Source organism: Geotrypetes seraphini, chromosome 8, assembly GCF_902459505.1.
Source record: "Geotrypetes seraphini chromosome 8, aGeoSer1.1, whole genome shotgun sequence".
Taxonomy (NCBI): Eukaryota; Metazoa; Chordata; class Amphibia; order Gymnophiona; family Dermophiidae; genus Geotrypetes; species Geotrypetes seraphini.
In genome coordinates this window covers 17,247,815-17,319,903 of record NC_047091.1, presented here as the reverse complement: position 1 = coordinate 17,319,903, position 72,089 = coordinate 17,247,815, and the positions used below count along the sequence as shown (strand labels likewise).

Here is a 72,089-nt window from a genome sequence, read left to right as displayed (position 1 = left end):
GGAAAACACCCTCCAGGATTTCAAGACTAAGCTGGACAAGTTCCTGCTAAACCGGGATGTATGCAGGTGAGGCTGGACTCATTTAGAGCTCTGGTCTTTGATCTGGGGGCCGCCACGTGAGCGGACTGCCGGGCACGATGGACCACTGGTCTGACCCAGCAACGGCAGTTCTTATGTTCTTATGTAAAAAATATATTAAAAATATATAAAAGCATGTGCCAAAGATATCCGTTGCATTGCTTTAAATCTTTTGTATATGTTTTTATATATCCTATGCATTTTTAAACTTCAGACTCAGATTGGGCCGAAACACAGACGTGAAAGGTATAGGCGGGATAGAAGATACCAATGTAATGTAATGGATATTTTTTTCCCCTTTGGTAATTGCTGTAGGATGTCCAGATTTCAGGCCTGCCCTAATCCCATCCAGAACATGCCCAGAACACACCCCCTTGTTATTTGGATGTACTGCAGTGCTGGACATCTGAATTTCTGTGTCGCACTTATTTAGTATAGGTTTAGGGCGATTTACAAGTTAAGAGGCCCATAAAGAAGTATGGGGAATAGTAGTTACATGACATCAATGAGTATAAGATACTTTGTTGCAGGTAGAAAGGCGATGGGAAGAAAGGGTTAAGCTCTGGAACGCATTGCCAGAGGATGTGATAAGAGCGGATAGCGTAGATGGTTTTAAGAAAGGTTTGGACAATTTCCTGGAAGAAAAGTCCATAGTTATTGAGAAAGACATGGGGTAAGCCACTGCTTGCCCTTTATCAGTAGCATGGAATATTGCTACACCTTGGGTTTGGGCCAGGTACTAGTGACCTGGATTGGCCACCGTGAGAACGGGCTACTGGGCTTGATGGACCATTGGTCTGACCCAGTAAGGCTACTATTATGTTCTTACGTGAGCCAAGTATAGGACAATTAAGACATTGTAACATCACTGATGAGGTTGGCTCCGAGGCACTGTGGAATGAGGCATTATGACATCACAATCTCAGCTCTGGAATGTTGCTCTCATTATGATTCCAGGATCATGCTATTCTTTGAGATGCTGGAATGTTGCTACTCCTTGGGTTTTGGCCAGGTACTAGTGATCTGGATTGGCCACCGTGGGCTTGATGGACCATTGGTCTGACCCAGTAAGGCTATTCTTATGTTCTTATGACAGAAGGTAGAGGAGAATGGCAATTGCAGAGCTTTTCATTTGGACTCTTGGAGTTTGTGCAGGAGCTGATATTCCCACCCATTCATGGTGTGTAGAGATAAAGTCAAATGGTGTAAAAACCTTGTTGACGATTCTTAGCTTGGCAGATATGCTGAGTTCCAGAGCTTAACTATTCTTTGAGTGAAAAAATATTTCCACCTATGTGTTTTAAAGGTATTTCCATGTAACTTCATTGAGTGTCCTCTAAGTCTTCGTAATTTTAAAAGAGTAAAAATTCAATTCACTGACACCCGTTCTACATAACTCATGATTTTGGAAACTTCAATCGTATCCCCCTCTCATTACCAAGCTGAAGAGCCCTTAACTCTTTAGTTTTCCTCACGTGATAGGAGTTCCATCCCCTTTATCACTTTGGTCACTCTTGTTTTAATTTTTTCTAATTCCACTATATCTTTTTTGAGATATGGCAACCAGAATTGAACACAATGCTCAAGATGAGGTCGCACCATGGACCGATACAGAGGCATTATGATATTCTTTGCATTAAGTACTAGAATCCTGTTTACTTTTTTGTCACTGCTACGCATTGGGCAGAAGGTTTCAGCATATGTCATAGTTTTTATATTGTAGTTTTATAAATAGAATATTGTATTGTGCCTTCTTGAATGCTTTGTATCACCACTGAAATGTTCAGTCCTCTTACTCTGTGAACCACCTAGAACTTTTTGGGTGTTGGCAGTATAGAAAAATAAAGTTATTGTTATTATTATACCTATATTTTTTTCTTGGGTACTGACTCCTAAGGTGGACCCTAGCATCTGGTAACTATGATTTGGGTTATTCTTCCACTATTTATATATGGAGATCCACACTACTTGGATATTTCAAGGCAGTATGATTTAGGTGAAGTTTGTCTAAAATATGCATGTGCATTGTCCAGTTCACAAAGGAAATACACATTACACATGCAAGGAGAAAATGTTCTCTATCCATGTTTGCACCTGCTCAGAGGTACATATAGATTTCAAACAAGTGCTTGTTTCAGCCAAGACTTCACAGAAGGGATTAAGGGAGTCATTTGATTTATTCTCATGTGGTTCTGGTCCACCTTCACAATGAAACCACATAAAAATTGTGGCCTCACTACGTAATTAGCGGCATTTACCCATAAAATGGGGCAACTACACATAGAAGGGTACTTTCATGAGGAAGTTGAAGAATTGCCACTCCCAACCTCCACGTAAAAGATGCCAGGGTGATGTCATTGATTTTATTCAGTGGATAACTTGGTAAATTGCTGCTCCTGCTGTACGTTCCTACAAATACCCAAAGGCCGTACGTCGATAGATCAACTTTCAAAAAGATTGAGGCACTACAAAATGCAGTGATTTGATTACACTTCCATTTTTTAAATTTCACTTTCAGGATGTAGACTAGTTCCGCAGCATCGCGATTCTAAGAAAGTTGTGGTCCTTATGTGCAGTTTTATTTGGATGAAGTCACACGAGTTTGGATTATTATTCTCACTAGTTTTTAAACCCGTTACATTAACGGGTGCTAGAATAGATGTGTGTGTGTCTTTCTTTCTCTCTCTCTCCTTGGCCGCTTTCTGTCTGTCTGCCTTTCTTTCTTTCTGTCTCTCTCTCTCTTTCCTCAGCTGTCCACCACCACCCCTTGCCTGCTCCCCTATCCAGCAGCAGCCCTTCTCCCTTCCTTTTACCTCCCCCGTGTCCAGCAGCACCCCTTTCCTGCTCCCCCTGTCCAGCAGCAGCCTTTCTCCCTTCCTTTTACCCCCTCCCCCGTCCAGCAGCACCTCTTACCTGATCCCTCTGTCCAGCAGTAGGCCTTCTCCTTTCCCTGTTCCCCCTGTCCAGCATCTGCTAGCCCCGGCAGCCTCGGGACTTTTGCTAGGCCGACCCACCTCGCATTATCAAAGTAGGCTGGCCTAGCAAATGCCCCGCGGCTGCTGCGTTTGCTGGTCGGGAGGGGGAGAAGAGGCATCCCAGCAGCGCAGGAGTCAAACCACCGCTGAAATCGCCGTTGCAAGCCACCCCACATGCTGGAAATGGAATTCGGCATGGAGGGACACAGCACCATGGCAGGGATCACAAAACCCTAAGTGTGCATGCGCACTTAGGGTTTTATTATAGAGGATAGACCCTTGGTGCATGCACTTCATGCTGAAACGCAGCCAATGTTAGGTTATTAATAAAAGACTCTTGATGATTCCTGGCTTGACGGCCCCTGGAGCTTTTCTTTGTGTGTTCATGGTGTGTGCTGTGTCGCTGTCCATAGAAATCTGACAGTGTAATCCCCTGCTTAAAAGCTATCATTGGCTTCCCAATGAATTCTGAGTGCAGTTTAAGATACTTCCCCATGCCTTTAAGGCATACAGGGGCTCCAATATATCTTTCCACCTTGGCCATTCCCTACACCCTGGCCCATGTTCTTAGGTCACTCAGTAACCACTGTATGGTTCTGCTGGGACTTGAGCTGTCCAACATGAATCTACAAGACATTACACATTTTGCATTACTGCCCCAATCTTCTGGAATTCACTCCCACTGGCAATAGTAGCAATATTCCATGCTACCAATCCCAGGGCAAGCAGTAGCTTCCCCCACATCTGTCTCAATAGCAGATTGTAGACTTTTCCTCCAGGAATTTGTCCAAACATTTTTATGCATGTATTTTGTAAACTGCTTAGGTTTCAGCAGGTTAGAATTTTTATAAAGAAATAAAATATGTACTGAATTCTCCCTCTCTCACCAACATATATGCCAAGCTCAGTATGTATCTCAATGCATAATCCCCAGCTCCTCAGCAGTACCACCTGGGCTCAAAGGTTTTCACTGCCCTAGGCTTTATGTACTACCTCCTCACTGGAGCCGCTATCAATTATTACTAACAAACTTTACTTTTAAATTTTTATTTAACAACCCTTCTAGCATATTTCAAGGGTACTTAGCTTTTAATTGTAGTCTTGTTTTCTGGGAAATAGGAGCCAACATGTTTCATGTACAGAATATTTTTTCAAGGCATATCATCCCTATTTAAAAAAACATAACTGTTTAGTTTATTTCTAAAACATTTAATATTCTAATATCCATCTATTAACTCACTCCTCATGCTAGTGGTGTTAAGAAACATTTCTCACCTTAGCAAGCTTTACACTGACATATCAGACCACTGAATGTTGATTCAAAATGGCCGCAGCTTCTTCCTCTTCCTTATACACATCCACCGGGACCGGTCAGCTGACACTTATGTCAGCACTATCTATTTCAGCAATATGGGCCCAGGAGGCTGCAAAGGGACTAGGTTAAAACTACCATTACTTTGGAAAGAATTCTAGTGAACTAGTTTTTTTAAGCACTCTCCATTTATAAAGAATCAAAGGACAACCTCCCGGCTTCAACTCTTCAAATCAAAGTGGCCCATTCAAACTCCAGATTTAATCTGTTTGGCAAAACTGTATTTAAATAATAAATCCATCTCTGCTCAGCGAAATTCAACTTTTCTTTCCAATTACCTCCCTCCCTCCCTACATCATAATGTTCTATTACTCCCCATCTTATGTGTTCTACTGTAAAAGGGAAAAAACCCGCACGGTAGGCAGTGGGACTGCTGGACGACCTGGGAGGAAAAGGGTGCGTCAAGGATGACAAACAAATTGCAGACAGACTGAATTCCTTCTTGCGTCTGTCTTTACAAAGGAAGACACCGCAACAATACCTGACACAGTGAAAGTGTTCAAGGGAGTCGTACAGGACAGTAGAAATGGACTTGGACCAGATTTACCACCAGATCGACAAACTTAAAAGTAATAAATCTCCTGGACCGGACGGAATTAATCTGAGAGTCCTAAAAGAACTGAAATTTGAAATCGGAGAACTATTGCAAAAACTTTCCAACCTGTCAATCAAAACAGGACAGATACCGGACGACTGGAAGATAGTGAACATCACGCCGATATTTTAAAAAGGATCGAGAGGAATGCCAGGCAACTACAGACCTGTGAGTCTCACGTCTGTCCCTGGAAAGATGGTTGAGGCGCTGATCAAACATAGCATAGTCCGGCACCTAGACACACATGACCTGATGAGAGCCAGTCAACATGGGTTCCGGAAAGGGAAATCATGTTTGACGAACCTACTTAAATTTTTTGAGACAGTGAACAGACAAATTGATAGTGGAGAACCGGTGGATATTGTATACTTGGACTTTCCGAAAGCGTTCGACAAGGCTCCACATGTAAGACTTCTTAGGAAATTACATGGCCATGGAATAGAGAGAGATATACTAAGATGGATAGGCAAATGGCTAGAGAACAGAAAACAGAGAGTGGGCATAAATGGGAAGTTCTCAGAATGGGAAAAAGTGACTAGCGGTGTACCCCAGGGCTCGGTACTTGGACCCATCTTATTTAATATTTTCATAAATGACCTGGAAGAAGGAACATCCAGTGAAATCATCAAGTTTGCAGACACAAAGCTATGCCGGGCAATCAGATCGCAGAAGGACAGCGAGGAACTCCAGAGCGACTTGAATCAATTGGAGAAGTGGGCAGATAAATGGCAGATGAATTTTAATGTGGAAAAATGCAAAGTGATGCATTTAGGCAGAAAAAATAAAGATCACAAGTATAGTGTGTCAGGTATAACTCTGGGAAAGACCGAACAGGAAAAGGACCTGGGTGTACTGATAGATAGGACCCTGAAACCGTCGGCGCAATGTGCGGCGGCGAAGAAGAAAGCAAATAGAATGCTAGGCATGATAAAGAAGGGAATTACGAGTAGATCAGAGAAAGTTATAATATCGCTCTACAGAGCCATGGTCAGACGCACCTGGAATACTGCATCCAGCATTGGTCTCCATACCTAAAGAAGGATATAAAACTGCTAGAGAGGGTGCAGAGACGAGCAACAAATCTAGTGAAAGGTATGGAGAACCTGGACTACGAGGAACGACTTAAGAGACTGGGGTTGTTCTCCCTTGAGAAGAGGAAACTGTGAGGGGATCTGATCGAGACTTTCAAAATACTGAAAGGATTCGACAAAATGGAGCAGGGAAAGTAGTTATTTACAATATCCAATGTGACACGGACAAGAGGACATAGACTAAAGCTGAGGGAGGACAGGTCCAGGACAAATATCAGGAAGTTCTGTTTCACGCAGCGAGTGGTGGACTCCTGGAATGCTCTCCCAGAGGAAGTAATTGCAGAATCCAACGTTCTAGGATTTAAGGGTAAATTAGATGCACATCTCCCTTGAGAAGCAAACAGTGATATGGGGACTAAAACTATGCCAGGGTACACCTGGCAGGGCCTCCGCGTGTGTGGATCACCGGACTTGACGGACCCAGGGTCTGATCCGGAGATGGAAATTCTTATGCTCTTATGTACAGTATGTTGTTTTTGGATCCAGTGTTGAACTAGCGGTGCCTGGAGGTTACCCGTAGCTATCCGGGACTTATGCTCATTGAGCCGTATCTGGATGGGGCGCTTTGTCCAACCCAGATATACCAGTGGGCAAGGGCAGAAAATCGCATAGATTACATAGTTAGATTTACAGTTTGTATAATCCCTAACCCTAATCACCCGCTGGGTTTGGGGGTCCTGCCAACTAGGCCCTTCAATGGCACTAGCACACCATTGGCAATGATTGCATTTAGTTTGACTTCCTTGAACTTCTTCCAAATCTGTTTTTTTCCGTTGTTCTAAGACTTGACCTATTGTTCTGCCTTTGTTAAAGGCAAACAAAGGTAGTTCTTCAAATCCCTTTACAGTCTGTAAAATAGGCCAGTGTTGTTTTATAAGATTGATAACCCTGCCGGTAACAACGGAATAGGGGAGCACACATACTATTCTCTCTCCATCCAGCTTGTCCTTTTTTAGACACATCTTTTTCTTGAAGTAAAAGTTCACGTTGTGCAAATCATGCTCGTGTATATGCCTGACGGATAGCTTTCTCGGGGTACCCCCTATCCCTGAAACGTTGTTTCATTTCACTTGCCGCACTTTTTAAATTCTTGTAGGGTAGACGATACCCTACGTGCTCTTAAAAACTGGCTCACCGAGAGATTGTATTTTAATCAGTAGGGGTGAAAGCTGGTAAAATGCAATAGTGTGTTGCGAGCTACTGGTTTCCTAAACAAAGTGGTATTGATCTGGTTTTCAGTTTTACTAATCAGGATATCCAAAAATTCTATTTTCTCTTTCTCAAAAGTGGCTGTAAACTGTATTGATCCATTGGATATAAGCTTCAAGTTCTTCTTGTGTGCCATTCCATAGGAAAAAAAACCATCATCGAGGAAACGTTTCCACAGGGGTATATGATTTTTATACTCTTCCGATGGATAAATTTCTTGTTCCTTGAATCTCCCCACATAGAGAGTTGCCACACAATGCCCCGATGGCCACCCCCTGGGTTTGTTGATAGTAAACTCCCTCATATTGGAAATGTTTCTGGGTTATCACCTATTTTGCTAGTGTTACCAAAAATTTGGTTGTCCTTGCCTGGTCCTCAAAGTTTCCTCAATGATGCATAATGTTCCCTCTTGTGGAATCCGGGTATAGAGAGAGACCACATCTAAAGTTACAAACCAAGTGTTATCAGAAACTGAAATGCCTTACAGGAACAGCCTCAACAAATGTGATAAGTCCGTCAGAAAGGATCTAACCTTCATTGCTGCTTCTTTTAAGAGAACACATCCAAAAATTTTGATAAAGGTTCTAGAAGGCTGTCTCTGATGTTAACAATCGGTCTTCCAGGTGGTCTCCTCAAATCTTTATGCATCTTAGGCACGAACTGGATCCTAGGGGTCTTTGGATGTTTCTCCAAAAGGAAACGATACTCTTTCGTTGTTAAATGCCCCTGTTCATAATATTAAATAGAAGTGAATTATCCCTAACATGCTGTAAATAAGCCAAGACTTTTACAGCAGGTTTATAAGACTTGATTCGGGATGGGTAGGGCGGAATGGTATCCAGTGTTAAAATACTTTACTCTTTGTATGTCTACGTGAATTTTTTTTAAAAAATCTTTCCTATCGTAATATTGTAGTTCCTGTCCATGTTATATTAGTCTATAAATCATGGTAGAGCAAGTCCTGAATAAATAAAAATATAATAAAAATTCTTTTCTACAATACCACAGGAATTGAGCACATCCTGACATGGACATCTCTGTTCCCAATCTCTGCATTCTACTGTATGTAAAACAGGGCTTCACGTGTGCTGGATTCCACACAAGAGGTGGCAAGAAGACCAAACGTCTGCCAGGGTGGATAAATGACGCTGCGAAAGATGCCATTAAACCCAAGAGTCATTTTGTTTTCAAATAAAATGGAAAGCCATTCTTAATGAGGAAATAGGAAACAAAGCATTGCAAATTGGATGTAAAAACATTGACGAGACGCCATGTGGCAGTTTGATGAGAAACTTGCAGATGGAGATAAAAGTAACGGTACAATTGCTTCGAGTCCGTCAGAAACAAGAAACCTGTGAGGGAGTCGGCTGAATCACATAGAGGGTAATTTTATAACATTACCATAGGAAATGAGGGTAAGAAGGTATTTACCAGCTGCTATTTTATCAAGAAAATTAGGTGCCTACTTTTCATTATCAAATACTAGGGTAAGTAGAAGGGGCAGATATTTATACCAGTTCTAGGATAAGTGTAGATATCTGTGATGGTATTTGGGTAAATTATTGCGTTTTCCCCTGGATTATATATAGATTGTCAAAAGATGGGCAAGGATCCGAGGTCCACATGTCAATTAATGATTGACCTGTTAACAATCAATAATTAGCGTTAATTGGCACTGAACTAGGTTTACGTGCAAATCAGCCTTGTGCCCTATTCTATAACATGCGTGTCTAAGTTCTATAGGGTGCAACTCAAAAGGGTGCAAGGCTATGGGTTGGGCATGGAAGCAGTGGTGTAGTAAGGGGGGGGCGAAGGGGGGTGGTCTGCCCTGGGCACCATGTTAGTAGTGGCACCAACACCCCTCCTCCTCTCCACCCCCCGCCTCTTCCCATGCCTCCCTTCCATGCGTGTGCCCCCCCTTACCTCTAGTTGAATTTGTTGTTTGCGGCGGTCAACGTGCTCTTTGCGACCCCCGTTGGCTCTCCCGCTGGTATCCCTTCCGGGTGCCGCGCGTAGGAAGTGATGTCAGAGGGAGAGCCGACGGGGTCACGAGGAGCACACTGTTGACCGCCGCAAGCAACAACTTCAACTAGAGGTACAAAGGAAGGGGACGCGCCCAGCAGGCGGGATCGGGGAAGGAGTGGGGGGGGGGCAGAGAAGAGGGTGGGGGAGGGGCACCACCACCCCGAGCGCCTCACACCCTCGTGACGCCACTGTCGGGAAGGTCAAGGGCATTCCCAGGATTTAGGTGCAATGCTATCGAGTAAAGTCTTTTACGAATCCAACGGCCATTAGTTGCGTGCCAGCGTTAACACCAGCTTTCAGTAGGCATAAGTGTAGCACCCATGTTTGGGTGCAAGATCTGCACTCACAGAATCACTGAAAAAAAAAACATTTAGGAAGCTCAGGTTTTGGGGTTCAATGGGCCCCGCTGGTTGTGATTCAAAAGATAAGTGCCCGCCCGACAAAGATCCTACACGCACTACCTATCGCACCTCTGGAACAAGCTACCTACCCACATGAGATCATTAGAAGGCCTCACATGAGAACCCACATGAGAACTTCAGGAAGGCAATAAAAACCCACCTCTTCCCTTGACCCTCTGAGAGCGCACCTGCCCAAATTCCCAAACCTTACCAAGAAGAGCGCCAGCCCTCTGCTGTCACGAGGCTCAGACACTGATGCGCTTCTGCCCACCGTACCATGAACCGTCGCACTTCATATTGCCCATCATATAATGCTCTAACCTACCAAGTCACCACATGTGGCAAAATATATAGCCTCCACCGTGCAAGATCCCACCACACTATCTGCCATAAACTATGACCGACCACATCATGTTTTTTTGGTCATACAATGCTTTGTCACATTTTGTCATACTGTCACTTTTTCTCACTCACTCTACAATGTATAGTCCAGTATTTTTCATACTATATTTGCCATACTGTCTACCGTGCTACAAATTCTCATGCTATGCCTACTACTTGGAGGGGGCCTGGGGTGGACCTAAGCACACATAGAAGGGACAACAGCTGGAGAATGATCAACAGCTGGAGAATGCTGACTTCCTGCTGCTCAAGCAGCATGGGTGAGGGCTCAGACAGCAAATCTCTTTGGCTGGAGGCACATGAGCATCCCCACCAGCCAGGCATCCAGTACCATGATTTTGGAGGGGACTTGAGCCCAAAGTGGGGGGCAGCCCCCCCCCCTAACTGTGCCCCTGGTTGGAAACAGGATGCTGGTCTGTCTCAGTAGACCAACTCTTATGTTCTTATGTTTATTTAATATATGTGTCCCATTAAAAAATTCTCCCTTAGAAGATCAGGGAGGATAACTTAGTAGCAGATAACAAAATTATTTGTTGTGGTCTTTACTGCAGAGAATGCTGGGAAGCAGATCTGAATTTCCCATTAAGACTAGGCCCATTCTTAAGGACACTTGGTCTGTGAAGAGTGCCACTCTCCAGCAGTCAGAAGTCACTTTGCTGACCAGAAATGATATTGCTTCCATGCTGAACAGAAGAAGAAGCACTTCACAGTTCTCTTTCTGTGGATTTTCAAAGATGAATCCTCAGCATATAAGTATTATTCAGTACCTATAAATCCAACCCTGTTAGCGGAACATTCTTGGTTGGTGATGAGTCGGAAGAATTAAGGTATAAGTTGGAGCAAGATGGCAAACTAAGAAGTAACAAATCACCAGCACCTGATGGTATTCACCTCGCAATTCTAAAAAAATAGGAGACAAAGAGTAAGACTAACCCCCTCTTCTATGAAACTGCGCTAGCAGTTTCTAGTGCGGGGAGCTGCGCTGAATTGCTCGCGCTGCTCCCGACGCTCATACCCCCTCTTTTACACAGGTGCGCTAAGCTTTTTAGCGCATGCTAAATATTAACATGTGCTAAATGCTAACACATGCACGTTATCCTATGGAGGCGTTAGCAGTTAGCGCACGGGTTGATTTAGCGCACGCTACATCCACGCTAAAACGCTTAGCGCGCCTTTGTAAAAGAGGGCCATAGAGTTCCTATGAGCGTCGGGAGCAGCGCGGGTCAATCAGCGCGGCTCTCTGTGCTAGAAACTGCTAGCGCAGTTTCGTAGAAGAGAGGGTAAAGGATCATTTTCTCCCTCTGGAGACACATGTATTCATTTATTTAAAAATATGTATTACTGACATCTATCCACTGTTCTAGGCATGATTGGTGAAGTGCCCCAGGGATCTGTATTGGACCATTATTGTTTAACATATTCAATTATGATTTAGAAGAGAGAATAATCAGTGAGGCGATTAGATCTGCAAATAGCATAATACTTACTGCTTGCAGTGGTCAGAGGGTAAAAATAAATGTTGATCACCACTGGCTGAATTGACTGGGTATTGTTTACTGAAGAATAAAGAGTCATTCAGTTTTTTTTTACAAATGACTTGAATCGTTGTAATATCAAAGAAAGATGAAAAAGCTTTTTCAAACCAAAATATTCACTAACCTTTCCCCCTCCCCTCCCCCACACACACACATACACTTGTACAAAACTATGATAGCACTTTTTAGCGCAGGTCAGCCCGCTGAATACTCTGCACTGCTTCCGAAGCTATCCCCCTTCAGCTTCCTCTTATGCCCTCTGGCGCCAGAGCTCCCTTTCCGTTGCAAGAGATTTAGACAAATGTGTTCCAATGGGTTGTAAATCACAAAATGTGATAAAGGCAAATTGTGCTCAAAATAACTCCAAACCAATAATGAACACAAAATCAAATTAATGGATATGAAAAATGGAGGGGAAAGGCCTCAAATGTCCCCGTGCCCAAAGCTCATAGTTTGGTTCAAGGGCACCTCGGGGAGCAAGAGTATTATCATGGGTCAGAAAACCCCTCCGTATTTGATTTTTTTATTCTTTTTATGTGCTCTAGTGAAAAAATAAATTTTCAAAAATAGATCCAAATTTACTTAGTGCACAAAGGCTCTTTAGCCTGCAAACACAAAATTCAGAGTGCTGCATTAAACAAAACTCCCTAGGGTCAACCGAGACATACAAGGACAAATAATGGAATGCAAAGGTCAAACCATTCAGTCCAGCCAGTGGTCTCCAACTCAAACCCTTTGCAGGGCCACATTTTGGGATTTGTAGGTACTTGGAGGGCCTCAGAAAAAATAGTTAATGTCTTTTTAAAGAAATGATAATTTTGAATGAGGTAAAACTCTTTATAGTTTATAAATCTTTCCTTTTGGCTAAGTCTTAATAATAATATTGTCATTTATAGCTAAAGAGACATACGATCAAGAAACTGCTTTATTTTACTTTTGTGATTATGATAAACATACTGAAGGCCTCAAAATAGCACCTGGCGGGCTGCTTGTGGCCCCCTGGGCCACGAGTTTGAGACCACCGAGTCCAGCAATAGTCCAAATGCACAATGCGAAAACCAGCAGGAAATAAGGAAGTGAAGGAAGGCACTTATCTGTAATCCCCCTTTAACTTCATCTTATGCTCTCTCGCTCCAGATCTGCCTTTCCGTTGCAAGAGTTTAAGACGAATGTGTTCCTATAGGTTGTGCAATCTTTTGTCTGTATTTCAAGAGGCTCAGTTCTTATGGACCAGGTAGCTAAACAGTTGTCAGGAAAGGTCACTATCATACATTATCCTGATGACTTCCTCGTCATTGGTAAGAATTAAGATGAATGCTCATATCTGCTACATCTGCTCATGTTATGTCAGTTTTAAAATCGCTTCACTGGTTACCAGTTGTACACAGGGTGCATTTTAAACTGTTACGGTTGCTGTCATCATCACACGGTTCATGAAAATGTGCCAGCACATTTTTGGGGAGGCCTCTGAAACGCTAACAACTTTCTCAGATGTGGAGATCTGAGCCTTTAAAACAATAACAATAACCACCACCCCCCCTTCTACGAAACCACGCTAGCATTTTTTAGCGCATAGAGCTGCGCTGCTCCCGATGCTCATTGAGTTCCTATGAGCGTAGGGAGCCGCGCAGGCCGATCAGCGCAGCTCCTCGCACTAGAAACTGCTAGCGCGGGTTTCATAGAAGAGGGGGTTAGTATTGGACTGTTATGCCGAGACTCAAGCTCACACCATTTACATAGAAACATAGAAATAGACGGCAGATAAGGGCCACGGCCCATCAAGTCTGCCCACTCCAGTGACCCTCCCTATCTATCTTTGCGGATAGATCCCACATGTCTATCCCATCTGGCCAGTTTCCAAGTTTATTTTCCCCCCCCCCCCCCTTTTACAAAACCGCAGAAGCGGGTGTTTAGCCAGGCCAGTGCACTGAATACTCTGCGCTGCTCCTAACGCTCATAGGAACTCTTTGAGGGTTGGGAGCAGTGCAGAGGTGGTAAAAACCGCTTTTGTGGTTTTGTAAATGGAGGGGTTACCTATTACATGTTGTACTGCCCATCGGGCACCATCTGCTGCCTTTGCCACTCACATAAAACATTTTACATTTTGAACCCTGTGTTTTTTGGGGTTTTTTTGTAAATCATTTTTATTGAAGTCAAACAGAGGAACCCTGTGTTTTTATTGGCAACACTTTTCTATTGATTTTGTGCTCATATAGCATTAGCCTTTCTGCCGGTTTGTAATTTTCAAAAAGAAACAGAAAGTTTTTCTTTGAAAATGTCCACGAAAAATGCAAGTTAAAAGAGCCCAGATAGTTTGCAACTACACAAACTATTTAAAAAAATAACGACATCCTCCCCCAGGCCAGAATTAGGGTGGAGGAACCAGGGTCTTGTCCCAGGCGTTGTCTCTTTTTTTGTGATCTTCTGGCATTGCTTTAGGAGGGGAGGGGGAGATATTATGCCACCGTATCATTCTGTGCTGTCCTCGGTGCTGAAACCAAGTTTGAGTGCTGTTAATCCTTTAAACCAGGGGTGTCCAACCTGCGGCCCCGTGAAGTATTTTGTGCGGCCCCGGTCGAGGGCGATGCAGTGTTTTCCTCTGCTGCCCCCAGGTGTTTACCGTCTTGCCGGCTCCCTCCTCTGTCTTGCTGCAGCGTTTGCACATTTGTGCGGCCCCAGACACATTTTTTTTCAGCCAATGCGGCCCAGGGAAGCCAAAAGGTTGGACACCCCTGCTTTAAACACTTGATATTCAGTGGTGAGCAGCGCTTTGCCCACCGCCAGTGTAAAACCCAGATATTCAATGCTGGGCTGTTTCTGATGACTGACAATAAGCTGATATTCAGATATTAACTGGCCATGGCTTAAAGGCTGATCAATCTCCTGCATATTCATTGTGAACTCTGATTCTTAAAAAGAGTTTCCAGGGAAGATCCTGGAAATTATGAACCGATAAGCCTGACTTCAGAGCCAGACAAAATAGCAATAACAATTCTAAAAAAAATAAAATTGTGGAACACTTAGGCAAACATGATTTAATGGGACACAGTATGGGTTCAGCCAAGGGAGATCTTGCCTCACCAATTTGCTTGACTTTTTTGAAAGTGTGGATAAACATGTGGATAAAGGTGATCTGGTTGATGTAGTTTATCTAGATTTTCAAAAAACTTTTGACAAAAGTTCCTCATGTGAGGCTCCTGTGAAAATTAAAGAGTCATGGGATATGAGGCAGTGTTCAGTTGTGGATTAGCAATTCCTTATCAGATAGAAAACAGAGGGTAGAATTAAATGGTCATTTTTCTCAGAGGAGAGCAAATAGTGGAATGTCACAGGGATCTGTACTGGGATCAGTGCTATTTAACTTACAAATGATCTGGAAATTGGAACAATGAGCGAGGCGATTAGATGTGCAGGTGACACTACACTATCCAAAGTTGTTAAAAACGCATACGGACTATGAAACATTGCAGGCAGACCTTACAAAATTGGAAAACTGAGCATCCAAATGGCAGATTAAATTTAATGTGGACTAATGCACATTGGGAAGAATAACCCAAATCATAGTTGCTGGATGCTAGGGTCCACCTTGGGGGGGGTCAACGCCCAAGAAAGAGATCTGGATGTCGCTGTAGTCAATAGAAACCTTCCACCCAATACAAAGAAACTTGCACTGTCAAGATAACTAGGGCAAATTGTAACTGGTAAACTGTATATGGAGGGGGAAGTGTATATTATGTATACACTTCCCCCTCCATATTCGCGGTTTCCGTATCTACGGTTTCGATTATTCGTGATTTTCTGCCAAAAAATCATTTTCATTTTTTGGGCTATTTTAAGCTCTGTGAGCTGCTCCCCCCCCCCCCCCCCCATTAAGCCTTACCTGGTGGTCTAGCGGGTTTTCGGGCAGGAGCGATCTTCCCACGCTCCTGCCCCGTGCAGATCACTCACAGGAAATGGCTGCCTTGAGCTCCCGTCATAGTCTCGAGAGACGAGGGGAGCTCAAGGCAGCCATTTCCTGTGAGCGATCCGCATGGGGCAGGAGCGTGGGAAGATCGCTTCTGCCTGAAAACCCGCTAGACCACCAGGTAAGGCTTACAGGGCTTAAAATAGCCAGGGATAAGCGGGGCTTAGGGGCACAACTGGCCTGAATATTATTTGTGGTTTTTTAATATTCGCCGGCCGGCTCTGCCCCTAACCACCGCGAATACGGAGGGGGAAGTGTATTAATATTAGACCCCCCTAATATGTGTGAAGTTAGGATAATACCTTGTAAGGTAAACTTGCACTGAAATTATGGCAAATCCAGCGCAAATCATAACCTGTTAAACTGTATGTTTAACCTGTAACCCGTTCTGAGCTCTTTGTGCAGCGGCTTCCAAAAGGGCAAACAAGATGCTAGGAATTATTAAAAATGGGATGGTAGACACGATTAAGAATATTATAATGCCTCTGTATCGTTCTATGGTGCGACCTCACCGTGAGCGTTGCATTCAATTCCGGTCACCATATCTCAGAAAAGATATAGCGGATTTAAAAAAGGTTCAAAGAGCAACCAAGACGGTAAAGGAGATGAAACTCCTCTCGTATGAGGAAAGACTACAAAGGTTAGGGCTCTTCAGCTTGGAAAAGAGACGGCTGAGGGGAGATAGGATTGACGTCCATAGAATCCTGAGTGGTGTAGAAACGGGTACAAGTGGATCGATTTTTTTACTGCATCAAGGTTTACAAAGACTAGGGGACACTCAATGAAACTAATAGGAGGAAATATTTTTTTTCACTCAGAGAATAGTTAAGCTCTAGAACACATTACCAGAGGGTGTAGTAAGAGTATTTAATATGGCTGGTTTAAAAAAAAAAAAAAGTTTGATCAAGTTTCTGGAGGAAAAGTCCATAGTCTGTTATTGAGACAGGCATGGGGGAAGCCAATTGCTTGCCCTGGATCAGTAGCATGGAATGTTGTTACTTCTTCAGATTCCAGAATCTTTTGTTACTCTTTGAGATTCCAGAATTTTGCTGTTCTTTAGGATTCTGAATGGAATGTTGCTACTATTTGGGGGGGGGGGGGGGTTTTGCCAGGTATTTGTGACCTGGATTGGCCACTGCGAAGATGGGATACTGGGCCAAATGGACCATTGGTCTGACCCAGCATGGCTATTCTTGTGTTCTATTGAAAGCCTGACTGTCAGGGGGAGTACTCCAGGACCAGCTTGGGAAACACTGCTATATTGCACCAGGATGAGGTTGGCAGAAATCCAGGACCAGCCCAAAAAGTCTCCCTGGTGGAATGGGTAACTTGGCAGCTCTGAACTAGGCACAGAGGAAACATGGCAGTTCCTTCAGCATTACTAGAGAATCATACAAGTAAAACCTCTAGCTTATTTTCAATTCATTGACTAGGAGCCATCCGTAGAAAACCTAATAAAAGGATAGGCAGTTCTGGTCTGATTATAGGCCCGTCCAATGAATAATAATAATTATAGCACTGATGTTTGATCAGCTTACCAAGGGCACCATTAACCCGTCGATGTAATCACAGGCAGAATTGGCTGCCACTGCAATTATGACAGTGACAAGGCGGAAGGCTGGAGCAATCTGATGTTTCCGGGAAGGGAGGGGGGTGGGCAGCACCTGTGCCATTTCCGTGGCTGTATTTTTGTGACTTCCCTTTGTTGGTGATACAAACAATTTAGACAATTATAGAAAACGGATGCATGCGGGCGATTCCGGTTCAGCCGAAAGAAGGAATGCCTCTTGCAGTCAGAGCGGTGGATTCTTGTTTGCGGAGGCATCCGACTGAAGAGCTGACGGCAAAGAGGGCAGGAAAGAGATCGTGGACAGAAAGACTGATAAAAAAATGTGTGGCTAGAGACTGGCGTAGCAAGGGCTGATGCGGGTCTATGTGTGCAGGGAGCATTAGCGGAGTATAACAAAAACCAGCCCTCCCCCAACACCCCAGAAATTCACATGCATTCATGGAACCCTATGAAGGAGGCTCGGTATTAAAACACCTGATGATATTGTAAGTCACAGCTTTGTGAGGGTTAACAAGGACTGCAACAGCAGGCTTGGGGGAGAAAGGATGGACACGCATGAACTGGAAAATTGGAATTACCCATTTTCTTCTGCCCAATAAAGACCAATGCTTCGATTGTAAATTTAGAATTCATTCCAGTGCATTCCCATTTCTGCCTTATTGTAATAAAAAAAAAAAATACCGACACTCTGGCAACCATTTTAATTTATGCAAATGTCTAATTTATATCTAATTAGGCATCCATTAAAGGTCCCAGCAGCTTTCCAAGCAATGCATAAATTAATCTTACAGACTATTAACAGAAGTTCTAATTAAGCAAGCCTAGACAAATTCCAGTCTACCCTCTCCAGCTCTCCACCCCATTCCATTCCTATCTGCGCCTCTCATCAAAAATTACACAAATGAAATAGCCGAGGAAATTATCGGGACGCCTTCCAAGTTTCAAGTTTTCCAAGTTCAATCATTTCTTGTTATACCGTCCATCACATGCATCCAACAATAATAATTACCATAGTAACAATACTCCTGGATTCCTTGAGCAAAGCTGGAGTACAGTGATACTTTGGAATGCCGGAAATGGCCTTAGGCGGGCTAAAGCGGCTACCCAGCCACGAATCACGCCAAGAGAGGCAGCTGAAATGTAGGCCCGGAAAACCCTGGCCTACATTTCAGCCACCTATCTTTGCCGCTAAGGCTATTTTTTTTACTGCTATTTAGTTGAAGGGTCCCTTAGGGACCAACATGCCCAAGTGTTTTATCATCAGCCATGAACACTCCTTAATAATCTAATCTAATCTAATCCTTAGGTTTGTATACCGCATCATCTCCACGTTCGTAGAGCTCGACGCGGTTTACAGTAGGAGAAATAGGAAGGAACTACAACAGAGGGTTAGAGGTAGAAGTGTGAAGAAAATTTACAGGACTTGGGATGCCAAGATATAAGAGTTTCCTTGATTCCTAAGTTGGACGGAGACTTACATTTTTTGAGAAAAGCCAGGTTTTCAGATGTTTGCGGAAAACTTGGAGGGAGCTCAAGTTCTGAAGAGGGGAGGTAAGGTTGTTCCAGAGCTCAGTGATTTTGAAGTGGAGGGAGGTCCCTAATCTAATCTAATCTAATCCTTAGGTTTGTATACCGCATCATCTCCACGTTCGTAGAGCTCGACACGGTTTACAGTAGGAGAAATAGGAAGGAACTACAACAGAGGGTTAGAGGTAGAAGTGTGAAGAAAATTTAGAGGACTTGGGATGCCAAGATATAAGAGTTTCCTTGATTCCTAAGTTGGAGGGAGACTTACATGTTTTGAGAAAAGCCAGGTTTTCAGATGTTTGTGGAAAACTTGGAGAGAGCTCAAGTTCCGAAGAGGGGAGGTAAGGTTGTTCCAGAGCTCAGTGATTTTGAAGTGGAGGGAGGTCTCTAGCTTTCCTGTGTGGGAAATGCCTTTTAGCGAGGGGAAGGATAGTTTTAATTTGTGGGAGGATCTGGTGGTATTAGGGTTTGAGGAATTCCAAGAAAGAGGGATAAAGGGAGGGAGGATACCATATAGGATTTTGAAAGTTAAACAGGCGCATTTATAGTGGACCCTGGCGATTATCGGAAGCCAGTGGAGCATTTTCAGTCCATGTTTGAAGGAACTGGCCCTGAACGTGCAGTTCAATCATTTTCTTTTTCAAAACTTTCTGTTTGTGAGAATAACAAGTTTAAACTACAAAAATAACATTCTAGAGTATCTCAGGCTGAAAATGATTTTATTGTACAGTTCACTTCAGTGACAGCAGTGCATTACAAAAGGTTACCGGAAATGTCTCTTAGCTCCCAAACAGTATTAGAATGAAATTCCTTTCCAAAAGATTTAAGATTTCAAAAATCCTAACTGGCTCTTTCACTGCTTTCTGCTGATAGTTTATATTTCATCAATTTTATTTTATTTTTTTACTTGATTTAGGCATTTTGATATAACAAATTTACTTTTCCTATTTGGGGGGAGGGGAATGTTTCTGATATGTAATTTTGTCATGATTTATAATTCCCAGGTTTTTGCTGGCTCTGTTAGAAACGGTGTCAGGTCAAAAGCGCGCCGGGACAAAGGCGCGCCCAGACAATTGAGCGCAGCGCGGAGGCGCACGCCGCTCTAAATTACTGTTTTTAGGGCTCCGACGGGGGGGCGTGGGGGGAACCCCCCCTTTACTTAATAGACATCGCGCCGCGTTGTGGGGGCGTTGTGGGGGTTTGGGGGGTTGTAACCCTCCACATTTTACTGAAAACCACTTTTTCCCTGTTTTTAGGGAAAAAGTTAAGTTTACAGTAAAATGTGGAGGGTTACAACCCCCCAAACCCCCCATAACGCCGGCGCGATGTCTATTAAGTAAAGTGGGGGGTTCCCCCCACGCCCCCCCGTCGGAGCCCTAAAAACAGTAATTTAGAGCGGCGCGCGCCTCCGCGCTGCGCTCAATTGTCCGGGCGCGCCTTTGTCTTTCGCGCCGTTGTCTATGAACCGTTAGAAACATAGAAACATGACGGCAGATAAAGGCCAAATGGCCCATCCACAGCATCCATCTCCTCTTCTTCCTATTGGCTAAGGCTCTTAACATTTGCATCTCCTCTTTCTATAGGCTAAGGCACTGTGCACCTGCATTGTGAGGTCATAGAGCTGCCCATCCGCAGTAACCATTATCTCCTGCTCTCCCTATTGGCTAAGGTTCTTAACATTTGCATCTCCTCTTCCTATAAGCTAAGGCTCTGTGCACCTGCATTGTGAGGTCATAGAGCTGCCCATCCGCAGTAACCATTATCTCTTTCTCTCTCCGAGAGATCCCACGTGCCTATCCCAGGCCCTCTAGAATTCAGACACAGTCTCTGTTACCACCACCTCTTCCGGGAGACTGTTCCACGTATCTACTACCCTTTCCGTAAAAAAGTATTTCCTTAGATTACTCCGGAGCCTATCACCTCTTAACTTCATCCTATGCCCTCTCATTGCAGAGTTTCCTTTCAAATGAAAGACTCGACTCATGCGCATTTACATTACATAGGTATTTAAACGTCTCTATCGTATCTCCCCTCTCTCCCGCCTTTCCTCCAAACTATACAGATTGATCCTCTTTGGGGCTCACAGGGAGGTGACAGAATGTATGCAATAGATTGATTACATAAGATAAGATGCAAATTCGTTTTCCATTAATTTATAAGCATTAAAGGTCAAGTAGATGTCATGACAAACTTATCTACATCTTTCTGAAGTACAGATATATGCTTTACATTAACAGCTCTGTGTTAATTATATTTTTTTTTAGATTAACCCCCTCTTTTACAAAGGTGCGGTAAGTTTTTAGCGCGTGCTAAATATTAGCATGCACTAAACACGTGCTATATGCTGATGTGTGCATGTTATCCTATGGATGCATTAGAGGTTAGCGCATGCATTGATTTAGTGCACGCTAAATCCGCGTTACAATGCTTAGCGCGCCTTTGTAAAAGAGGGCCTTAATGTGAATTATTTTGGGGTACACTAAGGGCCATATTCTCTAAATGGCACTGTAACACCCTCTTTCACAAAACCGCGCTAGTAATTTGTAGCGCCGGCCTGCGCACTGAACGCTCCGCTCTGCTCCCAATGCTTACAGGAACTCTATAAGCCTCGGGAAGCAGCGCACAGCATTCAGCACGCCAGCCAGCACTTAAAAAAACCACTATCGGGGTTTTGTAAAAGGGGGTCAGTTAGGTGGCGGTAGATGCCCTACCGCTGCCTAACTTACAAAGCTGTGCTAGAGTTCTTAGCGCTGGCCGCGGCGGTAAGAACTCTGACGTTCCTAGAATTCCTATGAGCGTTAGAGTTTTCACCGCCGTGGCTGGCGCTAAAAACGCTAGCGCGGCTTTGTAAAGGAAAGGGTTAACTATGGAACTATGGAATGCCTTTTTTTGTATGGGTATGCCTTTTTTTGTATGGGTTTTGTATGGGGAGGATGAATTGTCAGAAAATGCTGAAAACTCAATTATTTGCTAATGCCTTTTATGCTAAGGTATATTCCAGTTGATAATCGCCTTCTAGAATTTTTCCAACATGATTTAAAGCTTGCTTGTACTTCTGAATTGATTGAATTTGTGCTCTCTCCCTATTATAGGAAGATTCCAGAATCGATTCCAGAACCCCAAAGAGGAGCAGGATTCCGGAATCCAAAAGAGTAGCAGGATTCCAGAAAGCCAAAAAGGAGCAGAATTCCAGAATCCAAAAGAGTTGCAAGATTCCAGAACCCCAAAGAGGAGCAGGATTCCAAAACGCCAAAGAGGAGCAGGATTCTGGAATCCAAAGAGTAGCAGGATTCAAGAATGCCAAAAAGGAGCAGAATTCCAGAATCCAAAAGAGTTGCAAGATTCCAGAACCCCAAAGAGGAGCAGGATTCTGGAATCCGAAGGAGTAGCAGGATTCCAAAACGCCAAAGAGGAGCAGAATTCCAGAATCCAAAAGAGTAGCAAGATTCCAGAACCCCAAAGAGCTGAATTCCGGAATCCAAAAGAGGAGCAAGATTCCAAAACGCCAAAGAGAAGCAGAATTCCAGAATCCAGAAAAGTAGCAAGGACGATTAACGATGTTGTTTTGGCATGTCTATGTTATATGTGATAATCGGAGGGAAACAAGATTTTATGTAGGTGGTATGGAAACCGCATAGTTGTATGCGGTATATAAATTTTTTAATAAATAATTGTTTTAATTGGCTTTAATCTGTGTGGTAATTGATCATGTCATTTAAGACTGATTAAAAACTCATTAAAAAAAAAGTAGGCGCCAGGAGGTGTCTGCAGTGTTGGCACTGGAATCGCGTCTACAGCAGGATGCCTAATGGTGCCGTATGCCTAAGTTGGCATGGTTAGGGGCAGAGTGGGACTTAGGCATCTACAATGTAGGCCAGTGCAACCCAGGCCTACATTGCAGACACCTAAGTTTTCTGGAAGGCGCTGTTAGCCGTGATTCTTTATACAGCGCCTAAGTGTGGTTGACACAAGGCCGGCGCTGTTTCTGTAGGCAGCTGCCAATTTAGATGCCTTTTATAGAATCTGACTAAGAGGCAATGAGATATTTTGCGTAGTTTTGCATTTTACTACCTTGTTAACACAAATTGTTGCATTAAAACTCTTGCAAATTCATGTACATGTACGAGATTGTTCATATGTGTGAACTAAATTGTGTGTGTGCTACCAGCTCTTCTAATGCATGTTAACACTTTGCAAAAACATTAATGAACTTAAGCTCAATCTAAGAACATAAACCCAGTATCCTGTTTCCTATAGCGGCCTGTCCAGGTCACAAGTGCCTGGTAGAGTCCCAAAGATCAGAGATTCCAGAATCCCAAAGAGTAACAAGATTCCACAATGCTAAAGAGGAGCAGAATTCCAGAATCCAAAAGAGTAGCAAGATTCCAGAACGCCAAAGAGGAGCAGAATTCCAGAATCCAAGAGTAGGAAGATTCCAGAATCGATTCCAGAACCCCAAAGAGGAGCAGGATTCTGGAATCCAAAAGAGTAGCAGGATTCCAGAAAGCCAAAAAGGAGCAGAATTCCAGAATCCAAAAGAGTTGCAAGATTCCAGAACCCCAAAGAGGAGCAGGATTCCAAAACGCCAAAGAGGAGCAGGATTCTGGAATCCAAAGTGTAGCAGGATGCAAGAATGCCAAAAAGGAGCAGAATTCCAGAATCCAAAAGAGTTGCAAGATTCCAGAACCCCAAAGAGGAGCAGGATTCTGGAATCCAAAAGAGTAGCAGGATTCCAAAACGCCAAAGAGGAGCAGAATTCCAGAATCCAAAAGAGTAGCAGGATTCCAAAACGCCAAAGAGGAGCAGAATTCCAGAATCCAAAACAGTAGCAAGATTCCAGAACCCCAAAGAGCTGGATTCCGGAATCCAAAAGAGGAGCAAGATTCCAGAACGCCAAAGAGAAGCAGAATTCCAGAATTCAGAAAAGTAGCAAGATTCCAGAACCCCAAAGAGGAGCAGGATTCCAGAATCTCAAAGTATGTCATCTCTACTCATCAAGCTACTTTCTATGTTTACAACAAGCTTTTCATAGTTCTCTGCGTCTCTTCCTTATGTCCTATAATATTTCTAGTGTTCACTTTTTAATTTCATTGTTGCTCCCAGTTCTCAATTTGTATCTCATTCTCATGGATCATGTCTAGGTAGTACAAAGATTCAATCCATGAGAATGAGATACAGATTGAGGACTGGGGGAAACAATGAAATGAAAGTGTACACACTGCAGTTCTCTGCCTCTGTCTTCTTTGTCTCCAAAAATCCAATATTCACTTTCAGTTACATTAGATTTCATTGTCGCCCCCAGTTCTCAGTCTCTATCTCATTCTCATGCATTGTATGTTTATGTTTTTTATTCATTTGATATCCCGCTTAATACAAAAGGTCAAAACGGCTTACAAAGTAAAATCATACAGTAAAAAACCAATAATAAAATGAAAGATATCAAAATCAACCAAGAAAACACTCATACAATTAAAACAATATGGGGCTCATAATCAAAACTTAAACACGTCTAAAAACCCGCCCAAGTCAGCACTTGGATGACCTAAAAGTCAGGTCGTCCGAGTGCCAATAATCAAACCTATTTTTTTGGACGTATCCAGAGACTTTTTAGGCCTCTGAACGCCGCTGGGCACCTATAGCTTAAAGGGGCGTATATGGAGGAATGGTTAGGGTGGGATGTGGGCCGAGCTAGACTTAGGGTTCCTTTTACTAAGGTGTGCTAGGGCTTTAACGCACGGAATAGTGCGCGGTAGACCTTGACACCAGCACCGAGCTGGCGTTAGTTCTCGAAGCGTAGCGCGCAGTGCAGCATGTGCTAATTTCCTGCCTGCGCTAAAAACACTAGCGCACCTTAGTAAAAGGAGCCCTTAGTCATCCTGCAGGGATAATCATATGTTTCGCGAGACTTCCTGGACGGAACTTATATGTTGTGACTTAGACGATGTAAAAACAGACCAGATAACCGCTGCAGAGACAAAGTAAAGACCCCAACACACTCTCCCCAGTGTTCACTGACTCCCTCACAACCCCCCCCCCCCCGCAAAGATTGGAATAAAAGTGTTCATACCCGACAGAAATTTGTTCCAAGCTTTATAAAACCTGGACAAAGTGCCAGGTTTTGAAAAGTCGTCCCGGAACCCCTGGACGTGTCCAGGAAATTCCGTACGTTTCAAGTTTCAAGTTTCAAGTTTATTAGGATTTTATATACCGCCTATCAAGGTTATCTAAGCGGTTTTTACAATCAGGTACTCAAGCATTTTTCCCTCTCTGTCCCGGTGGGCTCACAATCGGTCTAACGTACATCTGGTAACCCTAGCAAAGCTCTTTGTAATGTTCACTTTCAGTTTCTTTCATTGTTGAGGAGTGTGTGGCGCGGTGGTTGAAGCTACAGCCTCAGCACCCTGGGGTTGTGGGTTCAAACCCCACGCTGCTCCTTGTGACCCTGGGCAAGTCACTTAATCCTCCAGAGCCCCAGGTACGTTAGAGAGATTGTGAGCCCGCCGGGACAGATAGGGAAAATGCTTGAGTACCTGATTGTAAAAACCGCTTAGAAAACCTTGATAGGCGGTATATAAAATCCTAATAAACTTAAACTTGCCCTCAGTTCTCATTCAGAATTTCATTCATTTTTCTAGAAAACACAACTTATAACTAGCCGTCTGCTCAGGGAGGGCATTTGAACAAAACCCTAAATGTATCAGACCCTCCAGGTGTTCTGCGGCTCAACTGCAAATCTGGAACAGAGATTGTATATTAATGGCAAACTCAGGTGAATGCCAGAGCGAAACAGATTTTTAAGTGAGATTAAACATCCAAGCTTGGGAGGAGAAATTTCATTGTTCTCCATCTGCTCAACTAAACTCTGAATGGTGTTGGGGCCATCTGGGCTGGAGGCTGCGAACCCTATAAAATCGCGCAGGAGGGGGGGGGCTAGGGATTTCAGAATAAATAAGAAAAGGTTACGGAACTGGCAGAAAAGTCAATAAAAACAAGCCAAGAAAAGCTGGCACGAGACAGACACGGCGTGGGGAAAAAGTCACAAGAGTAGCAATTGGCTATTTCTGTTTGAGGTCATTGCAGAATTAACATCATTTGTGAGTCACGTAGAAATGGGCAGAGGGGTGTGAATCAGAAAGGGAAGGGGGAGAAAAGCAAAAAGCTGAGGGTCCTCAGAGAAACAACGAGAATCACCTTAACCCAAACGTCGGGTGCCCGTATGGCATGCAATTTCCAATTTTTGTTTGTGGAGCAACCAGGGTCAACTTTTTGGCTTGCACAATTTCCACGATACAACAAGCTATACATACAAGGGTTCACAAACTGGTTATTTTGATCAAGGGTTGGAGAGTTAAAGGCGGTCCAGAGGAGGGCGACGAAAATGATAGGAGGCTTGCGCCAGAAGACGTATGAGGAGAGACTGGAAGCCCTGAATATGTATACCCTAGAGCAGGGGTGTCAAAGTCCCTCCTCGAGGGCCGGAATCCAGTCGGGTTTTCTGGATTTCCCCAATGAATATGCATTGAAAGCAGTGCATGCAAATAGATCTCATGCAGATTCATTGGGGAAATCCTGAAAACCCGACTGGATTCTGGCCCTCGAGGACCGACTTTGACACCTGTGCCCTAGAGGAAAGGAGAGACAGGGGAGATATGATTCAGACGTTCAAATACTTAAAGGGTATTAACGTAGAACAAAATCTTTTCCAGAGAAAGGAAAATGGTAAAACCAGAGGACATAATTTGAGGTTGAGGGGTGGTAGATTCAGGGGCAATATTAGGAAATTCTACTTTACGGAGAGGGTGGTGGATGCCTGGAATGCGCTCCCGAGAGAGGTGGTGGAGAGGAAAACTGTGACTGAGTTCAAAGAAGCGTGGGATGAACACAGAAGATTTAGAATCAAAAAATAATATTAAAGATTGAACTAGGCCAGTTACTGGGCAGACTTGTACGGTCTGTGTCTGTGTATGGCCGTTTGGAGGAGGATGGGCAGGGGAGGGCTTCAATGGCTGGGAGGGTGTAGATGGGCTGGAGTAAGTCTTAACAGAGATTTCGGCAGTTGGAACCCAAGCACAGTACCGGGAAAAGCTTCGGATTCTCGCCCAGAAATAGCTAAGAAGAAAAAAAAAAAAATTTAAATTGAATCAGGTTGGGCAGACTGGATGGACCATTCGGGTCTTTATCTGCCGTCATCTACTATGTTACTATGTTACTATGTAAATAAAATGGAGTTTGTTGACCAAGGATGTGCCTCCAACTTCCAATAAAGTTATTTTGAAGTTAAATTAGTCCCTTGGATATGTTTTATAGTTTTATCCTGGGTGACGCTGAGGTCTTTCTCTCCACTAATTGAGATTATTATTGGATAGTCCCTGCACCAGCTACCCTGTGGTATTTAGATAAGGCATATTGAGTTGCGAGGCCTTTTGGGGCATTTTTTTATGATTACACTATTTTTTCGATGGTGGATTGATTCCTTCAATTGAAGTTTGACGTAACCAGATCGTGAAAATCCCAGGAGACCATTGCAGCACTATCTGATTAGTGCCAGAGTGGGCCGGGGGCGGGGTCTAGGCAGAGCCAGGATTTTATTGGTTAGCTGCAATTGTCAGTCTACCAAGGGGAGAATTCTCTATAGTGCACCAAAGGTTAGGAACACATTAGACAGCAAGCTTTTGGCATGCCAATGGGAGTTAATGAACATTAGCCACCAAAATGAGGGTTATGCACCAGAGTGCACTTAAGCATTCTATAACATGGCAGCCAAAGCGTACTTGCATGTAATTGCAAAGTGGTCGTGTCTTAAATAGGCATGAAAATGGAGACTTGCACTAGTATTCTATAACAATACAATGCAATATTTATTTCTATACCGCAAATACCTCAATGAAATTCACTACGGTTAGCAAGAACTGCAGACAATATCCAGAATTACAATCTAAAGGCAACATGAATAAAACAGATGAAATTACCCCTTAAACAGATATGTTTTCATTGACTTCTTAAAAATCTTGGATAATTTAGGTTTGGATCATTTCCTAAAAGAGAAGTCCATAGGCCATTATTGAGATGGCTTGGGGAAATCCGCTTCTTATTCCTTACTTGGGATCTAGTTAGGTATTTGGGACCTGGGTTGGACACTGCTGGAAAAAGGATACTGGGCTTGACGGACCTTCGGTCTGTCCCAGTAAGGCAGCTCTTATGTTCTTATGTGAGCCAAGTATAGGATAATCAAGCCATTGTGACATCACTGATGAGGTTGGCTCTTAGGCATTGGTGGAATGAGGCATTATGACATCACAATCTCAGCTCTGGAATGTTGCTACTCTTTGGGCTTCTGCCAGGTACTTGGGACCTGGGTTGGCAACTGTCCCAGTATGGCTACTCATGTAGTTATGTTCTACAATATTTGCAGTCCAGCTGGTTCTGCTTAAGTATTTAATTCCTTTAGGGCAGGGGTGTCCAATGTCGGTCCTCGAGGGCCGCAATCCAGTCGGGTTTTCAGGATTTCCCCAATGAATATGCATGAGATCTATTTGCATGCACTGCTTTCATTGTATGCTAATAGATCTCATACATATTCATTGGGGAAATCCTGAAAACCCGACTGGATTGCGGCCCTCGAGGACCGACATTGGACACCCCTGCTTTAGGGATTAAGGGTTTGTACCCAAGGTAATGAACACAGCAGGAATTACTATAATATGTAAACTCAGTAGGAATGAAGCCTGCTGCGGTTCGTACTGACCAATATCACTAATAAATATGGACCTTAAAGTTCTGGCAAAACTCCTGGCTATTTGCTTGGCAAAAACAGTTGTCCCAATAGTACATTTTGAACAAGTGAAATTTGTTCCCAGCAGATGTCACTTCCGGTTGCCACGCATAGGAAGTGACATCAGAGGGAGAGCATGTTGTTGACCGCTGCCACCAACAACTTCAACTAGAGGTACGGGAGAAGGGAAGGGGATGCAGAACAGGAAGGATTGGAGAAGGAGCGGGGGGCGTACAGCTGGCAGAATCATGGAAGGAGCGGGGGGTGGAGACGCCACCGCCCCAAGCACCTCTCACCCTCGCTACACCACTGATCGGTACCTTAAAACTTGCCAATGCTGTGGCTGAAGGAGCACCTAGACTCTCTTTGCACTAGATGTGGTATCCTTATCTAATGCCTCTGACTCCTCCCACTCCACCCACCTGCAAAGTCTGCTATTATAATAGGCCAGTGGTCTCCAACGCCGCCCCACAGCAACCCTCAAAAGTCAGCTGAAATGCCCTTCAAATCCTGTAAATGTGTTAATTTCATAAGAATAGCCTTACTGGGTCAGACCAATGGTCCATCAACCCCAGTAGCCCGTTCTCACAGTGGCCAATCCAGGTCCCTAGTACCTGGCCAACACCCAAAGAGTAGCAATATCCCAGTATTTCAAAGAATAGCATGATCCTGGAACCATAATGAGAGCAACATTCCAGAGCTATTGTGATGTCATAATGCCTCATTCCACAGTGCCTCAGAGCCAACCTCATGCTACAATGGCTTGATTGTCCTATACTTGGCACACATAAGAACAGCCATACTGGGTCAGACCAATGGTCCATCTAGCCCAGTAGCCCGTTCTCACGGTGGCCAATCTAGGTCACTAGTACCTGGCAAAAACCCAAAGAGTAGCAACATTCCATTCAGAATCCTAAAGATTCTGGAATCCCAAAGTGTAACAAAAGATTCCAGAATCTGAAGTAGTAACAACATTCCAGGGCAAGCAGTGGTTTCCCCCATATCTTTCTCAATAACAGACTATGGACTTTTCCTCCAGGAAATCGTCCAAACCTTCCTTAAAACCAGCTACGCCCACATGATACAGTAACTGCAAACAATCTCTTAAGTGTGTTACTCAGGTGTCTCATTTTTGGAAGTTTCTACTGTTGATACTATCGACTGTCTAAAATAGAGTGAGTTTTTAAAATATATCCTTGAAGTGTTGTAGAATCAATACTAGTATTAATTTTTAATGTTTAATATCCAGTCTGAAGAAGCAGGTCAAGGCAGTTTATAAAATTAATTGTATGCGTAAGTTTGAAATATTTTGGTGGCGTTCAGATCTTTCTTGTACTCACAATGGCTGGAAACCGCTGTAATAGGTTGTGTGTGTGTTAATAGGGGGAAGGATTAGGAATGTTTTCGAATGAGGCTTCGAGGGTGCAGGGAGAAATGGAAATGCAGCAAAATGTATGTGTTCTTTATTGTGATATTATGTATTATTTAATGGTTGAGGCAGAGTTGGAACTATCGCCGAGTAGATTTATCCCTTTCCAGGGATGAGCACTGACTATTTGGATATTATGACTCCAACTAGCTCAATATTACCCCTCAAAGCTTTATTTGGTTTGACCAGACCATCCCCTCTACATGTCCTCTTCAGATCTAAATGTCCCATCCAGGCTACTCATGTAGATAATGAGTGTCTGAAATCACTATTTATAAGCATAAGTAGCTCAGATTGTGATGTCATAATGCCTCATTCCACCAATGCCTAAGCTCCGTCCTCATCTGCACAAGCCTCAAACACTTTAAAATCATAAGCAGCAACATTCTAGAGCTCAGACTGTGATGTCATAATGCCTCATTCCACCAATGCCTAAGCTCCGTCCTCATCTGCACAAGCCACAAACACTTTAAAATCATAAGCAGCAACATTCTAGAGCTCAGACTGTGATGTCATAATGCCTCATTCCACCAATGCCTAAGCTCCGTCCTCATCTGCACAAGCCAAAAACACTTTAAAATCATAAGCAGCAACATTCTAGAGCTCAGACTGTGATGTCATAATGCCTCATTCCACCAATGCCTAAGCTCCGTCCTCATCTGCACAAGCCACAAACACTTTAAAATCATAAGCAGCAACATTCTAGAGCTCAGACTGTCATGTCATAATGCCTCATTCCACCAATGCCTAAGCTCCGTCCTCATCTGCACAAGCCTCAAACACTTTAAAATCATAAGTAGCAACATTCTAGAGCTCAGACTGTGATGTCATAATGCCTCATTCCACCAATGCATAAGCTCCGTCCTCATCTGCACAAGCCACAAACACTTTAAAATCATAAGTAGCAACATTCTAGAGCTCAGACTGTGATGTCATAATGCCTCATTCCACCAATGCCTAAGCTCCGTCCTCATCTGCACAAGCCTCGAACACTTTAAAATCATAAGTGTCCGAGGCTTGTGCAGTTAAGGCAAAGCTTACAGGAATGGGGCAGGGAGAGCGACAAAACTTATGGGGACGTGACTGGAAAATTGAGTTCCTGCGGAGACAGGGAAAAATTGTCCCCCTGTCATTCTCTACTTGATATCTCTGGATTTGGAGCTCTAACCACTAGGACTACTCTAGGTTTGGAATTTATCCCTCCTTAAGTCATCTTGAATTTCTGAGAAAGGTGCAAGATAAATCCAGTTCCTCTTTTATACAGGTTCCTAACCCTGTTGATGAAAGTAAAATCAAGAAAGTGGCAATGTTGAAGTTTGACCTTGAGCGCCATCTAGTGTATAATTCTATAGAAGGAACCCGTCTTCTGAAAAACTACTGTATATATATAACATCTTTAAATTTGTGTGCTTGATCAAATTTTCATATATCCCACTTAACCACAAAGTTCCAAGCAGGTTACAATAAAAGATAATATCATATCAAAACATTTACAAATCGTTAAATACATCTTAAGTATAATCATGGTATGCACCCTATTTAATCAAAAATATTTCTGAAATAACCGTGTTTTTATTGCTTTCCTAAAAAGCTCGATATTACAAGGGGGTGCTGAAAAGTTCTCAGCCCAGCCAACCATCTTCCTATATTCTGAGCATTATTTTGCCACTGTAGCTGAAAAGAGTGTTATCTTATTTCATCAAGTGCCATTTAGCAGAAATGAAATTCTCTGTTTTGACATTGATTCAACTACACTTCTCCCTCCGTATTCGCGGTTTCAATTATTCACAGTTTTTAGCTTGCTGGATCCTCCCCCCAGATTCCCTCAGCTTGCAAAGAGAAATCGCTGATTCCAAGTATTTACAGAGAAAATCGCCAATTCCCGGCACTTTCTTCACCGTGTTTTGCCTCTTCTTCAGGAACAGCCCAGGTCTCCCACCATGTTATTCGCGGCTTCACTATATTCACGATGGTTTTTAATAGAAAACAGCGAATAACATATGAAAAAGTTGTTCACGGTTTTTCTGTATTTGCGGTTCTGTTAATCCTATCACAGCGAATACGGAGGGAGAAGTGTTTATCCATATCATTCTCTTCTTGGTTGGGCTGAGAACTTATCAGCTCCCCCTCGTAGACAAGCTTCTTATTTCACTAGGTAGAGATTTCCAGAATTCTGCAGCTCTTCCCAAGTGTTCTCTTCCTAGAATAGAGTAATTTACAATCTTTACAAGATGGTATTACCAATAACAATTCTCGAGAAGAGTGTAAATGCCTAGTTGAAAGATATACTGTTGAGTCTCAGTACACAATGTAAAAAGACATCGGTATTTTGGTGCTATGGGAGACATATTTTAACCTTATGCACAATTCTGTGAGAGACTATAATGGAATGCTTGGAGAGGAGCCGAGTGAGTACCTGAAAACTTGGCTCTTTTCAAAAATCTAACACCTCCCGCTCTTTGGTTCTTTATCTTCCTAGCTCCTTTCCTATAACCCTTCATTGTAGCTCCTTTTCAACCTAACCCTGTAAACCGTGCCGAGCTCTACGCTTGTGGAGATGGCGCGGTATACAAACATAAGGTTTAGTTTAGTTTATCTGTAGTCTTGTGCTTCAAATGAAGAGACTAATATTCCATGAATGAGGAGCTTAGAGCTGCTATAGTGTTTCACCAGCAGAGGGCACTCTAGTACACCAAAATGAAGCAGAACAACTTAACATTCTGTGCTGTGACTGCCCCTACTGCAGGGATGTAATAAAAACCATTAATATTGGAAAATATTATTCTTAGTGAAAGAAACGCAAAGTGCTATGGGTATTGACATAACATTTACAGGATATTAGAATACATTGCTGAAGGATGGCTAAAAGTCCAAACGAAGTATTTCATTTGATTTTGTTTTAACGAATCTGCAAGATTTGATTCATAATTCCTTCACACCTCATGAGTTCTTCTTTCTAAGGAAAGCCGAGGTTTGCTTTCATGCTAATGTAGCTTTTGAAGGTTTCGGAGTGCTGTGGGCAATGAATAGCACTTCGAACAAAAAAAAATCCATATATGGCTGAGGTAAATGTGTGACGCTCTGTAGTTGTATGTACAGTCCGCAGCAGAATTGGGTCTTTCTCTTTCCCTGGCCACCCAAAGACAAAGCTGGGCTCGGGGCAAACAATCTTAAGGGGCCACACTTTTATTAAATCAACAAACCCCAGACCTAAACAACCCCACAGTTATCATTTTGTATCTACCCTCTCATCATTTATTTATTCAACTTTCTATACCATTTTTCCAGGGGAACTCAGAATTGTTTACATGAATTTATTCAGGTACTTAAGCATTTTTCCCTGTCTATCCCAGTTGGCTCATAATCTACCTAATGTACCTGTGGCAATGGGAAGAATTAAGTGACTTGCCTGGGGTCACAAGGAAAAGTGAGGATTTGAACTCGCAACCCCAGGGTGCTGAGGCTGTAGCTTTAACCACTGTGCCACACTCTCCCCCTGGGAGAGTTTTCCACCACGCATTCACCTTATGTCATGACAAAATATTTTGTAATGTCTTTCCTGAGTCTTTCCCTGAAGTGCCATTCTGTGACCCTTCTCGAGGATGGGTGTCAGCACCCCCACCAAGATGGTGCCCGAGGCAGGCCACTCCCCTCCCCCCAACTATGCCACTGTCTATGAGCAGTGTGGGCATGTGAGGGAGCGATGGGGGAGGGGCGCCACCATTCCGGATGCCTCTCACCCTCACTATGCCACTGCTCACAGGTCAGCAAAAAAAGAAGGCCTGATTTTAAGGCCAAATGGGATAGACACGTGGGATCTATTCACAGAGAAAGGTAGGGGAGGGTCATTGGGGTGGGCAGACTAGATGGGCCGTGGCCCTTATCTGCCGTCTATTTCTATGTTTCTATGAAAGCAAAATACTGCACACCTTTTACAAGTAAAATCTTTCTTAAAGATAGAGAGGTGAAAACTACCAATGAAATTCATGCCTTGTTAACAACAGATACAGCTAAAGGCTTAAAGGTCCCAGAGTTGAATGTTATTATGTAAATGGTGAATGCCAATTGTGTTACTGAAAATGCAGACAGCAAGTGAAGGTCATCTCAACTACACTGCGAGAATTTATTTATTTAATTCAATTTATATGCTGTCCTCTCCAAGGAGCCCAGAAGGGGTTACATGGTAGCTTACAAAGCAAGGAACAACAAGGAGCAGAAGACTAAGGCAATAGGGCACAGTGGGATGTGTGTTCTGGGTTAGCAGACACTTGGAGCCTGAAGCATGCACAGGGAGTCAGTGTGTGCACAGGGAGAGGGTCCGTTAACATCTATTAAGAGTACAGTGATTTGGGAGTAACAGTCTGAATGCTAGATTGTCTTGAGGAGTCAGGTGAAGAGGTGGGATTTTATTGTTTTTCTACAGCTCAAAAGTCCATTAAGGGATTTGGTAGTACTTTGGCAGGAAGTGAGAGTATGACCTTCGTCTGGCACTTTCTAGTTGAAGGCTCCGACCAAGGGGTTTTTGAAGACGCGTTTCCTCCTGGGAGCGGAGGGGTCTCTTTGGGTCATAAGATGGGAGGTTGGCAGGGTGCCATTTTGAGTAACGCCTTCGAAGACGCAGCGTTTGGCTAAGGGTAGTCAGTGGGCTGACGCTAGCGCTTGGGCTACTGAATCGCATGTGTGAAGGTTCTTCAGTAGTCTGATTGTTGCGTTTTGGGGCCTCGGTAGCAATTTCCTGACATAGGGTTACCAGATGTCTGGATTTCCCCAGACAGCTTTTCAGATCCCGGCACTTTGTCCGGGTTTTGGAAAAGCTTCCTTAAAATCGCGTAGGGTAGGAGGGCAGGGGCGAGGGTGGGGCAGGGGTGGGACTGGCGCATAATGGGGCAGGGATGGCTGGAACTGGGCGGGCCTGGGGGGCGGGTCTAGGGGTTCAGATTTTACTAAAGTAAAATCAGGTAACCTTAACCTGACAGGAACCCAGTGGTGCAGGAGAAGCAACAGCCTTCTTAATCCAACGAGACAGGCAATATGCAAGTGACAGAGCTCGATTACCTGTTAGAACACAGGTGAAGATCCATGGACACACATGAAAGCAAATGAGATTCTCTGAATCTACATGTGAAGCTCTTTCCTTTAGAACATCATCTGTTCTGGAAGGTTTTCATTCAGCAAGATACAGGTTAGGAGACGGGAATTCCAGTCTTGATGAAAAAATTGATAAGACAGCTGTTTTGTCCGTGCTGAGACCGCTGCTTTTTAACATATTTGTCAATGACCTAGAGATGGGAATAACTAGTGAGATAATTAAATTTGCTGATGACACAAAGTTGTTTAAAGTTATTAAATCGCAAGAGGACTGTGGAAAAATTGCCAGAGGACCTTGTGAGACTGGGCGTTTAATGTGAGCAAGTACAAAGTGATGCATGTGGGAAAGAGGAACCCGAATTATAGCTACTAGATGCTGGGTTCTGTGTTAGGAGTCACTGCCCAGGAAAAGGATCTAGGTGTCATCGTTGAGGATACGTTGAAACCCTCAGCTCGATGTACGGCAGCTGCTAAGAATGTTAGGAATTATCAGGAAAGGAATGGAAAACAAAGATGAGAATGTTATATGACCTTGTATCGCTCTATGGAACGGCCGCACCTCGAATACTGTGTGCGGTTCTGGTCGTCTTATCTCAAAAAAAGATATAGCGGAATTAGAAAAGGTACAGAGAAGGGCGCCAAAGATGATAAAAGAGATGGGTCGACTTCCCTATGAGGAGAGGCTAAAGCGGCTAGGGCTCTTCAGCTTGGAGAAGAGATGGCTACAAGGTGATATGATAAGAGGTCTATAAAATAATGAGTGGAGTGGAAAGGGTAGACGTGAATCACTCGTTCACTCTTTCCAAAAATACTAGGACTAGGAGACATGCGATGAAGCTACTAAGTAGACTTAAAACAAACAGGAGGAAATATTTCTTCACACAACATGGAATTTTACAAGTACCTTTCTTATTTCTAATCTTAATGTATATTTTCTGTAAACCGCTTAGAACCTAACGGATGTAGCGGTATATAAGAAATAAATTACATTACATTACATTAATTCATTGCCAGAGAATGTGGTGAAATCAGTTAGTGTAGCGGGGTTTAAAAAAGGTTTGGATAATTTCCTAAAAAAAAGACGTCCATAGGCCTTTATTGGGATGGCTTGGGAAAATCTACTGCTTATTCCTAGTTTAAGCAGCATAAAATCTGTTTTACTACTTGGGATCTAGCCAGGTACTTGGGACCTGGGTTGGCCACTGTTGGAAACAGGATACTGGGCTTGATGGACCTTCAGTCTATCCCATTATGCAAGCTCTTATATCCTTATGTGAGCTAAGTATAGGATAATCAAGCCATTGTGACATCACTGATGAGGTTGGCTCTTAGGCATTGGTGGAATGAGGCATTATGACATCACAATCTCAGCTCTGGAACGTTGCTACACTTTAGGTTTCTGCCAGGTACTTGGGACCTTGGCCACTGTTGGAAACAGGATACAGGGCTGGATGGATCTTCGGTCTTTCCCAGTATGGCAATTCTTATGTTCTTATGTAAGCCAAATATAGGATAATCAAGCCATTGTGACATCATTGATGAAGTTGGCTCTTAGATATTTGTGGAATGAGGCATTATGACATCACAATCTTAACTCTGGAATGTTGCTACTATTTGGGTTTCTGCCAGGTACTTGGGACCTGAGTTGGCCACTGTTGGACTGATGGACCTTCGGTTTGTCCCAGTATGGCAATTTATATTGTATATGTTTTTTTGTGGAAATCATTGAGATTTAAGTGGTCGACAAATATGGGTTATATTTTTGCTGTCTAGGAATTATGAGAACAGAATTACTTCAAAGCCTTGAAATAAAGATGCGATTTCTAGTATATAGTGCTATTATTTTAAAAGCTCTATTTGTTTTTTGGACATCTGAAAACTAGCATTTAGGCTCCCATATTGCATTAATATCCAAATTCTTATGGTCAGGGAACACCATCTAGACATATTTTGGACAGAACTAGAGAAGGTCCAGACTACAAACATCCAACTTCAATTTCAGAAATGGGAGGGGCATCAATGATCTAGTGGGGGGGGGGGGTGCTGAAGCAGTTGCAAGGCTGTGGTCCACATGTGCACATCTGTTGGCTTCACTAGCCCCTGCTGGCCAGGGAACCGGTAAACCTGGCAACCAAGCACATGCAGACCACTCTATGCACCCTCCCCACCCCTGATTTCTGGAGAAGGGGGTGCTCCACCCCATGCAGTCAACAAGCACTGCATCAATGTCCAATAAGACAGATGATGTTATTTAGATCTGGTACTTGGCATTAGAGAATGACACGGGGACAAATTTTTCCCTGTCCCCGTGGGAACTCATTTTCCCATCCCATCCCTCTGGAGCTCTGCCCCATTCCTGCAAGCTCCGTCCTCATCTGCACAAGCCTCAAACACTTTAAAATCGCAAGCGTTCGAGGCTTGTGTGGTTAAGGCAGTGCTTCCAGGAATGGGACAGGGACAGACAGCGACAAAACCTGTGGGGACGGGATCAAATTTGTCCCTGTGTCATTCTCTATTTGGCATATCAAGGTTATACAAAGGAGCTCTAACTGAGCACCTGTTCACTGAAGAAATTATTAATAATAATAATAACTTTATTCTTCTATACCGCCACAATCTTGCAACTTCTAGGCGGTTTACATTCAAGAGAGCTGGACATTCAGCGAGTTACAATATGCAGATAGTCAGAGGAAATACAGAGTACAGAAATTTTAAGAAAGCGAAAAGATAAAATATACAGTTTGCTAAGAAATTTCCGAGAGGACCTGTTTGGGAAAGGTCACGAATTACAAACACACAGCGAAAATTAGTTTGTTAAGAATTTTCAGAGGGGACCTGTTAGGAAACGGTCGCGAATTACAAAAAAATTACAGCGAAAAAATACAATATATAGTTTGATAGGAATTTTCAGAGGGGACATATTAGATGAAAGGTCCCGAATTACAAAATACAGTTTGATTAGGATTTCAGAGAGGGCCTATTTCACATTCCCTGGAATGTGAAATTAGCAATGGATTCGAGGCTCTATGAAAACTTCAGGGACTATGAATGTTCATGGTACTAAAATCTTTTTTTTTTTTTTTTTTTTTTAATAACTTCTTAATAGGCTTCTTCACAGAGCTGAGGAATAGCCTAACGATTTATGCAGTGTCGAGAAATCTAAGGGTTCCAAGTTCAACTCCTACGTCAGCTCTGGGTGGGTTGGTTTGTTTTTTAATGATAAGCCCTCCAGGGTCAGAAAAATTCCTACGGTACCTAAACTTTTAAGAAACTTGCAAGGGTAAGAAAGTAATAAGGCAACCGGTCCATTAGATCCACCAGTCCACTAGATTCGTACTGCTGCTCTGAGGAGAAAGTGTTGTGTTATTGTTGGCTATAAGTGTTTTACTCATAGGGGCAAGGTTTTAAAATGTGATGCAATGGCATAATAAAGGGAGCAGACCGCCCTGGGTGCCATCTTGGTGGAGGTGCTGGCACTGCCCCCTCCCCCATGCCACGCTCATGCCCTTCCTTTCCCCCTTCCCCCCCCCCATACGTCTTTAAATCTTCACAAGTGCTAGCAACTGCTTAGGTCTGCTGCTCGCGTTGGCCTTGCTCCCCTCTGAAATCACTTCCGGGTTGCGGGGCCAGGAAGTGACATCAGAAAGAAAGCCAACAATGGTGAAAGCAGCAGACCGGAGAAGCTGCTTGCGTTGGAATAGATTTAACGAGGTACAGTGGGGAAGGGAGGATGCGAGTATGGTGTGGTGGGCAGGGAAGAAGTGGGGGGGGGGGGCAGGGAAGAAGCAGAGAGGAGGACGTGGAGGGCGCCTTCTACCCTCCCAACACCAGTAATACTAAGTAGTATGTCCAAAGTACTGAAAACCGGCTGAGAATATCACTTGATATGTCTTTTCTAAATGTCTACTGATGTTCTTTCAAAAGTTTTTTAATTCACCACAGTGGGAGTAGATTGAACGTGTCATTCATATGCAATTGCAAATTTGTTTTGGCTTGTACACATTTTTTTTAAATATTAGCGATCATACATTTTGAGCAAAACGGTCAATTTGTTACTGTGTCAACCCCCCCCCCCCCCGCCTTTCTCCAATTCCTGCCCCCTGCATGCCACCTTTAAATGTTACTATTGAAAGGCAACAACTAAAATGATTTTTTTTTTTAATCAAATAAAAATAAAGATTGAAAAGTGCTACGTCCTAAAACTCTTGTTTTCTTGGAAGGCTGCCAAGAGAGGGCTGCCAGTGGCAGTGCAAAGTCCTCTGAATCCATGCTGCTTCTTTTCTTTTGTATGACCTCACCACCCACAGGAGAAATTCCCTCTTCCAAGGAACTAGTCAAGGTCTTGCCCAAGGCCTGCAACTTTCACTTTGCTGATGCAGCAAGAGAAAGCGAAAGCCTATAAACAGGTCAAAATAACAGCAGTGACGCTAAAAGCTGTGGTAAGGTAGCTGACATGACCTCATGAAAAAGCAAACCTACAAAGAACAAGTCCCCAGCTGATTTTTTTCAATCTGGATGCCTTATTTTATGATGCAAACAATAAATGATGTTTAAAAATGTGTTCTAGTTAACTCTGCCTCCTCCTGACATTTGTTGATTCTAATTCCATTTTTCTCACGCCTCGTTGATTAAACATGAAAACCCACCATCACCACTACCCTTAAAGAGAAGTGAAGCCCGATTTTGTATAGGCTCCTAATAAAGCTTTGGTTACAATGACATATCCACGGGTGGGGCCAGGCCCACCCACTTTGCCTCAGGCCCACCCAATAGCAGCACATCAATGAGGTAGCTGGTGGGGAGCCCCAAATCCCACCCCCCCAGCTAGAAATTCTCCAAACCTCTCATAAGAACATAAGAAGTTGCCTCCACTGGGTCAGACCAGAGGTCCATCGTGCCCAGCGGTCCACTCCCGCGGCGGCCCATCAGGTCCATGACCTGTGAAGTAGTTCCTGACCATTTTTATAACCTACCTCTACTCCTATCTGTACCCCTCAATCCCCTTAACCTTTAGGAACCTATCTAAACCTTCCTTGAACCCCTGTACTGTGTTCTGGCCTATCACAACCTCAGGAAGCGCGTTCCATGTGTCCACCACCCTCTGGGTAAAAAAGAACTTCCTAGCATTTGTTTTAAACTTGTCCCCTTTCAGTTTCTCTGAGTGACCCCTAGTACCTTTAAAGGGCTGATCTTCTCCAGCCCCAGAGCTATCCTTCTGATGTAACTTCCTGTTTCCGCAGAAGCGGAATATGTGAGAAGGAAGACAATGGGGCCGGCATGAGCAGCATGTTTCAGTCGCACTGCTCGAAGCCGGAGAAGATCAGCTCTTTAAAAGGTAGGCAGCGGCAGCAACAGTGGGAGAGGTAGGGCCAGATTGGATCGGATCACCTTGCCTCGCCAGGAGAGGGAGAGATGGGATATTCTGCCCACTCAACTGGGCTCCAAGCCCAGCCATAATTGGGTGTCTGGCTATATCTTATCTTATTAGGTACATTATAGATTGTTAATGCCTAATAAGATAATTAGTTTAGCGCATGCAAGAGTGTGAGTCCTTCACATGATACGCCCAGACTCCACCTCTGTGTGAGCCTCAATGTAAAATAAGTATTATATGCATTTAGGGAACTTTTACTATAGTTCACATTGGGAAGAATAATCTAAATCATAGTTACCAGTCCACCTTGGGAGTCAGCGCTCGAGAAAAAGATCTGGGTATCACCATGGACAATACGCTGAAACCTTCTGCCCAATGTGTGGCGGTGGCCAAGAAACCAAACGATATGCTAGGAATTATTAGAAGAGGGATGGTGAACAAGACTAAGTATGTTTACGAGAATGCCTCTGTATCGCTCAGTGGTGCGACCTTCCCTGGAGTATTGAGTTCAATTCTGGTCGCCTTATCTCAAAAAAGATATAGTGGCACTAGAAAAGGTTCAAAGAAGTGCGACCAAGATGACAAAGGGGATGGAACTCCTCTCGTATGAAGAAAGACTAAACATAAGAATTGCCGCTGCTGGGTCAGACCAGTGGTCCACCGTGCCCAGCATCCGCTCACGCAGCGGCCCTCTGGTCAAATACCAGAGACTAGCCCTACCAGTGCACGTTCTTGTTCAACAGGAACTTGTCTAACTTTGTCTTGAATCCCTGGAGGGTGTTTTCCCCTATGACAGACTCCGGAAGAGCGTTCCAGTTTTCTACCACTTTCTGGGTGAAGAAGAACTTCCTTATGTTCTTACGGAATCTATCCCCTTTCAATTTTAGAGAGTGCCCTCTCGTTCTCCCTACCTTGGAGAGGGTGAACAACCTGTCCTTGTCTACTAAGTCTATTCCCTTCAGTATCTTGAATGTTTCGATCATGTCTCCTCTCAATCTCCTCTGTTCGAGGGAGAAGAGGCCCAGTTTCTCTAATCTTTCGCTGTACGGCAGCTCCTCCAACCCCTTAACCATCTTAGTCACTCTTCTCTGGACCCTTTCGAGTAGTACCGTGTCCTTCTTCATGTACGGCGACCAGTGCTGGTCGCAGTACTCCAGGTGAGGGCAAACCATGGCCCAGTACAGCGGCACAATAACCTTCTCCGAACTGTTCGTGATCCCCTTCTTTATCATTCTTTTATCAGTCCTAGGACTCTTCAGCTTGGAAAAGAGACGGCTTAGGGAAAATATGATCGAAGTCTATAAAATTCTGAGTGGTGTAGAATGGGTACAAATGGATCGATTGTTCACTGCATCAAGGTTTACAAAGACTAGGGGGACACTCGATGGGGTCACAGAGCAATATTTTTAAAACCAATAGGAGAAAATATTTTTTCACTCAGAGAATAGTTAAGCTCTGGAATGCGTTGCCAGAGAATGTGGTAAGAGCAGTTAATGTAGCTGGTTTTTAAAAATGGTTTGGTCAAGTTCCTGGAAGAAAAGTCTATAGTCTGCTGTTGAGACAGATAGGGTAAAAGCCACTGCTTGCTTTGGATAGGTGGCGTGGAATGATGCTACTATTTGGGTTTTTGCAAGGTACTTGTGACTTGGATTGGCCTCCGTGAAGATGGAATACTGGGCTAGATGGACCATTGGTCTGATCCATTAAAGCTATTCTTATGTTCTTATTCATGACTTGATCCATGGTTAACGCACCTACCGCACAAACGCATTAATGGGTACTGTAGTAATCATCTTATTGCACATTATTCTGTCTTATTGTTTTGGGTTTTTTTTTACTTTTTCTCTGAGAGGTAGAGATGGCCATGGAATTATTAGCCCATTAGCACATTATACTTAGTGCATGCTAATTGGCAAATTCTATATAGTCCTATAGTCTGCCTAAATTAGGCACATATATAAGAACATAAGATTTGCCACTGCTGGGTCGGACCAGTGGTCCATCATGCCCAGCAGTCCACTCACGTGGTGGCCCTTAGGTCAAAGACCAGTGTAGGCACCTAACTCAGAAAAACACGATTCTATAAAAAGTCAGTGTCTAGTCCAAAGCACCTACCTAAAAGTGGTCATGGTTAGGGGTGGATCGCAGGCAGGGCCGGATTTAGATGAAAAGAGGCCCTAGGCTATTCCACTTATGAGGCCTTTTCACCTCCTACTTTTAAGTTTGTAAATTACATGAGAGATAATAAAATACATCATTACTGTGATATATATCAATATGTTAAATGAAACATGTTGTTATTGGTACTAACCTTTATAAAAAATGTGACACGGATAATAAATAAAAAAAAAAGTCGAGAACACTTATTTGGACATTTATTCTCAGCACCATATATAGTACTTGTAACAATAACTAATCAAACATAACACACAACATTGTCCCTTCCTATGTCCATAGTGCCTCCAGTGCGTCCTTCCTCACCTCACCCCCCCTCCAATGCCTGCCTCCCATCCCCGTTCCATTGAACCCCCCCATGCCATCCTGCCTGCCTGCCTGCCTTCCATTAAATCCCCCACCCCCCTACGATGCCAGCCTGCCTCCCATCCCCCTTCCACTGAACCCCCCCCCCCACACCGATGCCAGTCTGGGCCGCCCTGTCCTGGCGGATCCACGTTTTGCCTCTCTCCCCGCGGGGCTGGGCTTTGCCCAGCTGTTTCCGGACTGACGTCTTTCCCTCCCCGATCCTCCTCCCAGGGCGAGAAAAAGAAAGGGAGAAGCCGAGTCGGTGCCCCATTGCGGCCGGAGCCGGTTCCGATCCCGAAGCGTAGAATTTCTCCTTATTTTCGGTTCAGTGTTTTAGTGTTCACTGTTTTTAGAATAGTGTAATTTTAATTTTGCTAACAATTTGAATGTAGGCCCCTCTTGATCTTGAGGCCCTAGGCTGAAGCCTAGTTAGCCTATAGGAAAATCCGGCCCTGATCGCAGGCATTGTTTTTGGACTAGATGCCATTTAGGCATCTAATAGGCGCAGGTATTTAGAGGAAGAAAACCCTCGCAAGGAGAAAGACTGCAGACACGATGTACAAGGTATAAAAAAACCAATCTTTATTGAAGAAGATACAATGTAGCATTCCAAAAAGAAATGGAAGAATTGGTTCTCTCGTGCGAGTCCACAGGACCCGACATGGTCCGGGTTTCGGAAAACACTCCTTCCTCAGGGGTCCGAAATAGGATTGTGCGAAGACGCAGAGACCTGACCAAAACAAGTAACCCAAAATCCCTTGAATGCAGTACAACATGCAGTACTTGCTTTCTGGCTGCCATGCGGTGAATTATTGAGGAGAGGAGGAGGAACCCCCCCCCCCCCCCGTACAATGGGGAACGTATGTTTGGTGTTGTACTGCATGCGAGAATCTGGATTCAAGGGATTTCGGCTTACTTGTTTTGGCCAGGTCTCTGCGTCTTCGCACAATCCTATTTCGGACCCCTGAGGAAGGAGTGTTTTCCGAAACATGGACCGTGTCGGGTCCTGTGGACTCGCACGAGAGAACCAATTCTTCCATTTCTTTTTGGGATGCTACATTGTATCTTCTTCAATAAAGATTTGTTTTTTTATACCTTGAACATCGTATCTGCAGTTTTTCTCCTTGGTTTGGTCGTTTGACTTTGCACTGAAGATCGGTTGCATTGTTCTTTTGTTATGCTTTGAGGAAGAAATCCCTGGCATAAAGGCAGTGTGCTTAAAGTAATAATAATAATAACTTTATTCTTATATACCGCCAACAATCTTGCGACTTCTAGGCGGTTTACAATAGAGAGAAACTGTAAGTAAATGCAATAAAGAGAAGCTGTAAATACAACTAATTAAAGAGTCTAGTAGTATATATCTGAAAATACCAACATTAATGATGATAACAATAGTTTGTGTGCTGCAGGACCAAGAAGTGCCGTGCTGCTTACAAAGAATTGGGAATAGTTCATGGATTGAGTGGAGTGGTTCATAGTTAGTGATTGGGGGTTAGGGCTGATAGTTTACAAGTTCAGGTATGTGATGGTGTTACAAGGGGGGCTGATGTCCTGGTTCGTTGCCTAGGTATTTCAAGAACAGGTAAGTTTTTAGGTGTTTCCTAAATTCTCCATAATTGTTTGTGTGTGCGATTAGTTTTTCTAAGTCTTTACCCCATATGGCTGCTTGATACGATAGCAGTTGTTGATGGTATCTCTTATATTTGCACCCTCTAGCCGGTGGGGAGACAAATTTCAGGTGAGTTTTTCTTTCGTGTCTGTTGGTTGGGAATGAGAAGAGGTCTGTGATGTATTTAGGGGCTAAGCCATTTAGTACCTTGAAGCAGAGACATCCTAGTTTGAACTTCGTGCGTGCTCCCATTGGCAGCCAGTGTAGGAGTCGGTAGGAGGGGGTTATGTGGTCGGACTTCTTCAGCCCGCAAATCATCCTGACTGCTGCATTTTGTATCAGTTGGAGTCTTTGCATTTGCTTCTGGGGGATTGTCAGATGGGTGATGTTGCAATAGTCCAGGTGGCTTAGTATTAGGGATTGAACTAGAATTCTAAAAGCTGAGGTGTGGAAGTAAGCCTTAATGGACTTAAGTTTCCAAAGAGTGAAAAACCCTCTTTTGATTAGGGAGTCTATATGGTTTTTCATGGTTAAACCTTGGTCTAGTATTATTCCTAGAACCTTAAAGTAAGGCTGCCTGTTGTCAAAATACGGAACAAAAAGAAGTGGGGGAAAAAAAAATCGCTGGACCAAGGCCCAAATTCTGTAACCGGCACCTATTTTGGAGACGCCCAACTAGACAGGCGCCTACCTAAATGAATTCATAAGCTCAATTAAGCTTTTTAATCGGCAATAATTGAAACGTAGGCGCCTATCGAGAAAGCGCGGATTCTGCAACAAGGCACCTCTAAAAAATTTAGGCGTCCTTCAAAACCAATAGGCGCTATGCCCGATAGGCGTGGCTACGTGTCAGGCGCCTTGTTGCAGAATCGCTCCGCTTAAGCATGCTTAAGCGCTCACATAGGCCCCTACCTTTTAGCTGTGCCTAGAGCTGGCCAATTTATTGGGCGCTTGTAAAATAGGCATCGTTCAGCGTGAGCCTTTGAACAGCGCACAATTTTACTCGAATCGCGCTGTTCGGCGCCTAACGTTTGGATGCTTCTTAGAGAATTTGCCCTTCAGTGTAAAGCCCTCAACGGAGACTGACCCAACTTTGTTGGTTGGGCTGATAACTTTTCAGCGACCCCCCCCCCCCCCCATGATGGACGATTGGCGTTTATGTGTTAAGGGCTGCTGAACATCAACCAACTGTATTTTAGTATTTTTTTTTTATTTGTTTTAATTATTTTTTCAGAAAGAAAACAAACTGCAGATAAATTGAAGCAAAAATAACCCCCTCTTTTACAAAGCCGTACTAGCAGCTGCCGCGCAGCAAAAGCCCCGAAGCCCTTTAAATACCTATGCTGCTAGGGTGGCTCTGTAAAGGGGGGGGGTAAATAAAGTAAATAAAATGCCCCACAAGATTATATGCCACAGCTACTTTTTTGCTCCCGATGAGAGAAAAGCCTTAAGGCTGTATTAAAAAATGGCCTGCGCCATGAATAGCGAGTGGGTTTCCCGCAATCTGGGGCCACTTTCAACACGTCTATGAAACGTTCACATTTTTCATGTTTGCAATAATAGCCATGCGCTAATTTTCCCATTAGGGCATGGCCATTAGAGCATGAGCCCTTAACACAATTTTTTTTGTTCAAGCTTTTTGTTGATATAGGAAGATTATGTGAGCCAAGTATGGGATAATGAACCCGTTGTGACATCACTGATGAGGTTGGCTCTTAGGCATTGGTGGAATGAGGCATTATGACATCACAATCTCTGCTCTGGATACCAGAGACTGTCATTCTTTAGTGTCTATCTCAACCTCAGTCTTTCAACACCAGCATTCTTCAATGCAAAGCTTTGAGGGTCAGTGGCTCTGCCCAGTCACACTCTGATTCTTCCCTCTCTTCTTAAAGAATGACACGGGGATGGTTTCCACTACTTAACCGCGGGGACAGGGACAAATTCTGTTCCCATGGCATTCTCTACAACCTCGAGGCATTGAGGAAGCAGCTCTAACCAGCAGGCCACACCTCCTCTCAGTAAAGGGAGCCCTTAGTGACTCAGGACCTTAGAGAAAAGAGCCAAGCAGTGAATTAAACCCAGATTTTTCCATCTCTAAACCCAGGACAGTAGTTATTACTGGTTCGTTAGTTTCCTACACAGTTGTTCTGTTCAGCTGGTCTGGCTGGAATGTTTGTTTTGCTGATGGGCACCTGGAGGGTAAATCTATGGAATTACCCATCAGGTGCATATCAGCCACGACAAACTTCCCAGCCACGTCAAGCTGAGATACAGATGTGATATGACATCACTGAACAGAACAACGGTGATGGAAGCAACGAACCAGCAACACATGTATTTCCTACTGACTTCATAATCACTGTCCTGGGTTTAGAGATGGGAGATCTGAGTTTGATTTGCTGCTTGGCTTTCAGGACAGAATATAAATCCGGGGGTCTTTTTACTAATCTGTCATTATTGAGATGGCTTGGGGAAATCCACAGATTATTCCTAGGATAAGCAGCATAAAATCTGTTTTACTAGTTGGCCACTGTTGAAAACAGGATACTGGGCTTGATGGGCCTTCAGTCTGTCCCATTATGGCAGCTCTTATGTGAGCCTAGTATAGGATAATCAAGCCATTGTGACATCCCTGATGAGGTTGGCTCTTAGGCATTGGTGGAATGAGGAATTATGACATCACAGTCTCAGCTCTGTAACGTTACTACTCTTTGGGTTTCTGCCAGGTACTCGGGACCTGGGATGGCCACTGTTGGACAGGATACTGGGCTTGATGGACCTTAGGTCTGTCCCAGTATGGCAGTTTTTCTGTTCTAAGCACTGCTAACCACAACTTAAAAGGACTAACAGCGAGATGTGCTTAGACGTTCTGTGGCAAATTCTTGATCAGCATGTCCTAACCGCAGTGGCGTAGCAAGGGAGGTTGGTGCCCGGGGCAGAGGTACCTGGAATTTCCGCACTGTGCACCCCCCTCCCCCCCCCACACACACTCTTCCCCACCTCTTGGGCGCCCCCCCCTGCCCCTGGGTCACTCTCAAAATGTTTTCTGGTGTGAGCAGCAGCATCCACTCGCTCTTCACGCTGGTCCCGCGACCAGAAAGCGATGTCCGAAAGGAGCCGAGGACGGTGTGAGCAGCAAGTGGAAGATGTCACTCGCGCCGGCAAACATTTAAAGATGTACCTGGAGAGGAGAGAGGAGGAGGGGTGCTGGTGCCCCTCATGAAGACGGTGCCCAGGGCTGTCCAAACACCCCTCCCCCCCTTTATTGCATCACTGCCCATCCGCATGCAAAAATCTATAATAATAAAACCCTAGAGCGCGCATGCGCTCTTGAAAATTCGTGATTCCTGACACCGTGAGGTGTGCTTCTGTGGCAGTATTCTATTTGACACCTCACGGCGCTTGCAGGGGCTGAAGGCACGCGACTGTGCTCTCTCCCTGCCCGCGTCCTCGGCAGGGAACACACCTCCCGCCCTCACTCGCCGCTGCCGCCACCGCCACCACCGCTGATCCTTCTCTTCAGAGCAGCCTGCGATCGTGGCCAGCTTTAAAGAACCTCGCAGGCCGCTCTCCAACCTCAGTAGCACGCTCCCTCTGACGCACGGGATCGCGTCAGAGGGAACATGCTACCGAGTTGGAGAACGGCCAGCTAGGTTCGCTAAAGCCGGCCACCACGATCGCAGGCTGCTTTGAAGAGGAGCAGGCCAGAAAACGCCGGGATGGAGAGAGGGTAAGAAGGGGATCAATACCGGGAGCTAGGGAGAGAGGGAAAGGGAAAGGGGGCTGCTTTGGGGGGAGGGGTGTGCTGGGGGGAGACAGAAGGGGCCATGGATAGGGAGAGGGAAAGGGGGCTGCTTTGGGGGGGAGGTGTGTGCTGGGGGCAGACAACTTTGCTCGGGGGGGGGGGGGGAGACAGAAGGATACAGACAGCGGCCAAGGAGAGAGAGATAAAGAAACACAGACAGACAGACACATCTATTCTAGCACCCGTTAATGTAACAGGCTTAAAGACTAGTATATATATAATTTTTTTTTTGAGTAGAGGGAGCATGTTTAGGGGGGGGCGAAGAATGGGCATTTCTGTGCTAATTGGTGCAGCTATATTACCAAGCGCTAATTACCACAGGATTATCGCATGAGCCTTTCCCACCTATAAAATAGGTGTTGGCAAATGCTAGCATGGTAATTTATTTTTTAATACTCATGGTCATTAATGCATAATAGGGAAAATGGCCCATTGGATTGCTATAGTTCAAAATGGCCTTAATTCATGTTAAAAAAAATCCGCATAGGGATGTGCTAAGGCCAGTGGTGTAATAAGGGTGAGCGGCGTCTGGGGCAGTGGCGCCCTCCCCTCCCCCACCCTCTTCCTCACAGCCATATAACATGCGTGCCCTCTTCCCTTTTCCCCCTACCTTTTTAACCTTCTCCAGCGTGAGCAGCATGCCCACATCGGTATCGGCTCGCCCTCTGATGTCACTTCCTAGGTGCAGGTCCCAGAAGTGATGTCAGAGAGATCGCCGATTCTAACGCAGACAGCAACCTCATGCCAGGGAAGTAAAAACATGGTATGGGGAAGGCAAGGGGTACACATGTGCAACCAGGAGAGGAGCCCCCACCACACACATAGAATTCCTACGAGTGTTGGAGCATTTAGCCCTCCAGGTCATGGTGGAAACGTCTACTACGGCTTAGTAAAAGAGAGCTTAAGTTGTTTAATTTGCTTTTTTTGCCAAATGTTTCAAACCAACTTGAAAAGCCAGTGATAACACAAGCTGACTCTGTTTTTCTGATATACAGTAGCTATCAGACTATCTATATTGTCCAACACCTGTGTGGCCAGCATCTCAACCTATACTGTATAGCAAGGGTGTCAAAGTCCCTCCTCAAGGGCCACAATCCAGTCAGGTTTTCAGGATTTCTCCAATGAATATGCATGAGATCTATTTGCATGCACTGCTTTCAATTATTCATTGAGGAAATCCAGAAAACCCGATTGGATTCCGGCCCTCAAGGACCGGAGTTGCCCATGCATGGGCTTGTGCATCTTCCAACTTCACTGTATAGTGCATGGGTATCAAAGTCCCTGCTCGAGGGCCGCAATCCATTCGGGTTTTCAGGATTTCCACAATGAACTTGCATGAGATCTATTTGCATGCACTGCTTTCATTGTATGCTAATAGATCTCATGCATATTCATTGGGAAAATCCTGAAAACCCGACTGGATTGCGGCCCTCGAGGAGGGACTTTGACACCCCTGCTGTATAGCAAGTGATGGCAGATAGTGGTTTTATTGGTCTGGGGCAGCTCATAGGGATAAAACATGGTCCCTTCCAATTCATGCAGTGTAACAAAGCCAAGATTAGCTCCACTGTCCCCATTCATCCAGAGCTTTTAAATCAGTGGTTCCCAACCCTGTCCTAGAGAATACCAGGCCAATTGGGTTTTCAGGCTAGCCCTAATGAATATGCATGAGAGAGATTTGCATATAATAGAATTGACAGGCATGCAAGTCTGCCCCAAGCATATGCATTAGGGCTATCCTGAAAACCTAATTGGCCTGGTGGTCCTCCAGGACAAGGTTGGGAACCACTGTTTTAGATTATACTAGTAGTAAGATGCAAAATCTGCTTCTACGTAGCTTCACTCTACTGCAGGGGTAGGGAACTCCGATCCTCGAGGATATATATGCATTAGATCTATTTGCATGCACTGCTTTCAATGCATATTCATTGAGGAAATCCTGAAAACCCGATTGGATTCCGGCCCTCAAGGACCGGAGTTGCCCATGCATGGGCTTGTGCATCTTCCAACTTCACTGTATAGTGCAGGGGTGTCAAAGTCCCTCCTCGAGGGCCGTAATCCAGTCGGGTTTTCAGGATTTCCCCAATGAATATGCATTGAAAGCAGTGCATGCACATAGATCTCATGCATATTCATTGGGGAAATCCTGAAAACCCGACTGGATTCCGTCCCTCGAGGACCGACTTTGACACCTGTGGTATAGTGCATGGGTATCAAAGTCCCTCCTCGAGGGCCGCAATCCAGTCGGGTTTTCAGGATTTCCCCCATGAATATGCATGAGATCTATTTGCATGCACTGTTTTCATTGTATGCTAATAGATCTCATGCATATTCATTGAGGAAATCCTGAAAACCCGGTTGGATTGCGGCCCTCGAGGAAGAACTTTGACACCCCTGGTATATTGGGAGAATCGTCTTGTGGCCCCCTTTCTATTTCGATTAATATGTATAAATTGTTATATAATGGCGCAAAATTCTTGTATATAAAAAAATAGCACCCCTATACTGGGGCATAGCAAAGTATTTAATTTGATCTGGGGCCGGTTGACATCCTTTGTTAATTCAATATAGTTTCTTGGTTTTCAAATCTTTTCTTTATTTTTAAGGTTCATAGTCGAAAGCGCGCAACGACAAAGGCTCGCCGACAACCCAGCGCAGACAACTGAGCGCAAGGCAGAAGTGCGCCAAAGCAAAACAGTATTTTAAGGGGCTCCGATGGGGGGGTGTTGGTGGGGAAACCCCCCACACACTTTACTTAATAGAGATCGCGTCGGCGTTGTGGGGGGTTCCCCCTCATTTACTGGAAACTTAACTTTTTCCCTCTTTTTTAGGGAAAAAGTGAAGTTTTCAGTATAATGTGGGGGGTTACAATCCCCCAAACCCCCCAAAACGCCAGCGCAATCTCAGTTAAATAAAGTGGGGGGGTTCTCCCCCACCCCCCATTGGAGCCCTTTAAAATACTGTTTTTCTTCGGCGAGCTTCCGCCTTGCGCTCAGTTGTCTGTGCTGGGTTGTCGGCGCGCGCTTTTGACCTGTCACCATTTTTAAACATGTCCAGGATGGGGTGGGTGAGTGGGGGGGGGGATAAATTTTTTGGTTCATTTCTTGATCAAATTGTTGGATGGGAGGGGAGGGATATTTATTATCTTCTTTGTTATTGATGAAATTTAAGTGCTTATTTTGTAACGCATGTATGGATAATTTATGGCACTTTGTATTAGTTTTGAAAATTAATAAAGATCTATAAAAAAAAAATAGCCCTAACCATGGAAAAAAATGCCTGTGCAGTTCCACTCTGTGTGTCCTTAGTTTCGGCCAATGCCTTCCATTAGGAAAACTCACAGCTCTGATTTTTCAGTGGCATTTTTGGTTTTGGAACATCACCTGCAGGGCACACAAGCTAATTAAAAGTTAAATCGACAAGGTTGACTCATTGTGTCTTCCTCCGACAGCCTGGGAAGACAGATGAGGAAATAGGTTGTCAACCGCAGAGATCCGATCAGAAAATGAAAGCCTCTTTCCAACTTCCCTCCCGTCTCCTACTCCACACTCTCACCTGGAATTTCTCTGGGCTCCGTTTTCGGTTTCGGGTTTTTCTCTCTTCCCCCCCCCCTCCACGGAGTTCAACAATAAAAACACATTTGTGATTTTCCAATTTGGACAGATCTTGCAGGTATAAAAAGCAGACGAGATGGAGGAAAGGAAAACATTCGCCGAAGGAAACCAGGAGCAAACAGCAATAAAGCCAGAGGTAAGACACTGGAAGTTATCCTTTTATGTTCTCTGATCATCTCACTGCTCTTTATGTGGTGGCCAATATTTTAATCAGAATGTACCTGACCGGATTGAAGAGAAATTTATTTAAGCCTTTAGTAAGCATTGTATTTAAAATAAAATTTTAAAAATTCTAAATGTCAACAAATTTTGACACGCGGGTAAAAATTTCAATTGATGGGTAGTGTCAAAAAACAGAAATTCAAATACTAATGCTGACAGCTGAGAGAGTCTGTGAGGATATTTGTTTGCAAAACACAGAATCATTTATGATGGAATATTAGGTCACATTAATATTTAACACTTTCAGCTATATTCTTTTTATATTTTTACGGGGTTAATGAATTGTTTTCATTCATTCAAATAGCTGTTTGTGTGCGTGCGCATATCTTTGTTTTTACCCTAACAAAAACAAAAAAAGTCACAAAAACTAAAAATTAATGGACAGTTGTACAGAAATGCATTCTCTGTCCTTTCTGAACAAGCAAGAGCAAAAAATAATCCACCCACCCTTTTACTAAGCCGCGGTAGAAACCGCTAATTTCTCTGATGCTGCTCTGACACCCATAGAATTCTATGAGCGTTGGAGCAGCGTCGGAGCATTTAAGCGCAGGTTAGTAAAAGGGGGGAGGGGTAAGTTACCAATTAAAAATAGTAACTCACCAGTGGATGCTGAAAAGTTCTCAGCCCAACCAAGAAGAGACTGACGTGGATATGGTTCAATCAATGATCTGAAACAATGTCAAAGCATAGAATATCGTTTCTGCAAATTTGCACGGACCGAAATAACGCTAAATCATGCTCAGAATTTAAGAAGTTGGTTAGTTGGGCTGAGAACATTTCCGCACCCACTTGCAAGCTCCTTCTGTATGGATTCTGAATGATGAAAACTCGTTTTTTGTTATTTCGTGGTAAGGATATAATTATTTGTAGCATGATTTTAAAAAATATTTAATGTTATTTATATGATGTCATCGTCTATGAATGACACAGGTCAAAGGATGCTCGCCATGATGCTTTCCCTTGCTTCTATATTCATCGTGACTAGTGAAGGCGCTCCAACCCAAAGGCATGAGAAGTGTTGTATATCAAAATATGGACACCAGCCTCCTTCTGAAATCAGAGCAACTAAACAGCTCAAAGAAGCCTATGAAAGCTACGTAAGTAGAATGAAGAGGAATCCAAACGATGGGGAGAGGGGAAGGACAAAACTGCAACAATGTTCATCAATCTAACCCTTGGAGTAGTCTAAGTACGCATACGAGGAGCCTCTGAAAAGTTAGCCCAGCCAACCAAGTTGGGGCAGTATCCATCGAGGGCTAGGCAGCTGTCCAGTGATTTTCCACCTTTTTCATTTTGTCGGAAAAATACAGAATGAAAAAAGTGGAAAATCACTGAACGAAGGCCCTCTTTTACAAAGGTGCGCTAAGCGTTTTAGCGTGGATATAGCACACGCTAAATCAATGTGTGCATTATCCGCTAACGTGTCCATAGGATAACATGCACGCGTTAGCGTTTAGCACGCGCTAATATTTATCGTGTGCTAAAAAGTTCTTCTTCACCTAGAGAGTGGTAGAAAACTGGAACGCTCTTCCAGAGTGTGTCATAGAGGAAAACATCCCTCCAGGGATTCAAGACAAAGTTTGACAAGTTCCTGCTGGTAGGGCTAGTCTCAGTTAGGGCACTGGTCTTTGACCAGAGGGTCGCCGTGTGAGCGGACTGCCGGGCGTGATGGACCACTGGTCTGACCCAGCAGCGGCAACTCTTATGTTCTTATGTTCATAGCACACCTTATTAAACGAGGGGGGTACGTGAATAGCCCTCAATGGAGAGTGCCCCAACTTTGCTGGTTGAACTGAAAACTTTTCAGTTGCCCCTCTTAGAGGCAGAAAATGTAAAAATCAGTTATGAAATTGATTTGCAGCCCCAATGGAGTCAGACCTGTAGAAGGGCAATGCAAAACTAGTCAGAAAACAAAACTATGAAACTTTAGCAGGTGGGTCTCGTTAAAGTTAGAAATTACAGTATTGACCCAGTCAGTCTCCTCCCAGCGTTAATACCTCGATATTTGGCATTCTCATTCACCAGGTGGGTTTTAAGGAATTCTTTGATTTTTTTTTTTTTTAAATTGGAAAGAGCACAGGAAGCAACAAAAAGAATGTCACCAAGTAGTCAGAAAAGCAAAGAAAGAATACGAAGAGAGACTAGCCAAGGAAGCACAAAATTTTAAACCGTTCTTCCGATATGTGAAAGGAAAACAGCCGGCGAGGGAGGAGGTGGGACCTCTGGATGAGGGCAACAAGAAGGGAGTGGTGAAGGAGGAAAAAGAGGTGGCAGACAGACTAAACATGTTCTTCTCGTCAGTCTTTACAATAGAAGACACATCCAACATGCCGGAACCAGAGCAAATCTTCAAGGGGGATCAAGAGGGAAAGTTATCATGCATGGAAGTAAGCCTCGAAGACGTACTCAAACAGATAGATAGATTAAAAATGGACAAATCTCCAGGCCCAGGCGGAATCCACCTGAGAATACTGAAAGAGCTCAGAGACGAAAACAGCAGATTTACTGCGGCGGATTTGTAACCTATCCTTGAGAACAGGGGTAATCCTGGAGGACTGGAGGATAGAGAATGTTACACCTATCTTCAAAAAGGGATCGAGAGGCGACCCAGGGAATTAAAGGCTGGTGAGCTTAACCTCAGTTCCAAGGAAGATGGCCGAATCTTTGATCAAGGAAAGTATCAATGAACATTTAGAAAAAAATAATCTGATGAGAACAAGCCAGCATGGTTTCTCTAGAGCAGGGGTGTCAAAGTCCCTCCTCGAGGGCCGGAATCCAGTCGGGTTTTCAGGATTTCCCCAATGAATATGCATTGAAAGCAGTGCATGCAAATAGATCTCATGCAGATTCATTGGGGAAATCCTGAAAACCCGACTGGATTCTGGCCCTCGAGGACCGACTTTGACACCTGTGCTCTAGAGGAAGATCATGCCAAACAAACCTACTACATTTCTTTGAGGGGATAAGCGAACAATTGGACAAGGGTGACCCCATAGACATCGTATATCTGGATTTCCAAAAAGCCTTCGACAAGGTACCTCATGAGCGTCTACTAAGAAAACTGTGGAGCCACAGGGTGGTAGGGGACGTGCATAGATGGATCAGGAACTAGCTGGCAGACAGGAAGCAGAGGGTAGTAGTTAAGGGACACTACTCTGACTGGAAAGGGGTCACAAGTGGTGTCCCACAGGGGTCAATGTTGGGACTGCTGCTGTTCGATATATTCATAAATGACCTGGAAACAGGGACGAAGTGTGAAGTTATAAAATTCACAGACGACACAAAACTCTCCAGTAGGGTCAAAACTGTTGAGGAATGCAATGAACTGCAAAGAGACCTGAACAAACTGAGTGAGTGGGCAAAGAGATGGCAGATGAGCTTCAATGTAGAGAAATGTAAAGTCTTGCATATAGGGAAAGGGAATTCGATGTACAGCTATATGATGGGAGGGAGGGTACTGGGGGAAGGCAACCTAGAAAAAGACTTGGGGGTATTGGTGGATAAAACAATGAAGCCGGCGGCGCAATGTGCAGTGGCCTCAAAGAAAGTGAACAAAATGTTGGGCATTATCAAAAAGGGTATCACTACCAGAACGAAGGAAGTTATTCTACCACTATATCGAGCGATGGTGCGCCCACTTCTGGAGTACTGCGTCCAATACTGGTCGCCGTACCTTAAGAAGGATATGGCGATACTCGAGAGGGTCCAGAGAAGAGCGACAAGAATGATAAAAGGCATGGAAAGCTGGAGAAGCTGGGGCTCTTCACCCTGGAAAAGCAGAGACTTAGAGGCGACATGATAGAGACTTATAAAATCATGAAAGGCATAGAGAAGGTGGAGAGGGACAGATTCTTCAGACTAGCGGGGACAATAAAAACAAGAGGGCATTCAGAAAAATTTAAAGGAGACAGATTCAAAATGAATGCTAGGAAATTCTTCTTTACTCAGAGGGTGGTGGACACCTGGAATGCGCTCCCAGAGGAGGTGATAGGACATAATACAATATTGGGTTTCAAAAAGGGATTGGATGACTTCCTGAAGGAGAAGGGGATTGAAGGGTGCAGATAGAGGGTAACTATACAGAATAGTAAATGAATAGCGAATAAACGATCTAGGTGAAGGATCACTTGCAGGTCATGGACCTGGGGGGCCACCGCGGGAGCGGACTGCTGGGCACGATGGACCCCTGGTCTGACCCAGCAGAGGCAGTGCTTATGTTCTTATGTTCTTAATAGTCTGTAGCCTATAAACTAACACCAGGTAATTGAATATTATTATTTCAATAACTTGGCTAGCATGCGCATAAATTAGATCTACAAAATGCTGCTCTTAGACTCCGGTCTTGCAGTGTATCACATTGTCATCTGTCCTGCAAAGTCCCAGTTTAAGGGCAGCCCTTCCTGTAGAAGTTTACCTTTTGCCCATAATTAGGGGGGAATAGCAACATGGAGGTTAACTGCAGGCTACTACATGAAAGGGTGAACTCACGAATCATACAAAGAAAGATGAATATATGATATACAGAAACTATAATAATATTATATGTACATAGATGGTATAAATAGGTAAGATATACATATATTTAACTCATGTACTGTATTGTAACACCATTACCAAAACAAATGTATTGTAACACCTTTATTAAAGCCCAAGTATTGTAACACCATTACCAAGGCTCATGTATTGTAACACCATTACTGAAGCTCATGCAAACCGATCTGAATTGACTCCCCATTCATTAGTAGCGGTATAGAAGTTTCCAATTAACAATAATAGTGTCTTCTGAAAGAGTCAAGCTAATACTGTAACTCTACAGAAAATAAAAAAAACTCACACATGTTGACATGACAAATGTATGTATGATCAGTTTTTCATGCATAGAAAAATATGTGTACTGTACATGTGTTTTCTTTCTTGCCCACAGACACAGACAATGCCAATAACAGGGCAGAACTGCTCCAAAGAGCCGCTGCTTGTAAATTCAACACCGAGCGATTTTACGGTAAGAGAAGCTCTCACCAATTGTCATTTTTAAAATTGATCGCTTGCTTTCTTCCATTTTTACTATAGTCCATCGCCTTCTCTCTCGAACACACCAGGCAGCCCCACTATTAGAAATCCAGATTCTCAGTCTAAAAAAAATCAGAGGCTTCATTGCCAACATAATAATCATTAAAGCGGTCCTCGTTTCTCTTTTAGCTTTGTAATTACCTGCCTTAAGCCAAGAATTTATGGGGAAGCTGGAACATCCACAATTGCCAAACTGTAAAGGTTAATTCGGGCAAAAATGAACCATGCGCGCGAGCAATTCCTGAACCAGGAAGCTATTATCTGAAGGATTGTGGACCGAGAAAATAAAGTCTATTTTTTTTGTATTTATCCCCCCAAAAAACAGATCAGAAAAAGAGATTCATAAGAGATCAAAGTTCTGATGATTAAAAAAAAATCCCAGACACAAATACAAATCTTCAGTTTCCTGTGGGCAGTGGGGCCAGATTAGGTGCTTAAACTTAGGTGCCTATAATGTAGGCCAGGGTTTTAAAATCCTACATTATAGGCACCTATTCCTTTATAGAATCGCACTTAGCAGCACCTAAGTCCCTCTTCACTCCCAAACATGCCTATTTTCTGTTGGGTGCCGCTATCTTTTGTAGCATCGCACCTAAGAAGATAGACGCCTATTATCACCCAATTAATTTTTTTTTTTTTCAATTATGAGCTTATTTACTAATTGCGATGGGTGCATAACTTTAAAAGCCTATTTAAATGCCTAACTTCAGGAACCCTTTATAGAATTTACCCCTGAAAGTCTTCTTGCAGGTCTGGTTCTCCTGAATTGGCCGCAGAGTACAACAGTCGGGTGTAAAGGAAGTTCCCTCCCACATCCTTCATTACCTGTACATTCTCAGCCAATCATTAGGCTCTGGGAGGGGCAGAGAAAATCTCCTCTGCCAACACACCAATAATAGTTGTAGCCCTTTCTGTGCAAAGAACTTCTGCCACATCCAGTGGTGTGGTAAGGGAGGTGCGGGGGGAGGTCCACCCCGGGGTGCAGACTTTGTAAAGGTGCGGCACCCCTCCTCCTCTCTGCCCGCCCCCCTCCCCGCTCCTCTCCTTGCCTCATGCCCCTTGCGTTCCTCCATACCTTTTTTATTTCCCCGGCGTGAGGTTGCTGCCCTCATCCCCATCGGCACTCTCTCTGATGTCACTTCCGGGACCCGCACCTAGGAAGGGACGTCAAAGGGTAAGCAGACGCCGACGTGGGCATGCCGATCGTGCCGGATAAGTTAAAAAGGTGCAGGGAAAGGGAAACGGGCACGCACGCCCCAGGCGCTGCTCATTCTTCCTATGCCACTGACCACATCTCCTCTTTTTCTATTTTCAGTTTGAAGTGTCTGTTCCTCCCAGCTCTGGCATGTCCCTCTGTTCATTGTCAGTCTCTGTATGGAATTCCTTTCAGAATTCCTCTTACATTAACAAAGATTCCCCCTGCTTTCTCTTACTCCTTGCTCTTCATATCACTTAGGTCTAGATTCACTAAGCAAACCGATCATGTTCCGATCAGTTTGCGACCCCTTTGTGACCTCCTCTCGTCACCCTGCTCTCTACCCCGACTCACCGCCCTGCACCCCGAATCTCATCGTCTTACTGCCCCGACTCTCCTGCCCTTCCCCGGCAGTGTGAGCCCATGGTTTTAACCCACAGGTTGCAGGTTCAAACCACGGGCTCGCGAAGTAGGAAAAAAACAGGAGGAAAAAAAGCAGCTCGCAGCTCCGTAAGCTTGCGCAGACCATCTACAGATGGTCTGCGCATGCTTCAGGATCGCTTACTAGCGATCCGTATGGTCAGTGGGGGGGGGGGCCTTCCTCCAATCGCCCCCACTTGCTTGCTGGCCTTTAGTGAATTTGTTGGCCTGCCTGCAATCGCCATGGATCGGACACAGAAAGGAAGGTTAGTGAATCTAGGCCTTAGACTCCCTCCTGCTCTCTATACATCAACTTCTGCTGAAGTGCCCATCACAATAGATGGTTGCAATTCCCTTGAAACCTCCCCCCACCCCCACCCTCGCCATGCTAGTGTCACTCAGTATGACCAGCAGTATGACTGGCATTTCACTCACTGTTTACTAAAACAATGTATTCTTTCTCAGTATACTCAAGACTATCGACAATTCAAAAGAAAGGATTGGGACTTGAATTGCCAACTTTTTGTGGTTTTACAACCACACTCAAAGTGGTTCGCATACAGGCAGTTCAAACATTTTCTGTCCTGGTGAGCTCACAATCTATCTAATTTACCTGGGGCAGTGGAGAATTAAGTGACTTACCCAGGGTCACAGGGAGCAGCGCAGGGTTTGAACTAGAGAATGACAGGGGGACAAATTTTTCCCCATCTCTGCAGGAACTTATTTTCCCATCCTGTCCCAGCAAGTTCTTTTCCTGTCCCTGCCCCATTCCTGCAAGCTCTGCCCTCATCTGCACTGGACATGATGGGAAAATTGCTCTCCTGCGGGGACAGAGACAAATTTGTCCCCATGTCATTCTCTAGTTTGAACCCATAAGGTGCTGAGGCTGTAGCTCGAACCACTACATCACACTCTTCTCCAATAAGAATTGGTCAAAAACTATCTGAGACTGTATCATGTGAGTGTCTAAAAGAATATGATAGTTTGAATGTAAATTCTGTTATTTGTTTTTGTCTTCCAGAATTCATTTACTTTTCCCACCTGCGCGTGCTGTCTGGTAAGTCAGAATTCTTTCAATGTGCAAGTTATGTTGCATTGGTTTCTAAACAAAATAATAATATTTCAGTCAGAATCTTAAGTGTTTAATTATCAGTCCATAAGAACATAAAGAATTGCCGCTGATGGGTCAGACCGGTGGTCCATTGTGCCCAGCAGTCCGCTCAAGCGGCGGCCCTCTGGTCAAAGACCAGCGCCTTAACTGAGTCTAGCCCTACCTGTGTACGTTCTGGTTCAGCAGGAACTTGTCTAACTTTGTCTTGAATCCCTGGAGGGTGTTTTCCCCTACGACAGACTCTGGAAGAGCGTTCCAGTTTTCTACCACTCTCTGGGTGAAGAAAAACTTCCTTACATTAAATCCCTGGAGGGTGTTTTCCCCTACAACAGACTCCGGAAGGGCATTCCAGTTTTCCACCACTCTCTGGGTGAAGAAGAACTTCCTTACGTTCGTACGGAATCTATCCCCTTTCAACTTTAGAGAGAGCCCTCTCATTCTACCTTCCTTGGAGAGGATGAACAACCTGTCTTTATCTACTAAGTCTATTCCCTTCAGTATCTTGAATGTTTCAATCATGTCCCCTCTCAATCTCCTCTGTTCGAGGGAGAAGAGGCCCAGTTTCTCTAATCTTTCGCTGTACGGCAACTCCTCCAGCCACTTAACCATCTCAGTCTCTTTAACTCTCTTGCTTCGACCTCTATTCTCTGAGTCCTCTTGGTATTCAGAGCAGGGTTTAAATTAAACTTTTCTTTTAATTCAAAAATCTAAAACCATGTTCTTTACCTGGAAAGGAAATTTAACACCAATATCACCGTTCATCCTAGATAGTATCCCTTTAGAGTCTGTACCAAAGCTGAAAATTCTCGGAGTAGTGGTTGATGTTGACTTATCATTCCATAATCACATCAGTCAAATAGTTAAATCTCGTTTCCATAGATTACGTCTTATCCGTTCAATCTCTACATTCCTAGATCCTAAATCTATCAATATATTAATCCATTCTTTGATCATATCTAAAATCGATTACTGTAACACTCTTCTAATTAATATAACACAGAAAGAAAAAAGACGGCTTCAGATAATTCAAAATACGGCAATAAAACTTATTCATAAAGCGAAAAAATATGATCATGTTACACCACTATTGATTAAATCACATTGGCTTCCTATTTCCCACCGAATTAACTTTAAGATTCTATTTTTAGTATTTAAAGTACTAATCTTTAACGAACCACAATTTATGTCAAGAATGATTATTCCATATAATGCCCCACGCTCTCTACGATCATCTTCTTCAAACTTATTAACAATTCCCTCTTTGAAAATCGTTGGCACAAGAAGAAATGATATGTTTTCTGTTATGGCCCCTAAATTGTGGAATTCTCTGCCAAGTTATATTAGAAATGAAAAAGATCTTTCATCTTTTAAAAAATTATTAAAAACTTTTTTGTTTCAAGACGCATTTGATGTGTAACACAGCCAATCTTGGACCCCTTACATTCTGATACGAATATCAAACTCATTAGTTCCCTTCCCTCCCCACTGTTTTTTTCCCTTTTATGTAATTTCTAATAGAGAAAGAAATTGTAACTTTTCCCTCCTTTCCTTCTTTAACCATGTTTGTCTCTAATACGATTTCTAATATGTTAATTGTTTTATTTAGTTTTTATTGTGATTAGTTTGACCAATTGCATGTGAGACCACTATCTAGTGGCTTTTTAAATTGCACAGAACACAAGGGAGGTGGGGGTTCCAAAGCCGTGTCCTATCCATTGCCTTCCCTGCTTGGCTGCAATGCAATGGGTGGGATAGGAGCTTTAGGGAGACATGTTGCACGGGGCGCGTTTCTGGCTCATGACAGTCCTAGTCTGAGCCTCCACCTCTTTCTTTCCCCCACATTGTCACAGTTCATCTGTGCTCTCCTCCATGACTCCTGGGTACCAACATTAGTGTAGAAATAAAGAAAAATTGGGGAGGGGGAGGCAATATTCAATGCCCTCTCAGGGTTTCCACAGCTGGCATTGTGCTTCGTGCAGGTTTCCAGGTTCATGCAGAAACTCCCAACCTGCTGCTCGTGCCAGCGTCGGCTCTTCCTCTGATGTCACTTCCTGGTCGCGGGTCCAGGAAGTGACGTCAGAAGAAGAACCGACGCTGGTTCGAGCAGCAGATTGGGGGTTGCTGTTTGCACCGTGAACATTAAAAAGGTACGGAGGAAGGGAGGCACACGCATGCTAGTAGGGGGAAGGAAGATGGGTGCTGGAGCCCCCACCAAGAGGGCACCAGGGGTGGATTGACACCCCCCCCCCCGCTCTCCCTCCCTTTATATGCTGCTGCTAGCAGATGATTTATAACCGCGCTCAACCGCACCTAGGAGCTGGACTCCATTTACAGAATCGGAGCTAGACTGCTTTCATAGATAGCCAAAGGATGTGCGAGATTAGCACCTATTTGTAAGGTATATGAGATTCCATGAAAAAATATATATATTCATTCGCTGGATAGAACTCATGAAAATAAAAACATTCATTTATCTACAAAACAATTTTTCACATTTTGCAGGTTTTGTAAATAAGTTCACTGAGGTCTTTTCACAAATGCGATAAGCATTAATGCATGCTTACTGCAGCAAAAAATTGCATCCCGTGGGGCATGCAGAGATGCCCCGCTGTAATTTTGCCATGTGTGAATACTGCTCACGCGCTAAAAAATAAAATTGACACCCCCTCCCTCTTTTACGACGACGCGTTAGGCTTTTTTTTAAAAAAAAAAAAAAAGTAAAAAAGCCTAACGTCGTAAAAGGGGAGAGTTATTTTTGGGGTACTGGGGGGGGTGTTTGGGGCGGACAGTGGGCACATCTATGCATAGCAGTTAGGACCTCTTTTACAAAGTGGTGGTAAGAGTGCTGCCGTGGTAAATGCACAGAAGCTGATAGGAACTGAATGGGCTTTGGCGCATTTACCAAGGCAGCATTGCTTTGTAAAAGGGGCCCTTAGCGCATAGGTATTTGCCAGTTACTGACCCAATTAGCACAGGTTTAGCGTGTAAGTCCCTACCACCTACAAATAGGTTGCGGTGGTAGAAGTTCACACGTTAATGTCCAGGCACTAACGTGAAAATCAGTGCGTGGCCATTAATGGAAAAATTTGAAAATCAACCATTTTAATTCCGTGGTAATAATGGCCGTTAGTGTGCGGAAAAGACCCATGTAAGAGTGCGCTAAAGCACGTTTTTGCTAAAGCTTTGTAAAAGGGCCTTTTTGTTTGTCTGGATAAACGTGCGTTCTCCAGCCGATTCGAGCACACTGTGTCACTGACCTGTTACGTCTCTTTTGTGCTCAGGAGAGATTAATTGTGTTGAAACACAAGGTGGCTCTGGCTGTGAAAGTTTTGATGAATATGGCAAACTCGAACCTGTCAACAAATGTGATTAAGCCCCTGGAGGACTGGCAGATCATTAAGAATGACCTGAGGATCTGTGTAAGTGCCAAGCACACAACTTTGAACAAAGTGTCATAATTTTGTCTTTTTCGCTGCATTTTTACTGAGTAAATGGATTATTCGGGCTCCGCGTTTCTGCTAATGCATAAACACAGCACTGGTATTTTGAATTGTTGTCACCGCATACTTGGATATAATTCATACTTAATCAGTGTGTGGTTCTTTCATTTGGAACCCTGAGGAAGGCATTAATTGCCGAAACACGGACCGTGTCAGGTCTGCATCATGTTAGACTTGTGCATCAAGGTGACGCATCAAAACTGCAGAAGACAATGGCATGCCGACAATCCTGCGCCATTTGAGCGCAGGATAAATGTGCACCACCGCTTTGAGGCCTTCCCTTTTGCGCTCTAATGGGGGCATGGGGGGAAAGCCCCCCACTACACTTAGAAGTCCTCACGCTTCCGTTGGGGGGGGTAACCCCTCCCCACTACACTGAAAAACTCCTGAACAGCAAAAAGAACAGGAATTTTCAGTGTACTGGGGGGGTTCCCCCCAACGGGAGCATAAGCAGTTCTAACTATAGTTGGGGGTTCCCCCCCCAACCCCCTCTCAGAGCATAAAACCAAAGGCCTCAAAGCAGCGGAAGCGGTGGCACGCATTTGTCCAAATGTTGGCACGGGATTGTCGGCATGCCGTTGTCCTCCGTGCTTTTGACGGTGTACTGTGCTTCGATGTTGTATTGTCTTATGGTTCCTGCATCGATCGGACACGTTTTTAACAGTTGTGTCACAATAAATAACATTTACATCAAGGGCATCGATTCCACAGTGTTATTTTTGTTTTGGCTTCCATAATTTAATCAGAGCCAATTCAAAACTGTTAACTAGCACCAGTTGATCTTACCCAGTTCATGAAATAATAATTTTGGAGCTGAAGGATTACAAAGGCAAGAGTTCATTCAAAAAAAAGAGAGCCCCTGCTCCAGATCTGGTAGTAACTTAGGAAACTGGTCAACAGGGCTTTTCGGCAAGATTTTTTTAAAAAAAATTTTTATCACAAGAAACAATTATCTATTGTATCTAATGCCGTTTCTTTGTCCCCTTTCAGACCAGCAAACACAGAACTCAGCATTCCCGTCATCTTAAGCACTGGCTTCGTAATTTCAACAAGATCAAAAAGACGGTGAGTGCAGAGAACAGTGCTTAATTTTAGTAAATTGAACGGCCTTTTAAGACAGCTTCGTCCTGTGCCTACGGGCAACTTGAAATCAATCCACATTGAGGTCTTAGCACTGCCCTCATCAACTTAAAAACTGAAGGGGCCTACTGGCGCCTAAGGCCCTGTTTTACTAAGGTGTGCTAACCGATTAGTGCACGCTAATTGATTTAGCGCCCACTGAACGCTAACGCGTGCATGTTAGTCTATGTACGCATTATTGTTTAGTGCATGCTAATTCTATTAGCGCGCTCTAATCGGTTAGCGCACCTTAGTAAAACAGGGAGTAAGTTAATTGAAGAACGCCGTTAGAAATGGCAAAAAAACAGTGAAGTTGAAGTGTTTACCAGTGCCTAAATAAAAATCGCCAGAATCCCACCTACATAGGCACTTTAGGCTGCCGAATGCCAAAGTAGGCGTGGCCAATGCCGGAAGTGGCATTAGGCGACCTAAAATGCCTACATAGGCACAATTAAGACAAAGATAGGCGCCAGAAATTTAGGCCCGGAAAACCCTGGCCTACATTTCCGGTGCCTATCTTTCCCATAGGTGCGATTCTGAAACCGACGCCGATGTGTAATTGACATGTGATCAGCAGCCGCTTTGAAGGCACCGGTTACAGAATCCAGGTGTAAGTGCATAAGATAATTCATTGGCTTTATGGTTGTCTCGCACATCTCTGGGGGGGTCTCAGTTCAAAGCTTGTCTTAAGCAAAAGAGATGAATTTAGGGACAGTATTAAGTTCCATAATACAGTACTAAAAAAAGCAAGGAAGAATTTCTACGGTGATAAAATCACCAGATCCAATAACCAGAGCAGTACATTGTTTAACATCTGGCGCTCCTTAACCTCTTAAAACAATTGTTCCCCTCCTCTCCAGCAGCGGACGACCTAGCAGCATTCTTCAATGAAAAGGTTGCTACTATAAGAAGCTCTTTTCCATCAGCAGTCACTTACAATTCTCTGGTGCGCAGCGACACTAACCCTATCCCATTAGACAGATCCTGGACAGTCTTTGAGCGTGTATCCGAAGCCCAGGTCTCTAAACTGTGCCACAAATTAAGATCCTGCAAATGTGCCCTGGACCCGTTTCCTTCTTACCTATACGAGAAAATTCCCGCGCAGGCTATTTCATCTCTCACCAGACTTATCAACTCTGCCTTACTATCAGGCCTATTTTCCGAAGAAATGGGACACACTGCCCTGATCCCATTACTGAAAAAAGCTGATCTAGACCCATTCTCCCCTTCTAGCTATCATCCTATAGCAAATATTCCTCTCCTGACAAAAATGCTTGAGGCTATTATATCCACTCAGCTCTCATCTTACTTAGAGAGATTCTCCATTCTATTACCTTGCCAATATAGCTTCAGACCCAATTTCAGCACCGAATTCCTACTGGCCTCATTAATCTCAAAGGTTCAACAACTTCAATCTTGTAATGTTTGCTATCCTACTACAATTCGATCTATCTGCGGCCTTTGATATTGTCCACCACGATATCCTAATTTACCAACTTTCTGAGATAGGCATTGATTCCACAGTCTTAGACTGGTTCTCAAATTTTTTACGATCCTGCTCTTACACTGTTAACATGAATGGCACCATGTCTTCTCTTTGGAGACCATTATGTAGTGTCCCACAGGGTTCACCTCTGTCCCCTATTCTTTTCAACATCTATATGTCTTCTTTGAAACTCTTCCATCTATCTCCCTTCAAAACACTATATACATATGCAGATGACATCCTTATCCTTCTAGATTCGAACCTCACTAACCTCACCGAGAAAATAACAGCTTGCATAATGAAACTCCAATCCTGGGCCCTCACTCTACAAATGAAGCTGAATGAGTCCAAAACAAAACTACTTTGGCTTGGCCCAAAATTAGATCAGCTACCCATGCTCATTTCACTACCTTCAGGTTCCTCACTGCAGATTGAATTCTCAAGCAAAGTTTTGGGCATTATTATTGACTCTACACTTTCCTTTAATGACCATCTCAACTCTCTGTTAAAAAATGTTTTTTTAGTCTTCATATGTTGAGAAAAGTGAGATCCTGCTTCCACCAACAACATTTTGCTGTCCTTGTACAATCAATCATTCTTTCCAGACTGGACTATTGTAACTCCATCTATCTAAGTCTAACCAAGAAAAGTCTTCAAAGACTTCAGCGGATCCAGAACACTGCGGCTAGGTTGATCTTCTCAAAAAGGAAATTTGATCATGTTTCCCCACTTCTGTCAAAACTGCATAACATTCAAGATCCTACATGGCATTCTTCCTCCCCTAATTCCACTATCTTGGAATTCTTTGAGACCTGACATTATCAGATCCACCCAAAAACTTAAACTATCTTTCCCCTCATTAAAAGGTGTCATCTATGCAGGAAAATTAGGGAAATATCTTTTCTTCAAAATCACTGAGCTTTGGACTAACTTTCCTGCCCTGCTGCGGAATCTGGGCTCCTTCCAATTATTCCGAAAGCATCTGAAAACCTGACTTTTCTCAAAAATGTAAAGCTCACTATCCTCTTTATAACCACTAATTCGTATTATGTTTTTCCCTCATTTATTAAAGTACCTGTAAACCGTGCCGAGCTCCATCTTTATGGAGAGGATGCGGTATATAAACTTAAGGTTTAATTTAGTTTAGTTTTACTAATCCCTCTCATGCCTATTGATATCATAAACCGAGACACAGCTTGCCATATTATGGCAAACCTGGAGATGTGTAACCAGCAATGAAGGTCCCCTTTTGATCATCTTGATAGAACAGGGTTGGGAGCTGTTACTCTCTTCCCACAGGCTGTGCTTGAACTGTTATTGGCTCTGCCATGAGGACAGAAAATCTGGTGACATCGGTTGCCTGTCAGAAATACTTTCAGCCTTCTGCTCCTTCCCTCACCCCTACTACTAAGGCCATTAAAAAGGGTGGGTAAGGCATGGCACAATTCCCAGGAGATACCAATCTACCTGAAGAGGAAGAGCATCACCAACCCTCGAGGCCATCACTGTTAGGGTTACCAGACATCCGGATTTATCCAGACATGGATGACTTTTCAAAACCTGGCACTTTGTCCGGGTTTTGAAAAGCAAATCGCACTGGGGGGGCATCTGCGCATGACCGAGATGAGCAGGCTGAGGGAGGCGAGGCTGGGGGCGGGATGGGTGGAACTGGGCGGGCCTAGGACCGGGTCCATGGGTCCGGATTTTACATACTGTAATATGTACACACGATTGGGTGAGCCGGTGACACTGTATTGTAGCGCATTTTATTATACAGATGGCGTTCTGAGATTTCCCACGTGTGTTAATACTGATTACATAGAAGCATGAATTAGTGAAATAGAGTAATTATAGTATATGATGCACTGATAACGGCACTTAGAAATGTGTCTCCTGCAAGACATTCCTTCAGGTAACCTGCTTCTTTTCTTGTCGTATTCCAGGAGACTCCAGAGTGCTTGCAAAAAGCAGTGATACCCAGGCTCTTCCAGCTGAGGCAAGAAGTTATCTGCGTCGCCCAAGATAAGAAGTGTGGGGAGAAAAGATCACGCCTGGCTTCACCTTCCATGAATTGATCCAGTCTGTGGACTCATAGACACAGAGGAACCTCCAGCAGATATCCAGGCTTTAAACCCTACCTCCACCGGAACTTGTCTTAGGGGAATTTTTGTTGCCCTTCTGGGCTTCTTCACAACCTACACTGGCTAAGCAATTTTTGTAGGTTAGTCCAGTGATTGCCAGCACAGTATTATATTGTTTGGATTTTGAACTGTAACATTCGAACAAACTTTTCTTTACAGGAATATTCCAGTTCTCATATTAATGAATTCATGCAAAGTGTATTCTATCAGTGAGTGTACAGGAAATTCTTAATAGCACGGGACCAGATATAAGCTTTAAGCACCAAACTCCGCAAATTAGTTCACTTTGTTAGATTTGAAACAGAATATATTTGATCAAAGAATTTACTTTCCTAAAATTTTAGAATGGGAAAAAGTGCACAGAATAAAAATTGTATAAACAAAAGGCCAGATTCTCAAAAATCCGCCAAAAGTTAGTTGCCGGCAAGCACCTAGATCATGCCTGCCGACAACTAGCTTAAGGGTTTTAATTGGTTCTAAGTGGTGCGATAATTGGTCGCACCATTAAAATCAATTAAAACCTCATCAAAACAATAAATTAGGCGATGCTAGGCGGCCTCCAGGATCGGCGCCTTGGTTCATGACACCTAGCGTCACCTAGTGACATTGAAACCCGGAAGTGTGCATGTTCAGGTGTGGCACCAGACTTTGGCATCACTAGGCAATGCTAGACGCAATTCTGCAAGGACCCTAGGCACCAGAAAAGTAGGCCTAAAAAACCCTGGTCTGTACTTCCAATGCCCAGAGTCCTTACTAGGCACCAGTATTCCCAATTCTGAAAGTGGTGCCTGGCCGTGACTGAGACGCAGCAGGCACCATTTACAGAATCATCCCCAAAATGCATAACATGTTGTGGAACGTCTACATGAAAGTTCTAATTTAAAAAAAAAAAAAAATAAGTGCAGACCAACGTCCCACAACCTTGGTGCACCTGTTTTTCTGACTTTTTCCTCTTTCAGAACTTACAGTGAGATAAATCCTTGAACATACAATATGCTATTTTAGTATTGTGCAAGCAAGCTAACTTGTAGACTTTCTGCATTTCTGCTCTCTTAAGCTTCCGCAGCTGGTGTCGTGATTGTTGCTGTTTTCCGGGTCTCACCACTTCTGGGTAGGTAGAACCGATGTTTCAGCCATCATGCTGTGGCTCTCTTCAGGATACGCTGTGAGGTATGCAGTTTGTCTTTATATATAGTGGATTCACTGACCTGATTGAGAACAGGGAGGTCTGAATTTTGAATTTGAATTTTGGCAGGAAAGTTTGTTGGTTACAGATTTGAATTTTGGCTGGAACGTTCTTTGGACCCAATTTTAAATTCCGTCAGGGAAGTCTATGGTCACATTTTTTTAATTCTGACAGACAAAATAGGGGGGGGGGGAGTGGAAACTTTTAGATGGAGGGAGAAGGCGTTTGTCCTTGGCACCAATCCTTTTTGCGTTGAATTTCTTTTGGATGAGTGGTTGCCATGCTTTGTTTATGGAGATCCTTTCATCTCCATTGAAGTTATTGGGATGTCTTGCTATGACTGGGGACAAGGACAAACATCTTCGCCCTCCATCTAAGAGGTTGTACCCCTCTTTTTTATCTGTCATAATTTTAAAAATGTGGCCACAGGCTTCCTCGCCAGAATTTAAAAATTAGTTCCAATGGACATTCCCACCAAAATTCAGATTTCCCGCCATAATTTAAATTCATGACCAACAGACCTCCCTGTTCTCAATCAGGTCAGTGAACCCACTATATATAAAGACAAACTGCAAACCTCACAAGGTATCTTGAAGAAAGCCAAGCATGATGACTGAATGTCTGTTCTACCTACGCAGACATGGCGAGACCTGGAAGACAGCAACAATCTTTCTGCATTTCTGTTTCCCTGAGTTAATATCTGACCCATCATTTTTTTTAGAATTCCCTCAGTATAAACTGGTGGAATGTCATAGATGGTAATGAAACCAGGCCAGATCATTATGTGAATTCCTGCTCAGATGATCTTTCAGCTGAGCAAATGAGGTCAAATTAGCCACATTTATATATATATATATATTTGTAGACCATATTTATCTAATTGAGAATGAAGAATAACTTTTCAGAGTTTTAAAAAATTGATTAAAAACATCTCTTTTTATAGAAGCTTTTTAAGTGATTAAGAAGCAGTGACTGAAAGAATGAAGTGACTAATGGAAATGTTATCTGTATATTGCTTTGTTTTATTGTATTTTATATTTTTTTAGTGTTTTTTTATCTTATGATTATGTTTGGGGGGTTTTGTAATTCGCTTAGGTATAAGCGGAATATATATATTTTTTAAAAATAAATAAGTAAATTAGTTATTTAATTTAAAGGGTCCATGAATTCATGGCAGGACACAGTTATTTATTTAAACTGCTCAGAGGTCAACTTTTTATGAGCTCTATTTAATACAATTTGTGATCGATATATTTCTTGACCTTGGTGCTAAGAGTTATTTCTGTGCTGTATAAAAATCGGCTCCTTTTACAAAGCCATGGTAGAGATTTCCACTGTGGGCCAGCGAGGAAAATGCTCCAACACTCAGAGCATTTTCCTTGTCGGCCCAAGGTAGAAACCTCTAACACAGCTTTGTAAAAACCAGCATATATTTTTCTACTGCTCTGTTACCTTAAATGTTACTAAATAAAGTTAAGATTGTTTGCAAAAGTCTGCCCTACTTTTATCATTTTTTATTTCAAGCTAACTTAGGTGGGACCAGATTGCTCAAAGTAACAGTCAAAATAATACACAGCCTGCTTCTCTTAGACCCCAATTCACAAATGTCTGCCATGCACGTAAGACTGATTGTAGCCTGTCTTACTTGCAAGACAGCTGAGCCTCCGATGCACAAAGGGTTCTTGGGGGCTTTTACCGTTTGCCGTAGCAGCCACCGAGAACCCTATGCAAATGCATTACAAGAAGCTCATTAGTATTTAAATGAGCTCTCTTTCTGATGCACAAAAGGGAACGCCCACCTCTTACCAGGTAAAATTTTACTGGAGGTCTGGAGCTGCCAGTTGCTGTTTGTGTGTCTGTTATGTGAGTGTATGTCAAAACCAAAAAGAGACTGCAGAAATGATGTACCAAAAGCCAAGACTTTTATTTAAATCAATAAACAATTTGTATCCAAAGAAGATGGTTCACTTTGTGTTTAAAACCTATACCCCAAAACAATTGGCGATATGTGGAAACGTCTTCCTATAGTTTAACATTAAGTTTTAGGCTTGGACCTTGTCACACATCCAACTTTTAGTTTGGACCTTGACCCTTGCAAGTTTCACCTTAAGGAAAAAAAGACTTCATGGGCTCGCGGCTGCCTGGTTTTAGAACTGGTCTTAGCAGGTCAGCCACATGCAAGCTATCATAAGTCGAAAAACCCCTTGATTTTAATATATCAATTTTTGAATCGTCACTCAATAACTATGAAAGTAACTTAGTAAAACGTGTACTTAACATGTATCCAAGCTGGATGATAGTATTCCAGGGCAAAGTAATATTGGACTGGATTTCCTGTGTGTACTTCCTTCAGAGATTGTAAGTGGTAGTGAGAATGATTGACTGGTATTCAGAGTAGAGAGTTGCGCGGGGACAGAAATCCCACCCATCCCCACCCGTCCCCGCCAGGGTCCTCTCCGTCCCCACCCGTCCCTGCCAGGATCCTCTCCATCCCCACCCGTCCCCATCAGGATCCTCTCCATCCCTACCCGACCCCGTCAGGATCCTCTCCATCCCCGCAAGTCCCCACCAGGATCCTCTCCATCCCCACCCATCCCCGTCAGGATCCTCTCCATCCCCACCCGTCCCCGTCAGGATCTTCTCCATCCCCACCCATCCCCGCAAGGAATTACCTC

At 43.7% G+C, this 72,089-nt stretch overlaps 1 protein-coding gene across 1 annotated transcript; it reads left to right on the top strand.

Moving 5' to 3' along the window:
• The first annotated feature begins 38,666 nt into the window (after nt 1-38,666).
• LOC117364478 (interferon lambda-3-like) lies at nt 38,667-69,299 on the top strand. The gene is made up of 8 exons (XM_033953697.1): nt 38,667-38,744; nt 52,014-52,100; nt 53,117-53,283; nt 57,111-57,188; nt 59,893-59,928; nt 63,264-63,401; nt 64,473-64,547; nt 68,031-69,299. The coding sequence occupies exons 3-8, from the start codon at nt 53,125-53,127 to the stop codon at nt 68,160-68,162; spliced, it is 618 nt and encodes a 205-aa protein (XP_033809588.1). The 5' UTR covers nt 38,667-38,744; nt 52,014-52,100; nt 53,117-53,124; the 3' UTR covers nt 68,163-69,299.
• Nucleotides 69,300-72,089: the final 2,790 nt, after the last annotated feature.

Coding starts and splice junctions, on each gene's coding strand:
- LOC117364478 (XM_033953697.1), top strand. CDS start 53,125: ATGCTCGCCATGATGCTTTCCCTTGCTTCTATATTCATCGTGACTAGT. Junction 57,189..59,892: donor CAACACCGAGCGATTTTACG/GTAAGAGAAGCT, acceptor TTTGTCTTCCAG/AATTCATTTACTTTTCCCAC. Junction 63,402..64,472: donor AGAATGACCTGAGGATCTGT/GTAAGTGCCAAG, acceptor GTCCCCTTTCAG/ACCAGCAAACACAGAACTCA.